Source organism: Grampus griseus (assembly GCF_964374135.1).
Source record: "Grampus griseus genome assembly, chromosome: 21".
Classification (NCBI taxonomy): Eukaryota; Metazoa; Chordata; class Mammalia; order Artiodactyla; family Delphinidae; genus Grampus; species Grampus griseus.
The window spans coordinates 12,153,051-12,225,139 of record NC_139015.1 but is presented as its reverse complement, the minus strand read 5'-3'; the positions used below and the strand labels follow the sequence as shown (position 1 = coordinate 12,225,139).

At 39.9% G+C, this 72,089-nt stretch overlaps 2 protein-coding genes across 5 annotated transcripts; one reads left to right on the top strand and one right to left on the bottom strand.

Moving 5' to 3' along the window:
• Positions 1-13,920: 13,920 nt before the first annotated feature.
• On the bottom strand, positions 13,921-56,597 carry TRAPPC11 (trafficking protein particle complex subunit 11). 3 transcript variants are annotated; one of them, XR_014298441.1, is made up of 32 exons: positions 56,436-56,597; positions 53,786-54,010; positions 51,781-51,950; positions 51,055-51,125; positions 50,141-50,255; positions 49,059-49,158; positions 48,615-48,688; positions 46,695-46,791; positions 44,883-45,016; positions 44,081-44,228; positions 42,102-42,195; positions 41,073-41,152; positions 40,896-40,974; positions 40,759-40,813; positions 40,265-40,410; positions 39,546-39,607; positions 39,322-39,454; positions 38,600-38,730; positions 35,057-35,212; positions 33,135-33,322; positions 32,883-33,031; positions 32,579-32,700; positions 31,939-32,058; positions 29,193-29,258; positions 28,927-29,083; positions 28,027-28,138; positions 24,337-24,428; positions 24,037-24,170; positions 22,222-22,389; positions 17,057-17,716; positions 16,554-16,717; positions 13,921-14,047 (listed from the first exon to the last, which is right to left on the bottom strand). XR_014298441.1 is itself a non-coding variant. In XM_082680470.1 (30 exons), the coding sequence occupies exons 2-30, from the start codon at positions 53,987-53,989 to the stop codon at positions 17,672-17,674; spliced, it is 3,402 nt and encodes a 1,133-aa protein (XP_082536596.1). In that variant the 5' UTR covers positions 53,990-54,010; positions 56,436-56,597; the 3' UTR covers positions 16,743-17,671. The 3 variants fall into 3 exon arrangements, 1 of the variants encoding a protein (XP_082536596.1); XR_014298442.1 differs by having other exon boundaries at positions 17,624-17,716; XM_082680470.1 differs by lacking the exons at positions 13,921-14,047; positions 16,554-16,717 and having other exon boundaries at positions 16,743-17,716.
• A 209-nt stretch (positions 56,598-56,806) lies between these two features.
• RWDD4 (RWD domain containing 4) lies at positions 56,807-68,372 on the top strand. Of its 2 annotated transcripts, none has more exons than XM_082680209.1 (7): positions 56,807-57,080; positions 59,624-59,704; positions 63,757-63,866; positions 63,972-64,119; positions 65,461-65,578; positions 67,483-67,532; positions 67,669-68,372. In XM_082680209.1, exons 1-7 carry the CDS (start codon positions 57,057-57,059, stop codon positions 67,726-67,728), a joined length of 591 nt encoding a protein of 196 aa, XP_082536335.1. In that variant the 5' UTR covers positions 56,807-57,056; the 3' UTR covers positions 67,729-68,372. The 2 variants fall into 2 exon arrangements, with proteins under 2 accessions (XP_082536335.1, XP_082536336.1); XM_082680210.1 differs by having other exon boundaries at positions 57,063-57,080; positions 63,761-63,866.
• Positions 68,373-72,089: the final 3,717 nt, after the last annotated feature.

Here is a 72,089-nt window from a genome sequence, read left to right as displayed (position 1 = left end):
CTCCGACAATATTTTCAATAAAATTAGGTGACACGGTTTACTCTGCTCTGGTGGTCTGGGTAGGACGAAACCACCACTATCCACGAAACCTACTCACAATCTTTATAGGTTAGGAAATGTGTGAGGATCTAAGGGAAGATGAGAGGGAGTTCTGATGGTTTAGGAACCGGTGGTGTGCTCGTAAGTTAGCTCTCAAAAACATTTAAAAACCACCAAAACAAATAAACAACAAAACTCAGAAACCAACTTCACCTGTAGTGTTTGCTGATCTTCAGGGTATAAATACTCCACCATAGTTAATGTCACTGGCTGCAGATCTGGGGAGAGCTGACACAGTCAAGTCTGGCAAGAATCTCAGCTTTAGAATGAGCCTTAGAGCCACTGCTGAGAGCCTTAGAACACAGACCTTGCAACAAAAGCTCACCCTCCCGAGAGAGGACCCTTCAAGGACCCCAGAAATACTCCATAAAAACTCTCTCTTAGGGACTTCCCTGGTGGCTCAGTGGTTAAGAATCTGCCTGCCAATGCAGGGGACACGGGTTCGAGCCCTGGTCCCGGAAGATCCCACATGTCACGGAGCAACTAAGCCCGTGCGCCACAACTACTGAGCCTGCGCTCTAGAGCCCGCGAGCCACAACTACTGAGCCCACGTGCCTAGAGCCCGTGCTCCGCAACAAGAGAAGCCACCGCAATGAGAAGCCCGTGCACCACAAAGGAGAGTAGCTGCCGCTCACCACAACTAGAGAAAGCCTGCGTGCAACAACGAAGACCCAATGCAGCCAAATATAAATGAATTAATTAATTTTAAACCCCCCCCAAAACAAAAAAACCCAAAAACTCTATCCTAGGAGGAAAAACTCTCTCCTACCTTGAGTAAAAATCTTCTAGTAGTAGAATGAATTGATCAGATCCGAGCACTGGATATAAAGAAGATACAAAGGAATAAGATCTTGTAACTGTGGAGGTGAATCCATGGAATGAAGTACTTTGAAGTGACAATAGGGAGGGAGCCTTCAAGACAGACGGCACCTTGGTCTAGCCCCTACTCTCTGCATGACAATATTGCTTTCAAATTATAAGAAAACCCATCTTATATAAGTATAAACATTAGAAAAGGAATGTAAATCAAATATGAAGGTATTTTAAGGAAAATGAGAAAAAATGAACTAAATACTGCATTGGCAGATAAAGAGGCATACCAGAAAAACATGGCCACAAAGCAGATTGAGAAATGTTTCCTAATGGAAAATGAACTAACAATTATTTTAAAAACTGTAATAAGTTACAGAAACATGACATAAATATGACATATGAAAGTTCAAAAATAAGACAGTACCACAAGAAGGATGTGTCAAATAAGAGTCGAGCGAGCTCAGGAAAAAATTAAAACATAATATTTTATGAACTAAGCCTAAGCTAGAAGTTACACAAGAAAAATTAGACGTCACAGAAAGCATAACAAGGGAGATTGAGGTTATAAAGGAGGAAATTAAACAGAAATAAAGAAAAAGATTGTTTATAAAGGTAGATGTAGAAAATAGGCAAAGAAAAATCCAACAGTGTACAACTGGAGTTCCTGAAGAAGGAAACTAAATCAATAGATCAGAGCAAATACTAACTTAAGAAATCTGTGATGAGATAAAAAGACACTTGAGTCTATATATTGAATGGGGTCAGTATGTACCTGGGAAACTCAACCAGAATCATGCACAGTGAGATACATTCTAATTAAGCCACTGGAATTGAAAGATAAATTCATTTCGGTCTCCAGACACAACCCACCACCACCAAATATCAATTTTTTGATGGAAAAGAGGACAAATTTGCAATGAAACTCTGTTCATACAAAAACCTGCACAAGAATGTTCATAAAGACTTCATTCACAGTAGTCAAAACCGGAAACAACTAAATGCCCTTCAACAGTGAGTGGTTAAACAACCAAGTACATCTGTACCATGGAAATTTACTCAAGGATAAAAAGATATGAACTATCGATACAGGCAATAGCTTGGATGAGTTTCCGGAGAATTTCCGGAGAATTATCGTGAGTGAGAAATGCCAGTCCCCAGTGGTTACAAATTCTATGGCTTCATTTATATAACATTCTTGAAATGACAAAATTATAGAAATGAAGAACAGATTAGTTGTTGCCAGAGTTAGGAACAACATGGTGGGTAGGAGGTAGACAAGGTTATAAAAAGTCAACATGAGGAATCCTTGTGGATATGTGTCTTGAGTGTGGTGGTGAAGATACGAGAAAATTGCATAGAACTGAATACACACACACATATATATGCAAAACACAGTTAAAACTGGGGAAATCTGAATGAGATTGGTAGATTGAACCAATGTCAAAATCCTGGTGTGACATTGTACTCTAGCTTTATAAGATGTTACCTTTGGGGACACTGGTAAAGGGTACACAAGATCTTCCTGTATTATTTCTTACAAATGCATGTGAATCTATAATGATCTCAAAATAAAAAGTTTAATTTAAAAAGTGCACTGCTCTGAGCTAACCAATGTTTCAAAATCAGTCAACATAGAGGAAATTTCGATGACGAGGATGATGGTAGTCATGGTGATAGTGGTGATTATGATACTAATTACCATTTACTGAGCTGTCAGTGCAGGTTCCAAGAGAACTGAGGCTTCCTCTTAGTCGCCACTGCACCCCAAAGACTAGCACAGTATTGAATAAATATTCATTGAATAGCTGGTATTGAGCAAATACTGGTGGAATAAATGAACAATTCTGCAAGATACCTATTATTATTCTCATGCTTCAGATAAGAAAGCTGGGACTTAAAAAGGTTAAGTAATACCCAAGCGTCACACAACTTATAAAGAGAAATGTTAGGATCGGCTGAACACAAAGTCTGCTATTAATAACGACGTCAGTCTCCCAAAACGCTAGGGTAAGTTCCAATAAACCAACATGAATGCTCTTCATTTTGGTGTCACCGCTTTAACTGCCTAGCATCTCTCTGCTGAATCTCATGACTATTCTTATTTATAGTGATGCATCCTCAGTCCTCCTCCCTGTCTTCTTGTTCTCTGAGCATCCTTGTGAGAGATTATTATTAGTGCCACTGCGTGTGAAGGGAAAAGGAGACTAGTTTACGTGTGTTCAGAAAATCTACCGATGACTAGAGCATTTTTTAAAGCATGTTAGATACTTTAGGAATTTCCACTAATTTCTGAGAATACACTTAGGAATCACCTTATGAATTTATCTTATTCCAATTTAAGCTGCCCACATAAAAATCTGCGAATGGATCCGCTGTCAAGCATGAGAAATAGTCTGAAAATAATAGGTCTGGCTGCTTCGGGGAAAGACTATTTAGGAAACAAACTCCCCTGATGTAAAGAATAAACACTGGAAGTAAATTCTCCAAGATGTGCAAAGTCTTTATCATTAGGTAATGAGATTACGAGTTCTTTTTGTTTTTCTGCATTTTTCAAGTCTTCTGCTCTGCATGTATATTACTCTTAAAAACAATACAGTAAAAATAAGAAAATGAGTAGTCTAGGTAAAAGTTTTACAAATTTTTTAATTTAAAAAAAAAGATATTCTGGTATAAACCTATCTTAGCCCAGGTTGTCTAGAAATCAGAATGAAGGACAATGCACTTGTGCTAACACTTCATCGGGGAGAGTGATCACGGGAAGGAGAGAGAACAAATATTATAAGAACAGTACTGAGCCGTTCAGAAGCACAGCTGATTCTCCATCTTATCGGAGGTCTTCAGAGGGGCTGAATAAACTAATAGATGTCTTGAAACAGTCCATGGGGGGAGGAAGAGAGAAGAATTTGTTCATCACTGCCATCTCTCACCTGCCAAAGTTTACCCTGCAGGATGTTAAGTCCTCATCTCCTGGGGGAGTCGGTATCTCCAAGCAACCAGTGGGAAAGCAGACCCCAAGACACTTGTGGCAGACTTCTCCCACCAACCCCATCCCCCGCCACCTGCAGCCATCAGCCTCAGGGGCCTGTTCAGGGCGACAGTGAGTGTGGGCTCCATGAGGTTCCCAGGGGTCCCCTGGCTCTGCGGCAGGAGGCCAGGGCGCAACAGGAACCCCCAGAGCACCGCCATGGCGCCCTGGCCCAGTGAGCAGGTAGACGCCCACTTGCCATTGCTGTCAGCGCGAGATGGTGGCGAAGCTAGACAAGCTGCCTCCAGAAAAGATGGAGCTTCCTCTCTGGGAAGGCAGGCTGATTAGGACCCAGAGAACAGGCCGGCTCCTCATGAAGGGCGCCCAGAATAGGCTGTCAACATGTGCTGTCTGGGCTTCCCTGGTGGCGCAGCGGTTGAGAGTCCGCCTGCCGATGCAGGGGACACGGGTTCGTGCCCCGGTCCGGGAAGATCCCACATGCCGCGGAGCGGCTGGGCCCGTGAGCCATGGCTGCTGAGCCTGCGCGTCCGGAGCCTGTGCTCCGCAACGGGAGAGGCCACAGCAGTGAGAGGCCCGCATACAGCAAAAAAAAAAAAAAAAAAAGTGCTGTCAAAAACAGTGCCTCTTTGGGCCTTCAAGGGGGAAACATCAGAAAGTGAAAAGTTCTAGGTTCTATGTATCCGTGACTCACATCCTGATGCCTTCATTTTGATGAGAAAAAATTTTAAATCACCCTACTTTTTACTGCAGAGAAAATAAGATACAGCAAAATCTTGCAGGGAACTTTCACTGGGATACGGAAATGACACGGCCCAGCTGGATGTCTCAGGGTAATGCTCTGATTCACTGGTCCCAGCATCTCTCCTTCTAGGGCATTCTAGGGACCACCAGTCACAAAGTTCAATGTGGATGGAGCTGGGCAACACGGCAGTCCGACCACGCCTCTTCCCGTTCCTTGTATCCATAGGGAGGCGACCGGGACTCCAAGTTCAGGAAATACAATTTTCTTACAAATTGGGGTCCCGAAGACACAAGAAAAAGAAAAACAGGACGCGGGAGGGAGAGTGACGTCTGCAAGGGCCTCTGTCCAGCTCCTCCTAGGACTGTCCTGCTTTACTGAGGCCTGGGGCTGGTGACTCCGTTCTTCATTTTGTGATGATGAAAATGCCATACAGAGTTTTGGAAGAAAAACCAAAAAACCAAAATATCATTACAATCTGCATCACATTTTACCTTTCTAGAAGAGTCCCCCCTGCCCCAAAGATAGCATTTTCTACTGTCTAGAGCTTTCACTGGGGCACAGGACACAGAAGCAGAGCTTGCGGAAAGACAAGAGGACTTTGCAAAGGGAAACAGAGGCCGGTGCCTCTGGTGTCTGAATTACACAAATTACATCGGTCCCTCGGCCTGCAGTGTCTGATCAATCTTCTCTTTCTCACTTTTTGACAAAGATCGCTGGCATCCTTAGTGTGGGTTACCGATGTTCCGGTCACTCTCACACTTACGGGGAGCTGGAAATGAGAATAACGGGCACAGTTGGAATCATCTCGGTTTGGGTTTCGGCTCTTCCATGCCTCAAGATTTTGTTGGGATGGGACTTGGAAGCTTCTAGTGATCAGGCGTGGCTGTGGCCTGTGGGTTTCGTCGTCATTCAGATGAGCCCATTTTTTTAGTGAATGAGTGGATCCATAGTGGGCAAATGACAAATGGGCATGGGGTGGGTGAGGAAGGTGTTCTCCTGTATAGATGTAAACGTGAGAAAAAAAAAGAAGAGGGAGAGGGAGAGAGGGCAAGAAGTAAGAAAGAACAGGAAAGAGAAATCTCAAAAACTGGGAGACTGCCAAAGAGTAAGTCTGTAGTTTATCAACATATGCCATAAATATTTACCAGTCCCTTCTAATGCGTCAGGAATGGTTCTAGGAGCTAGAGACAGATCAGGGAAGGAAACATGTCTTTGTGGCACTTACAATCTCGTGGTTCCACTGGAAGGCCCACTTAGGATTCTGTGGCAAGAAGGAAGCTATTAGGTCTTGTTTAGTTAAGACTTTGAAGCTCTTCGGGTCCCTTTGACATCATCCCCTAGTCGGAGATATAAATCGAGATCTGCTTCCTACAATCTAAAAGCTGAGACACGACAGAGAATTCCCCCAGCCATAGACGACTGGCAACTGGAAGAGAGCCAGGTCAATGAACATGGTGTCAAGCAACAGATCAGAGTCACCAACATCCTAGGGAACCTTCTGGGAAAGAGAAAAGCATCATGGTTATAACTACAGCGGCAGCTCATCTGCTTCTTCCTTGAGTGGCCGCAAAACAGAATCTTCAGAATCTCTCCAGGAATCCACACGGGGGCTTCTGGGGGGTATATTGGTATCGTATCGCCAGGTGTGCCCATCCATGGACTCTCTTCCCACTGGTGCTGTGATACTGTGGTTTTTTTTTTTTTTAATAACATTTGTCATTTTTTCTTCTTAGAAAAAACCCCATTTACTGCGGAAAACACTTTAGAACAGATAAGTAAAATGCAGAAAATTAAAATCATCTATAATCCAATAATCCAAAAATAGAATTTGGTGCATATACTTCCAGTCCTTTTTCTTTGAGTATGTATTTGTGTTTTTGTAGTGTTTGTTTTGTTTTGTCTTACAAGATTGTATCACACACACTGTTTTGTACCTTGCTTTTTCTGCAACAGTATAGAGCAACCATTTTTGTTTGTTTGTTTGTTTTGTTTTTTTGCGGTACGTGGGCCTCTCACTGCTGTGGCCTCTCCCGTTGCGGAGCACAGGCTCCGCACGCGCAGGCTCTGTGGCCATGGCTCACGGGCCCAGCCGCTCCGCGGCATGTGGGATCTTCCCGGACCGGGGCACGAACCCGTGTCCCCTGCATCGGCAGGAGGACTCCCAACCACTGCGCCACCAGGGAAGTCCTAGAGCAACCATTTTTAAACGTGATTTCACCAGGGAGGAGGGCCCTTCTTACAAAGAAAGATTTGTCTGTTGGGGTTCAGGCCCCGCTTGAGAGCTCTGCAGCTCTGCCAAACCAAACAGAAAAGAAAGAATGAAGGAGGGACCTGGGTCTGGCAGCACTGGCATCTAAAGCGCAGGCCACTCTCCCTTCCGGGCGAGGACATTCCAGAGGCACCTGAGTCCACTGCTCTCATCCCCTGGCCTCCCTTTCAGACACCAGCCACCTTCTTCTGGACACAGAGCTTCTCCACTCTTCTCATCGGCATCCGAGGTGGGTGGGGGTGAGGGGGGCTTGGGGATGCCAGGGTGTTAGGCCTCCGGGGTGGAACGACCCCCGCAGACCCCAGACATCTGCAAGTGGCCTGGAGGTTCTGAGCTAGACACATCCTCTGTCTTTCCGGACTATGATTCCTCCTGCAAAGAAAAGGTAAAACTGATACCGCTTCACCTCCTAGGTGGGCTTTGCAAAATCCTTAGAAGGCGTTTTGCATTAGCTTTAGAAACTCGCTGTGGAGGCCTCTCTGAGAGCGGCATCCTGCCCGCTTTCTGGAAGTGGCTGCACCACGTTTAAGCGAGGGGTGATCGCAGCGGGGTGAACGTCCATCTCAGAGGCACTGGGGGCCTGTGAACTCCTTCAGGCTCAGCCCGCTGCCGCTCCAGCCGGGAGCCGGGTCCCCGCATGGAGGCAGCGCGTGCCCGGGGAGATGCGGGGATGCGTGGCAGGGAGTGTGCGTGCAGAGTCCAGTGCTCGCTCGCCCAGCCAATGTTTCTGCCGGTCATTCCAGCAGGTACAAGAAAACCTTTTTGCTTGCTCGTCACAGCTGGGTTCTGATTTTAAAACATAAAGGCTCCTTGTCCTGAAGTCATCCAGCCTGTCTAACCACTTTGGAAATTTCTTTCTGCTTCGCAGAACCCGGAGCCAGTCATCCGACATGGTCCTGGCTAGTGAGCCGGAGTTATTCTTGCACGGAGCCTCGAGCCTCGAAGGACCAGCCTCGGTTTTCGTTTTCTGTGAGGGAGGGGGAAGCAACACTTGAAAGGTCCCGCTTGCCCAGCGCGCTCAGACACACTTGACTTTGAGAACAGTAAACATTCTGCTACCCGATAGAGGAGGAGGAATGATTAACCTGAGAAGTGAAGCATTGTGGTTAATGGTTGTAGGTGGGAACGGGCACAGGCTCTCTCCTTTGACCAAACTTTGATCAGGCTCCTCCGAGCACCTCTGCTCAGCCAGGCCTGACTTGGGCTTCTTTCCCAGTCCTTGGAGAATCCTGTTTGGGCAAGAATCCTGCTAAATCAGTTTCATGGAAATCCCCACCTTGGTACCTGACCACCCTGGGCTGCCTTCAGCCAGAATTCTGTGGAGTTGGTCTAGCAAGAGCCTCCTTACCCCTTAGGCTTTCCCATCCCCGTTCCCATCTCGGTAATTTCCCATCCACTGACCCCCACCTGCACCTTGCCTACAAATCCACATTTGTCCCTGTCGGAGTTGGAATGGAATCAGTCTCTCTCCCCTACAAAACCGCATTGCCATGGCCCCTCTTGAATAAGTCTGGCTAACTGTCTTTAACAGGTGTCCTGAAAAGTGTTTTTAACAGTATCTGTGTCTGTGTTGAAAGCTCTATCATACAGTGATTACCGGTTTTCAAAGAATTCGTATAAAATCCATTTATTAAACATCATTTAATCACTCCTCCGTGTCAGGCTCTTGCACTAATTCCTCAAGGGAATCACTTGGAACATCTCTAACATTGATTTGAAGTGTGTGGTTGGCAGAGGTCTGCAGGAGTGGATGTCTGACACCAGTCTGTAGAAGTTTTCTTGTTGGTCTTATCCTTACAGCTGAAGATTCCTTGTCAACTTTACTTTTCAAAGCAGAAGCTCTACGCAGGTGAGTACAGGCACAGGATCCCTCTGTTCGGAGGAAGCCAGATGGAGGGTGCTGGGTGTCCTTTAGAGAAGGTGACAGCTGCCACCAAGATGTCAGAAGGCCATCACACCAAGCTCCCTGTCCTGCAGCCTTTCATTTACATGATTCTTTCATACAAAGGGGGGAGAAAAGGAGAGGACCAACAAACCAAAACGAAAACCAAAGCTCTTGAATAACATGAGAGTTAGTGAAGTTACCACTCATTATCCTGAAAATTATAAAGAGAAAGAATCAAGTTATTAAAAATTCTCTCTCTCCTATAGGAACTATATTTTAGGGTAATTAAATAGACCTAGTTAAAAAAAAAAAATAGACCTAGTAGATGAGGGGGTAAAAAGCTTCTATATAGCATAATTCCAGCCAATAAATGCAGGACAGTATATTAAAATTACATTTTGCAACTTCTAATAAGTAACTGATTCAGACAATTGCCACTGATGGATGTTCAGCTGAACCTTATAATAAAGGGGTTAGGCTGTCATTCTCTAAACCCACTGATCCATCGTAGCATGACTAAAAGTGAGGCAATCAGACCTGTGTGGCAATAGGATGTGTAGCATGTCAACTATGAGATATTATTACAGAAAAAAAGCAGGGGCGGGGGCTTTCCTGGTGGCGCAGTGGTTGAGGGTCCGCCTGCCGATGCAGGGGACACGGGTTCGTGCCCCGGTCCGGGAGGATCCCACAGGCCGCGGAGCGGCCGGGCCCGTGAGCCATGGCCGCTGAGCCTATGCATCCGGAGCCTGTGCTCCGCAATTGGAGAGGCCACAACAGTGAGAGGCCCGTGTACCAAAAAAAAAAAAAAAAAAAAAAAAAAAAAAAAGCGGGGAGAGGCAGGCAGAAAGGGACTCAGACAAACTTTGAACTGTAACAGTCCACAGGAAATCCAGGGGACAGAGAAACAAGCCAAATGACACCCTGGGGCAGCAGTCAGCCAACACCAGGATGGGGAATATTTTACAAGACGCTGACTACATGTCTTCAACAGGTCAATGATAAGGGATAGAAAGGAGGAAGGGACTGTTCTACATTAAATGAAACTCAAAAAAGACTTGAGACATAATTAAATATAATGATGGACCTTGTTTGATGCTGATTCAAACAGACCAACTCTAAAAAGACTGCTGAGCCAATCAGGGAAAATTGAACATAGATCGTGCATCAGGTGACCTTGAAGGAATTACTGGTAATTACGAGATGTAATAAGGTATTGTGGTTATGTTTATAAAAAGTCCTTTTATTTATGGGTGAAATTACGTAAGGGGGGAATAGATGTGTGTGCAATATCATGTAGATGGTAGATGGCAAAGTATGAATGGCTACAGAGCTGAGTACAAGCATGAATGTGTGCTATTGTCTCTACTTTTGTGTATGTTTGAAAATTTTCACTATACAAATGAAATAAAATGAAGGGTAGCGATTAGACGTAGAGAAAATATTGCAAACGTACTCTGAGCAACTGGTAAGCACTCACACCTCTGATAAACGCATGAACTATCACAGAGCTCCTCCCACCCTGTGTTTAAACGATTCAATATTCAAACACATCTTGAATGTAGGGCTTCTCATTGTTTCCTGTTAAATTTGGCATTTGGGATTCAGTCCTTTGCTGAGACAGTGGTTTTTGATTATCACCCAGGGTCAAAGATTTCTCAAGCTACAATTCTTCAATACTCTAATTAGCATTAGACAACTAACAAGAAGACGCACTTCGTTCAAAAATCCTCGAATTCCAACAGAAAAAGCCCTGCCCTCCAGAAGCGGCGGTGCTGACAGTAGCAAGCACTCTTTCAGTTGTGAGTTTCAGGCCTCCCCTAATTCTCTTATCACTGAATAGGAACCTCTCGGGTAGGAAAAGCAGAGCCAGCTTTACTCAGCGCTGGACGGGTCTGTCTACACTATGAACGCTTGGTGAGCCTGGGGGCCGTCTGGTGTGGACGCCAGCCAGCACCCCTTCATCACCTGCAAAGCGCTTCCCTGATATGTTTACTTTACAAATTTTATGTGCCCTCCAAACCCAGCTCGCATAACAGGATCTGTTCAAGGATGATGGAAACACATTCCCATACAAGAAAAACACAGAGTAATTTCATGACGATCATGAAAACAACTCCAGGGTCACTTCTGGAGGAAGCCATGCCTCTCTGCTGCTTCATCACTCAAACCCCATAATCACCTCCACTGGGGTTCCTTTCTACCTTGTATCTTTTATTTATTTATTTTTATCATGGAAAGTTACAGACATATCCAAAAGTAGAACCCCCAGGCACCCTTTACCCACTTTTAACAATGATTAACATTTAAAAAATCTTGTTTCATCCACTTCTCCCCAACCTGGTTTGTTTTTTGTTTTTGTCTTCTGGAGCATTTTAAAGCAATTCCCACACATCCCATCAGTTCACCAGTCTTGTGCCCACTTCTACTGCAGCAATCTCATGGCAGTGGAATGTGTTTGCATGCCAGTGTCTCCTGCTGGACCACTGATCTTCAGGAAGAGGATTCCTTTATGTTTTAGCAAGACCAGCACAGAAACTGGCCCATGGCAGGCACTCGATAAACACTTGGAATTCAATGTGTAATTTAATTGTCAACAGCTTTATTGCCATAGACTTAAGAACAGGTCTTTTTTCCCCTCTTTTTTTTTTCTGCCGCGCCGCGCAGCTTGTGGGATCTTAGTTCCCTGACCAGGGATCGAACCCACGTCCCCTGCACTGGAAGCATGAAGTCTTAACCACTGGACCACCAGGGAAGTCCCAAGAACAGGTCTTAATTCACAGAAGGCATAACGCCTCAGTCATCAAATCCATATTTAGCCCAAACTCATTTATTTAGGAGCAAACACTGGCAGCATTAGGGTGGTGGCTGTGTAGCATAGTGGTTAAGCACGTGGGCTCTGCAGGCAGTGTGTTGATTTGAATCCCAGCTCTTCCACCAGTTGCCGTGTCATTGGGTAGGACAGATTGTATTTTCCAAAGATGGCTGCAATGATCTCTCCTGTCCCCCCTGTTCTTCTAGGATGTGGCCATTTCCCCATCAGGAGGTAGGGTTTATATTCCCTCCTCTTAAATGTGAATGCGCCTGTGACCATGGTTGAAGTGATGTTATGTGATATACAAGGCCAGGTCATAGACGGCAATGCATCTTCCACGTTGCTGGCTAGACCACCCACACTGGAGCTCTGTGCTGCCATGTAAGCATCCAACTACCCTGAGACCGCCATGCTGTGAGGAAGCCCAAAGACCACATGGGAAGGTCCTGAGACTAAATGGAGGGATGCCTGGCTAGCCCCATGCTGCGGCAGCTCCCTTGTTCTCACAATCCCCACTATCCTAACTCCAGCTACTGTCAGATGAGCAACTGCCTGAGTGACCGCAAACCAGAACTACTCGGCCAAGCCCTTCCTGAATTCCTGACCCACTGAAACCATAAAAAATAATTGTTGCGTTAAGCTATCAAGTACTGGGATGATTGGTTTTGCAGTGATAACCAGAATATTGGGCAAGTTACTTACCTCTCTGTGCCTCAGTCTCCACATCTTTAAAATGGGGATAATAACAGTACCCACACCACGGTGGGCTTTTATGAGTATTAAGTGAGGTAAGAACAAAGTTGCCCGGCACACTGTAGCTCTCAATAATATCAGTAGTTATCATTTGGGAAATATACATGGTTTAGAAATCCTGACCAACCTAATAAACATATTATTTGCCAGTTCTCATATGCCAAGCAGGCTGATACGTTCTGGGTAAGGGCATATTCTATAAATGAAAAACTACTTCAAGGTGGCTGTGAGTTTTGCATCCTCTCAACGACTGGGGAGAAAATAGAATTTAAAACATGGCTCGACCTGTCACTTGCATGGTATATGTCACCTGAAATGCAGGGGTGCCTGGCAGGGTTGACTTTGGTTACATGTTCCCCTCTGGTAAAAACACACTTCAGAAAGCAGACACAAAAGGCCCAGTGATCACTTTCTCTTTTGTTCTCAGGCACAAGAAAATTGAGTGGAAGGGAAAGTTTCTCATAAATTTGACCTTCGAAGAGAACCTGAATATACTTAAACTACAAATTTCTTTTCTCATGCATGAAAACATGGGATCTCATACTCATTCAGTGAATTGTACGCAGTTCTTTAGTAGCTGTGTCTGAGAATGGCATCGTTGGCTAAAATAAAAGGAAGATGGCGATGGGGCTCACCACAGGATGGCTTGAGGAGCCCTTGGTAGAAATGTTTCAGAACAAATCCACAAGCAGGAGAAAGTGCACATTTCTGTTCGGTATCGTGTTCATTCAGCAATCTCTAATCACTAACGCTGCACCTAACTGCTTCCTGACAATTACAGTCATTACTATTTATTCACTCAACCGTTCAATAACACAACCCATCTCAAGTAGTTTTTTACACTAGGAGTTGGGACACTTTTAGTGCCTTTTCTGGGGTTTTAGGTCAAGAGGTAAGGTGTGTGCTGGGACTACACAGACCCTCCCCATTACAAGAGTAACCTTAACTTTTCCACTTGTTTTGTCCTTGAAAGCACCCCCTCTTTCACTGCAATGCCAACGTGGAAATCACAGCTCAGAAATTTTTTTTTTTTTTTTTTTGGCTGCGTTGGGTCTTTGTTGCTACGCATGGGCTTTCTCTAGTTGTGGTGAATGGGGGCTACTCTTTGTTGTGGTGTGCGGGCTTCTCATTGCAGTGGCTTCTCTTGTTGTGGAGCATGGGCTCTAGGCACACGGGCTTCAGTAGTTGTGATAGGTGGGCTTCAGTAGTTGTGGCTCGCGGGCTCTAGAGCGCAGGGTCAGTAGTTGTGGCGCACGGGTAAGTTCCTCTGTGGCATGTGGGATCTTCCGGGACCAGGGCTCGAACCCGTGTCCCCTGCATTGGCGGGCGGATTCTTTTTTTCTTTCTTTTTTTAGTGATGGATGTTAACTAGATTTATTGTGGTGGTCATTTTGCAATATATACAAATATTGTATCATTATGTTGTACACCTGAAAACTAATATAATGTATGTCAATTATACCTCCTCGATAAAAAAAATAAAACAAAACAGTGGCAATTATACTACCTTACATACTTTTTTAATATTTAAACCTCGTAATTACAAAAAACCCAATAATTTGTAAAATCCAGTTTAAGAAGTGAAGATGACAGCCAGCATTTGTGCAGTGCAGAGAAAGCTGCCTATGAATTCATTGCTTTTCAAACTCCACACCTTGCATATTTCCCACTCGCCATGCAATCTCCAACTAAGAAAATGAAATTAATGAGAGTGGTTATTGGAATTATTTCATTTATTAACTATTGCAGTTGTTTGTTTAAATTGAATCCCGTCATCCCAGATTCCCTAAAGACTGTTCAAAGACTTTCCAAGAGCAAGTACAAGTTAGAGGCATCTTCTTCTGATGGTGGTAACACCAGCACCTCCACCACAACCAACTCACTGCGCTTCCTGAGAAAGGGTCCTCTTCTAAGAGCCTGATGTGTATCAACTCACTGCCTCCTCACGAGAACCCTATGAGGCACTGTGGTGGACACGCTCTAAAGGTGACCCCAGGATCCCCATCTTCTGTGTTCATGCCTTTGTGTCATGACCCCACCCATACCTTTGAGTGAGTGGTGGGTGGGACCTGGGACTTGCGTTTACTCACTAGAATACAGCAGAGGGGACATGATAACATGTGTGTGATTACAGTGCCTGGCTTGCTGGAGCCTCTCCCCCGCCCCCCGGCTGGCTTTGAGAAAGCAAGTGGCCTTTGGTCACCAGCCAAGAAGAAAATGAGTCCCTTGATCCTACGACCACAAGGTCACACATTTCGCTAACACCTTCGGTGAGCTTGAGAGTGGCTCCTCCCCCAGTCAAGTCTCAGATGAGACCTCAGCCCTGCCAGACCCATTGACTTCAGTCTTGCTGACGACCTGGCTGAGCTGTGCCTGGATTCCTGACCCACGGAAACTGCAGACAATAAATACGTGTTGTTTCAAGCCGCTGTGTGTGTAGTAGCATCGCTCTTCAGCAACAGATAACTAATACAGTGGTGTGGACATCTGCATCCTTGCTTTACAGGGGGAAGGTTAAATAAACAGTTCGCGTTCACGGAGCAAGCAGGAGGCAAGAGGAAAAACCAGAAAGTCTGGGGCCTGGGAGATCAGCGTTAACCACCGCGCGTTACTGCCTCTGCTGACATCTTATAGCCCACCTGTCTCACTCCCTCTTCTGAGGGTGGGGACCCCTGTCCTGAAGCCATGGGCCCCATTAGGGCACCAAATCCAATCCCTTGCAGCCCCGGTGCCAAGGCCATGGCATGGCATTTGTGCCGGCACAAAGGAGAGAGCAGGGGTAAGGGGCCATGACGTCCCTCCCACGGCCCTGGCAACTGGAAAGGAGCAAAGCTTGGTCGCACACCAAAGGCTCCGACTGCCAGGTGGATTCTTAACCACTGCGCCACCAGGGAAGCCCTACAGCTCAGATTCCTTAATACGTATTGTTAAGAACGGTATCAAGAAAGAGGCTTTTAATATTCTGGGTGGAGTTATTAATGGGCCATGAAAGAAATGACTGAATGAAAATGAACGTAAAGAATATTTTTTTTTCAAGTAATGTGAAGACATTTTAAAAAAATTCAGTGTAAGAGCCGTGCTCTGGAAAGCCTCTTAATAAAAAGAAGAAGTCAAGGATAAAGAATCTAAGACTTTCTGAGGAAAACTGAGTTGAAGTTGCACTTTTAGGATCACAGATATATAAAATTAAGCAAATTGGAAAATTAATTTTATGCCAAAATCAATACCATCCTCATCCTCTTGGTAACACGCAACATTGATTATCCACCGGCTCTTACCTTCAAGAATCAGGGGTCAAACTTTAATACACAGCTCCCCCAAATTCCAAATTTTAAATGCTTTATTTAAAAATTTATACCCCTGAGTGGTGCATAATACTGGTAAGGAGTAATACTGAGAATCAAATGGCAACACGGTACTAAGACAGAAGACAGGGTCCTCTCATGAGGGACAGATGACTGTGGCTGGCGCACAGAGGCAGGAAGGGAAAGACTCCGAGTTCCTTCTGGACACCTGTAACCTCAGTGAGTCAACAGCTCCTGCAATACTGTGACAGTTTTGTTTTTGGGACCCAGGAAGATCATGATTTCATGTACTTCTGAATTAAGACTTGCAATTTAAAAACAAGTGAACAGAACACACTCACAGGAAAATGAACGACATGGGAGAATTCCTGGCTGAGAAAGGATTAGGCTATTGAGGGAAAGCGCAGACCTGTTATATGGTGTATTTACACTCACACAAATCACACTGACATCAAGGCTAACAATTTTAAAGTGGACGCCAATGACCCATCCGTTCTAACACGCACTGAGTACTCTGTGTTTGACGATGGCCGTGTTAACACATGAGACCTTTATTACATAAGCACGGCATGAGATGGACCTTTGAATTTTTCAAACATCAGGTTACATCCCCTTAGTGAGTCATGAAATCAATTCAGCAGGTTAAACCAGGAATATTTTTGTAGGATGTAAAATATAAGAGCATATAGAAAGTATTATTTCATGAAATTTTTGTTTACAGTTCCTCTTGTGTATTTAATTTTTATCATTCTCATACCAAGTCTATGGGATAGTATTATCATCATCCACATCTTACAGGTAAGAACAGAGACAAACAAAGGGCAACATGAACAGTCACCGGGGCTGGGATTTGGCCCTAGACAATCCGACAAACTCCTGTGGCCTCCACCTGTAAAGCTGTGATAACAGGGAATTCACGTCCTCCCAGCCCGTCACCGCCCCAGTGTCCCCGCAGATGCGCCGCGCCGGCTCTAGAAGGCGGCTCTATTTCCAGTCCTACGCGCCCCACCATCCCTCTGCAACCGTGTTCTTAGTAAAAGCTGCTCCTCGAAGCTGAAATCAAACAAACGCAAAAGAAATAAAAGATACAAGCATGTCTGAAAGAGAACACATTTATTCACATTATTCTTCTCCTTTTTGAAACTCCTACACTTTTAAACAATAAAAATCTCTGGGAAATGGGGTAGTTTTAAATTAAGATATTTTAACAAAGAGGATTTTCACAATATGATTTTTATTTACATGAATTTTCAGAAGTTTTAAATAGTTCTTTTCAAATCACACAACATAACTAAAATCTCTTATTTAGACCTTGCACCTTTCTCAAAAACTTTTAGTTTAGGGAATTATGCTTAGAATCAGAATCTTGTTAACATACTTATAAATACAAACCTGCTTCATAAATGATCCGCCTTTCGGCTGCAAGCTGAACCTATTTGACACGTTTTGATGGTAAGCAAAGATATTTTTTAGACATCTTAAATTGCTCTGATTAAAACTTTCTGGAAGTTCTAATCAGTCACGTGCCTGCTTTCCGGTTCCTGTGGATGTATCCTGAGCATAGACTAGATTCACGAGGATGGATTTACCTGTGGTTTAGCCAACTCTGAAAGAGACACTCAGGGATTCAGAACTTTACTGGGGCAGACACTGGCGCGTGTTCCCCGTGTCCAGTCATTTCAGATGCTTATCTTTCCTCGGCCACTGCATGTGCAAATCCCTTACTTTGAAAAGACGTTACTACCCATAAAATGACTTTCAACAGTAACAAAGGACTGACATCCTTTCACGTCACACTGACATTTCAAATATTTATTAGTGAAAACTGTAAGAGAGGATAGATTTTCCTAATATTTTAAGCATGAGTTCCTCTGAAGAGTTGCTATAACATCCATTAACAAACAGCAAAGATTAACTTGCACCACGATCAAGCTACAGTTCACCATGGAAAACGCATACGTTTCTGTCCGGCATCTCCGTAAGAACAGCCGAGGCCTGTCCTGAACATCACGCGGCAGCAATGGAGGCATCGTCCATGAGTCTGCCCTGGGGCTGCCGAGTGGAAAACAAAACGGGTTTACAAAATGATAATGGCAACAGTAGCGCTATTAATTGAAGAGATTTTGAAGTTCTTGGAACTGTTTCACGAAAACAGAATAGACGTGTGCAAGTACCCAAACAAAATGTGTTGCTTTCCTCCTTTCCCCCCACCCTCTTTCTTCACGTGAGCCGGGGATGGTGACGGCACAGCCTCCGTGCTGCCACACTCCCTCTGTGCCCAGTGGCAGACATCACCAGCCGATCACACCCACCCGCGGAATCTACCTCGTCACTACTTTTCTCTTAACCCGGTGTTCTGGCAGCTACCACCAATCTATCAATGCACCGCGCCTGAAAGGGAACCTGGCCACCATTCCTGCTCAAGCGGTAACGCTCTATCCTCTCTCCCTTGCTCGGCCTGTGTCCCGAGCTTTAAGCCGGCCACAAACCTGAGCTGACAGCAAGCTCTTTGGGATCCAAGGTTTCCCAGTCTCCTGTTTGAGAAAAAGTGATTCACAATGAACTCTAGGGTATTAACAACAAAGATTGCAAGGATTGAAGCAGCAGATAAAAACAAAATTTCCCTTTCTCGAAGTTCAGTGATTGAAAAAATTTAAAACATCACATCAGAAGAAGAAAAACTGAGAGTGATTAAAAGGTATCATGACTGTTTTTAGGTGTAAAATTTCTGACAGGTCAGCAACACCCCAGAGAGTCATCGAGTAGCTAAAAGAATGAAATTCTTGCAAGTGACTACTTTACTGCTGTACGTTAGCAGACCTCTGTGGGAAAAGCATGAGACGGTGTCTGGGACATGAACTAGATTAGCACTGCAACCTCAGCACCACAGCCCACTGCTGTGTTTCAAGCAGCTGATTCCTGTGGGTTCCCTGGAGCAGCGAAGGGGGCACCCCCGCTCTGATCTGTTGCTGGGCAGCTTTATGTACGTATGTATGTATGTACGCATGTGTGCGTGTGTGTGTGAGTCAACAGGCATCTGAATGGGATGAACGAAAGAACAGGTCGCTGGTCTTTCATACTTCATGTAATTTGTAGGACTCATGGAGGACGTTTAGCTTTAGAAACAGAATAAATGGCTCCACCAGGTCAAATCCTTAACAAACACAGCTTTACAAACAGGGACAGAGAACAATGAATCTGTTTTCTTATCATGCAATAAGAAAACAAATCTATTTTGCGAAGGAAGAAAAATATGGATCCAAGCTTGCTCTAGGCGGCACTGTCCAACAAGACTCTCTGTGAAGAGGAAATGCTCCACATCAGTGCTGCTAGCTGCACGCCTACTGAGCGCTTGCGACACGGCTAGTGCAACTGGTAACTAAGCTTTAAATTAAGTTTTAATTAATTTGAATCTCAATAGGTACATGTGCTCGTGGCTACCATACTGGAATAGCACAGGTCTAAAGGTTAATAAAGGTATGACGGGATGTAAAATTTTAGTCAGTGATTGTTCATGAAGTGGAAAAAGGGTAATCCTCATTCACTGCCCTTAGTGTGACAGGTAAAACAATTTTAATTATTGAGTTTTCCCAGATGATAAAGGAGCTGGCTCTGAATAATGCAGTCAATGATTTTAGCAGCAGTCAAGTTACTAGAAGATGGTTCTTAAATTTAGAGAAGAGATCATGGCAGTTAGAAAAGGGTGTGCTGATTAGGTTAAAACTTATGAATGTTTACTTTTCTGGAACCTTTCCTTATGGACTTAAAACACCACCACCCAGAAGAGGTTTACTGTGAAAGAAAATCAGAAGACGGAACTAGATTTATCTGGGATTAGTTTGGGTGTTCTGAGCACTTCAGGGAAAGGAATGAAAGAGATTAATTGATGGGAACAAAATGCTGGTTCCTCAACATGACCAACTCTCACATCTCAAACAAGCTCTGTTTGTTCGGCTAGAATACGATCAGGTCTGTACATCGATACATACTTTCAGGCTGATGAAAGCCATACTTCTGAGTTTAGGAAGAGCAAACTTTGGAGGGTCAAACAGCTAAAAGGACATCAGAGACCACCCATCCCACCGCCACTCCCCAACCCAGTCATGACTTCTCCCCTGCAGGGTAACCTCAGACATGACAGTGAGGAACAGCAAGGGAAATGGCTTTAGAGTGTGATGAGGTGGAAATGTTAAAAAAAGCCACTGCTGTGTGCAGGCGGGCGGTATATGGGAAATCTCTGTACCTCCCTCTCAATTTTGCTGTGAACCTGAAACTGCTCTAAAAAAAATAAAGTCTTAAAAAAACAAAAAGGCCACTGTTTAAACACAGGAGATCCAAAATTATGAGATTTAAAAAATGATAATTTAAAAGTATGGTATAAAAGGGAACCCTTTTGCACTCTCGGTGGGAATGTAAATTGATACAGCCACTATGGAGAACAGTATGGAGGTTCCTTAAAAAACTAAAAATAGAGCTACCATACGACCCAGCAATCCCACTACTGGGCATATACCCTGAGAAAACCATCATTCAAAAAGAGTCATGTACCACAATGTTCATTGCAGCTCTGTTTACAACAGCCAGGACATGGAAGCAACCTAAGTGTCCATCGACAGATGAATGGATAAAGATGTGGCACATATATACAATGGACTATTACTCAGCCATAAACAGAAACGAAATTGAGTTATTTGTAGTGAGGTGGATGGACCTAGAGACTGTCATACAGAGTGAAGTAAGTCAGAAAGAGAAAAACAAATACCGTATGCTAACACATATATATGGAATCTAAAAAAAAAAAGGTTCTGAAGAACCTAGGGGCAGGACAGGAATAAAGACGCAGACGTAGAGAATGGACTTGAGGACACGGGGAGGGGGAAGGGTAAGCTGGGACGAAGTGAGAGAGCGGCATGGACTTATATACACTACCAAATGTAAAACAGATAGCTGGTGGGAAGCAGCCGCATAGCACAGGGAGATCAGCTCGGTGCTCTGTGTCCACCTAGAGGGGTGGGATAGGGAGGGTGGGAGGGAGACGCAAGAGGGAGGGGATATGTGGATATATGTATATGTATAGCTGATTCACTTTGTTGTAAAGCAGAAACTAACACACCATTGTAAAATAATTATACTCCAATAAAGATGTTAAAAATATAAAAATAAAAAAATAAAAGTTTGGTATAGAATAGAAGCTTAGAGGGTTAATAAAAATGATTTGTTTTGCAGATGCAAAAGAAAAACACAACAAAACTGTGTAAGTCTAGAAAGGTAACAGGTGGGATGATTATGACACATACATGAACACAGGCTAACTTACAATTTACCAAATCCCAGATTATATAAACAAGGCTTCCCCAAAGCCTGACAGATACAAAAACGGAAATTGTAACTTGTCATCCAAAAAGGGGGTATAAACTTAAAAAGAGAACATACAAGGGACTTCCCTGGTGGCACAGTGGTTAAGAACCCACCTGCCAATGCAGGGGACACGGGTTCGAGCCCTGGTCTGGGAAGATCCCACGTGCGCGGAGCAACTAAGCCCGTGTGCCACAGCTACTGAGCCTACGCTCTAGAGCCAGCGAGCCACAACTACTGAGCCCGCATGCCACGCTACTGAAGCCCACACTCCTAGAGCCCGTGCTCCACAACAAGAGAAGCCACCGCAGTGAGAAGCCCGCGCACTGCAACAAAGAGTAGCCCCCACTGGCCACAACTAGAGAAAGCCCGCACATAGCGGCGAAGACCCAGTGCAGCCAAAAATAAAAAAACAAAACAAAACAAAAAACAGTGTGATCCTCTATCAATTATTTTAAAAAAAACACAACAACAACAACAATAAAAAAAGAGAACACACAGGATTCATATATGTTCATGTATCTCTGGTTACCAAGGGAAACCAGAACTATCTGGAGAAACAGCCTTAATTTAGGCATCAAGAGTGGCTTAACCCGAGGCAAAGCGATGACAATCCTACAGGGTCCTTTACTGAAGGAACCTGGAAATCGTATCACTGTTAAAAAATCAAAATATTAAACCAGAGTATAGTTTCTGACTGGTGATCGTTTTCAGAAAAGACCCAAATCCAGTAGTACTACATAGTTAGAATCAGAAAAGTTCAGGGACTGTATTCAGAAAGTTAATCCATTTTGATTAAAAAATAGTTACAAATTAACTACAATTTTAAAACATACTTTTAAAAAGTAAACAAAAAATTAAAATAAAGAAATTTAAAAAAGAAAAACAAAAATAGAAATACACTTTACTAAACGCCAAAGAAAAACCATGTTTAAGGATGCCAGAAAGATAAACCTTTACCCAAGGGAATAAAAATCTTTGAAATTACATCTAGAAATATCTATAAAATAGAAATCTAAAAAAAATCTATAAAATAATAACTTTACAGAAATGAATAGCAATATTGCCAAATTTATACAGTAACAGTCAAAGTCCTATCCTGCTAGTCTCCAAATACTTAGTGAAGTTTACATGAAAAGACATCTTCTTTTGTTTGTTTTCAAGACAGTGAATTTAAAAAGCAGAAAATGTCTAAGCCTCACCTTTACAAAAATCCTGGTGGGTATAAAACGCCTGAGCAGTTGATTTGTGAAGTTGGGGAACCTGAGCAAGTTGATGTTGAGAGACGGTAGCTGCTGATACCCGGCCATCAGAGGGTAGAAATTATATAACATTTCCTGCTCGGTGCCAGGGAGGATACGTAATCGAATCTAAATCACAAAAGTTATAGAGAAAGATGATCAAATATAGATATCAAATATATCTATACGACGTTACCCATACATTACTAGCAAATGATAGGACACCTAAATCTTTCTGGTGAAATATTCACACGCTCTCCTATCCCTTCTTCCAGACAGATACCAAAATATACAGCGAATTAATGAGGTCAGGATCATGCAGTTAACAAACGTAACAAAAACATGTGCATGATTTCTCAGTTTCTACCAACATCTAAAAGGCAACCTGTACCTGCTTAACAATGGGACCACAGGGTGGATCAGTATTTCCTGTGCCTTAGACCAGGCAGGCTTTATAGGCACGGCACAGGGCGCTATGGGATAACGTGCGGAAAAGCATCTTTGTAAACATTATGTCAACATGAGACAAACAGATTGTTTCCTGTGTTTTGTGTTAGGGACTCTACCTTTGAGGTAAGGTAAGTAACTTCAGGGGAAGAAAAGATGTTTGTACTTTAGGAAAGAACACCAACAGGTAAGGTTTTTGGTATCTTACATTATCTAATTATTTTTAAGTCAATATGTGAAAGAGATCAAAACAATCAAGAAAAGCTTACTCATTTGCAAATGAGTACATATATGTGCGTGTTGCGTCAGAGATAATACATGTGTGTGTAATCAACATATTACAGCTAATATTATATTTGGTATACACTATAAATTTAAATTACTGTACAGATTTACAGTATACTTCATGTGCAATTCTACTTTCATTTAACTGCAAACACAGCACTAAGGACATGCCCAGCCATGGCATGGCTGGTGAGTCAGGGCGGATGCTACTAGGTGTTAAGACAAGTTTGTGCTCTAATTACATCCTTATCTTACTGACCACTGAGGTGTGTCCCTGTTGCCACTCTTTTTTGTTTTGTTTTTGTTTTTGTTTTTGTTTTGGCCACACTGCACAGCTTGCAGGACCTCAGTTCCCTGACCAGGGATTGAGCCCAGGCCCTGGCAGAAAGCCCAGAATCCTAACCACTAGGCCACCAGGGAGCTCCCCTCTGTGGCCACTTTGAAGAGGAGGACAGTATTCTCACTGCAACATGGTTTTGCCTGAGAGTGTACGTCCCACTCAAAAATCTGATGAACTTTTCTACCCCTGATTTGAATAGATGAATCAAAACATCTTAATCACTTATTTTTATGTATAGATACAAAATTGTGCCTACACGAAACAAAGGTAAGTAAATTCTATGCAAGATCAAAATCTCTTAAAAACTGTACTGATAGTTCAGAAGGGAATTAAGCTTTGATCTGTGTGGTCATGCCTCAAGGCCTCAAATTAAAAGACACACACACACACAAACTCATTAGTGATAAAAGGGATATTTTTAAATTTTCAGGAATTCTGTTGTAGTCCAAGAATTTGTGAACTCCTGTTTTATACGGAGAAAGAACCTATATGTGTGATCTCAAAGCAAAAAGGGTTGCCCATTTAACTCAGTTCTATAGCCAGCTGTAATTAACCTTCAAAAGTGACTGAAGATTCCCCACTATCAAAACAACAGGGACCACAGTCAGCCTTATCAATTCATTTGTACACAAAATGTACAGCTTTCCACTTCCTGGCCATACTTTTGTGTCTTCATAAACAACCCAAAGAGATATGACCTGTACCTGTTTAAGACCTGAGAACATGAAGGCGTCACTGGGCTCCACAGAAATCTCCACATCTTGAACTAAGTCAGTCTTATTCTGGAGGTGATACTTGACTGGTAACGACTCTCTAACACGCCCGAATGATGGCAGATCTGCAGAGAAAGATGACACATTACTCTTGGTTTAAAAAAAAAAAAAAAAAGCTCACCATTTATGGGTTCTTTTTTTTTTTTTTTTTTTTTGCGGTACGTGGGCCTCTCAATAAAATAAATATTCTTACTGGATTTTTTTGATCAAATAAAATGTGAGTGCCGTTACCTGCGTTCACATGGAGAGGGATATTTTCTACAATCACGTGTGGCAGAGTGATGACAGTGCTGATGACAGGGATGTCGGCCATGGCTGAAGTCCTACAGCAGAAAAAGGTACCTTTTAAATCCACGTTTCATGTGAGAAGTTAATAAATCAAAACCAGGGAACACGTATATTCACCAACTAATTACGAAGGAAATATAAATTATCCCTTTTCTAAAAGTTTATTAATGGAAGGAGTTTTGTGAAGAGCTTTTACAATCCCATTTTTGTTTTGAGGATTTCCGATTAACAAATGTTGTAACTCAAGGCTGCTGTTTGGTCCCAGTGATGAAGTAAGGAGTTGCGTCAGAATGTAAGTCAACTGCACCACGAGCACACCACGTAACACAGTGTTTTGGCAGCAAAGCGTTCTCAATGTCAGCAGCAGTGCGGTGCTTTACATTATGACACAAACACCTTCTCACACCAAGGACCATCTCCAGACGAGCACCAGACCACTGGACATGCCCTGCTGAACTGCACTGTGGGCACACAGGAGAAACTGAAGACTAAAAACATTTTACTATCAGTAGACACAGTGGCATTCCAATATTCCTGAGATAAAGTGAGTTACATTATGAGACTGTCAGATATTTTTCCCTGTAGTACAGTCCGGGTGGGAACTCCAGGGGCAGCTGGCATCTATCTGACTGCTGAGCATGTACGTAGAGGTGGAACCGCTGTGACACTATTACAGTAGTGCAAACCACTGACGGGCAAAAGCACCCAACCTCTCACCATTAAGAAATACATGTCTTTTTTTTTTTTTTTTTTTTGCGGTACGCAGGCCTCTCACTGTTGTGGCCTCTCCCGTTGCGGAGCACAGGCTCCGGACGCGCAGGCTCAGCGGCCATGGCTCACGGGCCCAGCCGCTCCGCGGCATGTGGGATCTTCCCGGACCAGGGCACGAACCCGTGTCCCCTGCATCGGCAGGCAGACTCTCAACCACTGCACCACCAGGGAAGCCCCAAGAAATACATGTCTTTATAGTAACACAGCAGAGTAATTAAGCAGCACCTTCAAAATGCTGTTTTAATTCCTATAAACATGTGAATTAAACTAAACATCAATATGGTAAATTCAAGGGGGGGGGGAAGAAAGACAAGTCAATTTTTTAAAAATAAAATTACCTATTTTTCCTTTCTCATTTTTATTATCTTAATTACTGTCTCAAGACTTATAAAATAATTGAGCCATGCCAAGAAAATAACACATGAAATACCATGCATCTACCTCCTGGCCTAAGAGAACATAAGAACATAGCTGAATCTCCCTGTGTACCCCTTCCCACTTGCATCCCCCCAACCTCCACTCTAGAAGTAACTACTAGCCTGAATTTGGCTTCTATCATTCCTATGTGTTTCTTTATGCTTTTCCAAATTATACGTATAGCCCTAAGAAACATGTTTTACGTGTTTTCTAATACTATATATATGCAATTTGTTCATATTCTGCAGTTGCTTTGTTTCATTTAGTATTAATAGGCTGATAGGTGTAGCTCTGGTTCCCTCATTTTCACTGCTATATAATATTCCACTGTGCGAATGTGCCACAATTTATCCAATTTCCTGTTGGTGGACATTTATTTTCTAACTTTTAACTATCATAAGTAGTGCCGCTATGAACATTCTCAGACATGTCCCCTTTGTGTATGTTTTTGAATCTTTTCTAGGACTGCAGGGTATAGCCATCAGCTTTACACTGCCAAATATATTTCCAGAGCAACTGTTCTAATTTATACTCCTCCTCTTGACAAATTTTGCACTTTTTAACCTTTTTATTTTTTCAAAGTAGTGGGAGTACAGCTGAATCTCAGATAAACTTATAAGGCTGAACTTCTCTCCCCCTACGTTTACTGGCCATCCAGCTTCTTCTGATCACTGTACTGTCTACTCAAGTATTTTTCTCAACTCTCAGTTAAGAGACTTGTGTTTTTCTTATGATCTGAAGAAGTTCTTGATCTGAATTCGAATCCTTTGTCAGTTTTAGATGTTGCAAATAGCTTCCCCCAGTTTGTATTTTCACTTTCTTCATGCTGTTTTCTAATGAACTGAAAAACAATTTTGAGAAATCAAATTTATCCATTTTAGTGGCTTGTACTTTCAGGGTCTTATTTAAAGAAATTCTTTCCTATGCCAAAGTCATAAAATGATTCTCTTATTTTTCTACTAAAAGTAATAAAGTTTTGCTTTTTACTATTAAACTTTAATAAACCTGGAATTTTTATATACAGTATACAGTGGTACAGCAGATATCCCATTTTTTTCCCAAGTCAATATCCAACTCTTTACCACCAATTATAAAGCAGTTGCTCCTTCCCCTACTGATCTATAATGCTACCTCTGTGAAATGTAATTTCCATGTGTGGAACTATGTCTAGACTCTCTCTTCTGTTCCATTGGTTTATTTACATCTCCCAGAGCCAATACCATAGTGATGACTACTTACAATAAGTCTTAGAATCTGGAAGAGCAAGTACCCTTGCCTAGTTGTACTTCTTCTGGAATATTTTGACTATGACTGCCTCTTTGCCTTTCCATACAAATTTTAGAATCAAGAGTGTCAAGTTCCACAAAAACAAAAACAAAACAAAACAAGCTGTTGAGATCCTGAAGGACACTGCACTGAATCTATAGAACAATTTACAATATTAAATCTTATCCAAACCCTATCAGAGATTATTTTGTATCTCTCCCATTTACTTAGGTCTTCCTTTAATGCTTTAAATTTTTATAATTTTCTCCATAAAGGTAATGCACATCTTCTACTAGATGTATTCCTATGTATCTTACCATTTTGTTGTTATGTAAATGACACCTATTTAAAAAATATGTTCCCTAGACGTTTATTACTGATATATAGAAATTCAGCTGATTTTTGTATGTTGATGTTATATCCAGCAACCTTGCTGAGACTCTTTATAATTCCAATAACTTGTTGATCCCCTTGGGTTTTCTATGCGAACAATCCTATTCACTGTAAATAAGGGCAGTTTCTCCTAATGTTTTTAATGGTTGGTTCTATCATCAGAATTAATTTGGCTAAAATTGCATCTGTAATAGTTCACAAATTGTAACAAACACAAACAAAAGTTTATCCTTTTAAATCTTTGTGTTTTTGACAGAAGGTCAATGACAGCATGTGACTTCTAGTTTGTTCTCCAGGCTGACAGAAGCTCTCAACTATTAAATGACAATGAGAAGGACTTCCCTGGTGGCGCAGTGGTTAAGAATCCACCTGCCAATGCAGGGGACACGGGTTCGAGCCCTGATCCGGGAAGACCCCACATGCCTCGGAGCAACTAAGCCCGTGTGCCACAACTACTGAGCCTGTGCTCTAGAGCCCGCGAGCCACAACTACTGACCGCACGTGCCGCAACTACTGAAGCCAGCGTGCCTAGAGCCCGCGCTCCACAACAAGAGAAGCCACCGCGATGAGAAACCCGTGCACCACAACGAAGAGTAGCCCCTGCTTGCCGCAACTAGAGAAAGCCCATGTGCAGCAACGAAGACCCAACGCAGCCAAAACTAAATATAAATAAATAAATTTATTAAAAATAAATAAATGAATAAATAAATAAATGACAATGACACATAATAAAGGCATTAGAATAACACAAATAATGAAGAAAAGGTAGGGCTGATACAATTTTACCTCTTCCAGGAGATAATATAATGCCCAGTTGCTACTCCACCTTCAACATTTCCAACAGATGGGCAACGAAGACAAAAGCATTCACTGGCACTCTCTGCAGTCCGTAAGACAACTACAAGAAAGAGACTCATAATCCTCATGTAGTGATTTCATCTATAAAAAGAGAGCTTTACATCCAAGTAATACAACAAAAAAGAATACTTTATCAATTATACACTATTTGTAGAGACTTGGAAACTAAGGCTTAGAGATGTTAAATGACTTTTTCAAGGAGACAGGTAAACAGAGCAAATGAAATGACTCACTTATACTTGGTCTTAAGAATGCATCATGATTTTTCCCCCTCACAATATCTACCCTTATAACCTAGTTGAGCACAAGTTTGCTTGGGTTAACATTCAAACTAATTTTTATTCTCTCTAACAGCTCGAGAAATATACAAAAGCCCAAAGTACCCTGAACCAGAAAGGTAATATCGCCTCTATAAACTGTTTTCAGTTGGATAATTTAGAAAACTTATCGTCTGCTTTTCTGTATTTTCCAAAGTTTCTTTGGTAAACATCTTTTCCCATTTCAAATTATAAACAACAGTAAACATCAATTAAAAATTATAAAAAACAATCTATAAAAAATCCAAATATGAAAAAACACTTTATCTTCAATTACATTTTTCAGTCACTTTCTTACAGTATCAAGAATTTGATTTTTTAAAAAATAAGGTATACTCAAGCAAATTGTAAATGATGCTAATTCTAACTTAATTCTAAATGTACCTGCTTTTTGTGAGTGTAAGTCTCAAATTCCCTTCCTTAGCAAAAAGCTAACTCTTACACCACCAGCCTACACACGCACACACACTACTGTCTTCGGCTAGTTAAGGGGGATGATCCACATTCTCACCGTTGTCCACCTGGGACTCCAGCTGGTCCACGGGTGTCATGGAAGGAGCAAGCTGCAGCTCACTGGAGACGATGGTGAGGGCCCAGGGCGAGGCACTCAACAGGTCCGTCATCAGCAGGAAGGGGATGTCGGCATAAACCCTTTCCAGGTGCTCAAACTGTCACGGATGGAGACAAAGGTCTGTCAGGAAGTAAGTTAATCCATTTTCTCTTTTCTGTTAATTTCTACAACCTCAATGATTTCCAGTATGCTTCACAGGAACGTACCTTTGTAGAAACAAATTTAACTGCAACGTCAAATGGAAAGACGGTTTCTATTGTTACAGTTTCATCCTGCAAGGAAATGTAAAGGGCACAATCAATGGCTTTTCTAAATCTTAACAACAAATGAAGTTTTAAAAACAGAAGGCATACAAAACACAATCGATTACTGATCAATAAATAATTCCAATTTAAAAATTAAGAAGCTAGGATCTTTCCCTTAGGTAGTATTTGTAAGAATCTATGCAGAGAGCAGACTAATAGTTCTAATTATCTGTGGTTTTGTAACAGTTCACACTGCAAAGTACTTTCTCATACATTATCTATCTCAGGATCTAGCAACAGTGGGCAGGGTAGGCACTGTCACCATTTTACAGAAGAAGAACCAGAAGTTAAGGAAGGTTAAGTGATTGGCCTTAAGCCACAAAACTAGTGGTGCAAAGCCTAGAATCTGGGTCTTCTTTTTGTCTAAGTCCTTCACCTCACCTTGACTCAAGACAACTAAAACAATGATAATAATAATAATAATAATGTAATATGACATAGCATTATAATCACTGCACACATATTAGGAAATGCTCACAGTAACTCAAGGAAACAGACACCAGTATCACTGCCATTTTAAGATGAAGTGGTCACACAGCTAGTAGGTGACAAAGGCAGAAACTGAACCAAATCTGACCCTGGAGCCTGGACTCAACCATCCTGCTCCATCTCCTCTGCACAGGGCTGTTCAAAAACCAGTGGGCTTATAAAGCAGAAACTAACACACCATTGTAAGCAACTACACTCCAATAAAGATGTTAAAAAAAAACCAACAGAGAACGAACAGTGGGCTTACTACATCTTTTTAAAAAACAACCCACACTGTTGGTGAGAAACCTTTAAAAAAGACCATGTTGGGTTAAGACTCCGGCTGTAAGGCCAAATGGATCTGGACTTTATTCCTGGCTGGATACGTACTTACTAGCCATGTAGACCTTGGACACAGTGATGTGACCTTGGGAAGGGTATATGGTCTCTTTAAGTCTCAGTCCTCCCAAGGTTGTTGTGATAATTAAATGAGATAATGCACACAAAACACTCAGTGAAATGCCAACATCATTTTTATTATTATTATATGCTTCAAATTATTTCCTCTCTCAATTATTATCAAGCTATCCCACCCCTCTAGGTGGTCACCAAGCACCGAGCTGATCTCCCTGTGCTATGCGGCTGCTTCCCACTAGCTATCTATTTTACATTTGGTAGTGTATATATGTCCATGCCACTCTCTCACTTTGTCCCAGCTCACCCTTCCCCCTCCCGGGTAAAATAATTTTGAAAAATAATCATTACAGCCTTTTGCGAAGCTTCACAATACACACTAGCAAATTTAAATGCTGTGCTAAGTCCTGAAGTAAAAATACCGGTTTAACACCCTTTAACCCAGTATTTTCCAAACATATTTGACTAATTAATTCTTTTCTTGTGTAATATCTATTTCTATTTCTCAGAATTAGCGTCCCTTACAAGCACATCTTGGTAATGTACTGGCTGATAGAAGAATAAATACATTCTTCTCTAAAAAAGTGGCATGTACCTCGATGATCTCATGTCTTGAGAACACTGCTTAAAGATGTAGCAGCACACTGGTTTCGCTCGAGTTCAGGATAGTTCCGAGGTAGCAAACGGTTATTTCAAAGTACATTCCAAGTCTACCATCAGCTTCATTATCAGAAGTAGAAACAACATCCAAGGCTTAGGACTTTAAATGTGCACAGAACTTTAACGTTCTTATTTTCTAGATGAGGAGATGGAGGTCGAAAGGAGTTACCTGGCTGACCTGGGTTCAGGATTTAGGAGGCAGTGCTGAGACTGGCACCCTTATCTCCTAGTTCACCAGCAGGGTCTTTTAATTACATCAGGCTGGTGAAATTTTTGACAGTGTATTATATGCCTTCCTCCCTGCCACTTGGGGAATCCTCCTGAACTCTCTTAGGATGGTTTTGTTTCCCAGTGACGTATAAAACAGCCTGCGACCCAGCCCTGTGCAGTGACCAAACTACAAACCCCCAAATTCCTAGGGCTTCTCCTCTGCTGGACTGAGGACCCCATTCCTAAGAAAAGGCTGCCAGGACTAAGAAGATACCAAATATCATCATTTTCCATTAATAAAAGGGGATACAAGCATCATATACAATGTGGTTAAGTCTATATAAAAACACGTCCCCCTGCAATCTCTTGAAACAAAAAAGACCGATAAGAAATTCATCAAGGAGTTAATAGCAGCTGCCCCGGAGTTGTTGGACCCGATAGCTTTCTTATTTCTTCCTCACCAATGTGCACTCACCAAAAAGTGATGTTCAAAAGAATCTTTTTTACTAACAGAAGAAATATTCCATAAAGGGAGACCTCCCTCCCACAAGATCTTCTTCATATTAGCCAACTTACAGATTTTATCTAATGTGTGATTTTATAAAGAAGCAGATAGGTTTAGAGTCTCAAGACTTTTTTGCATGAGATCTTAAAGCTTTTGGTTCTCTGTACAAAAAAACCATATAGGCCAATTTTCTAATGTTTGAGCAATGAATACCATATCATCACATCATTTACAATAAACATAAATGATAAAAAAAACAACAGATGTTTCATTAAAACTTGTAATGGACTGTAAGCACCTATGCTGTTTATTTTACAGGTTAACTAAGATAATACAAAATAGGAAACACTCCAAATATGGTATTTCTCGAAGTAGCTATGAAATAAATACCTTGTGACACTTGCAAACAATTTCTTTTTCTTCAATAGTTGTATTGATCAGGTAAGAAACATACACAAGAAACATTCTTGAGCCCACTGTTCCACAGCGAACATATAACATTTTTTCCAGCTGCAACAAAATAAAAGTATTTTAGTTTAATTACTATTACAGAGATTGCCTCCTGATATATATTCTAGGATAATGCTCCCACCTTTCAGAGTTTACTGTACCAACTGGTTAAATTCTTGAACACTTTTTATAGCTGTTCCTGTTGCAGCATGAGTGGGATCATTACTACTCCATCTTTTTTTTATTACCATTCTCAATTTCCCAAGAATTCTTTGTGTTTGGCTTGGAAATAAAAGTTGACCGAAAGGTTATTTAACTAAGCTACAAATTTTGTGTTATTTAGTTATTTTATCAGGCAATGAATTCTCCACATTAGCATCGTTTGTTCTAAAATCCCTTGTATGAAAACTGAAGACATTTTACACATTAAATATGTGAAATGTGAATAAAACGTGCATTAGTTGCATCACTTTTTTAGTCTCGGGATATGCTGTTAAAATGCTCTAAAACTAAAACTCACTACATATTTAACACTACAGCCTAACCGATTTCCTCTCCAATCACAGTTGGCCAAGTTCACCTGCTCCCCGGGATGTAGGTCTCCAACAGGAATGTCAGTGAGTAGAGCCGGGTAGGACTCATCACACGGTTCTGTTCCATGAAGAGTCACATGAGTTTTCTGAGTTAAATTGGCATCCTGTCCTAAAAGTATGAATGTTGGCGTTTTAAAAATACAGGAAATTCAATCGCTATCTTGACAATTAATACTGCATAGAGAGCACTAGATCATAACCATTTTTTAAACAAACTTCCTGAAGTTGATATCACTGATGTTTATTTTATGTTGGAGCAACACGGCTCAAATTTTAAAAAGGCAAGTTTACCGGGTTTTAAACCAGCAGTGAGCTTCACGTCTCTGATGCAGGTCTTCTCGTGGGATTGCACAGTCACAACCAAACAGTACATTTCGTTAGTCAGGGCAGGAGGGTCATGTCGCAGATGGACAGAAATGTTTGGAACTCTGGAAATGATCCTTTGGGAAAAAATGTTAGCTAAGTCACTGATTTTTTAAAAGAAACAAAGTATTCAAAAGAAGTGAGGTGACCTTCTCCCATCTGCCCACCAGGCTGACTCACATGGTGCTCGCCTGGATCACTATGCTGTCCCAGTGAAGCTCGCTGTCGGGGAGCCTGGGCCTTCTTTTGAAAGAACGGGCGGCCTGTAAGGCTTCCTGGGTGGAAGCGGCATCTCCTCCTCCCCCCTGCCAATTCAAGACCACGCATCTTCCTGCCTCGCTGCCCAGAACCAGATCCAAGGATGTGATCTAGAAGGAGGAGGTCTGTCAGAAACGCCATCTCATACCAGTTCGTCACCATCCCCTCCCAACAAATTACAGGGTGGGCTGCTGGGCTGTGGCGTTCCTCGGACCCACGACGTGACACAGGTTGGAACACCTGCTGTGGGAGTCCAATCCCAGACCCTTCTCAGCTGTGACACTGGCTAGCCGTGTGTGGAGTTTCAACCTCTTCACCTTTAAACAAGGATAATGAGCTGACTCCCCAGCTCGGACACGACGGTGAGGTGCTGCTATCCCAGTGCTCGGCGTGGTGGCTGAAGGAGCAGACACTGCAGTAGTGGCTGCTGAGTGAAATCAATGAATGTTCTGCTAACCGTTAACATACTCACAAGCTAACTCCTAGTGGCCACACGTATTCTTCCCGACGACATCAACAGTATTAGCAATGAAATTCTTTATTAACTGAATAAATGTCCTTTCCACTAAATCCCTTAACAAATATACTCAAAATAGTATTATTAATTATGATTTACACCTGGTAGGCTTCCTTAGGTACCTTGTAAAAAATTAAAACATGTCACGAGGGATTTAGCCAAAATCATGCAGAATTTTTTTTTTAATGAATAAGCAAAAACTCTGGATATTGGTAAATAATAAAATCAACAGATTCACAGAAATTGTTATGAGAACATAGGGGTACAGCCTTAAGTTTCTGTCTTGGAAATGGTCTCTAGTTCACGTTAGCCGACCATTCCCGTTCCAGCCATGGGAGAGCAGCACTTCATGAGTGCTCACCTCGTCCTAGTCACTATCCCAGGAGATTTACGTTAACTAACTGATTTAATTCTCATGAAACACTGAGAAGTAGGTAATGTTACTATCCCCACTTTACAGATGAAGAAATGGAGACGCAAAGAGGTCAAGTGGCCCAGGGCCACAAGCAGGTGAGCCAGAGAGCTGGCATTGAAACCCACGTAGCTTGGCTCAGAGTTTATGCTCAATAAAAATATGACTTCCATCACGTATTTCTGAAAGCCATTTTAATTATCTACATTAAATGAATCCTTTGAAGTATATATCTTCATTTTTTCTTTAAAAATATGCAATCAGCAATGTTTAAAGGTCAAAATGATATAGCTCTTTAGTGTGAATTATGTCATATTTTACAAAATATAATTACTACATTATAATTATTAAATATAATTACTATATATATATATATATATACAGTTTAAAATTCCTTAGCTGATTATGCAGCCATTAAAAATGAGGTTGGTCTCATGTACTAACAGGAAATGATGTCTAATATATCACTATCAAGTGAAAAAAGCCAACTACTGAATATTACGTATAACATATTCTCACTGGGCTTCCCTGGTGGTGCAGTGGTTGAGAGTCCGCCTGCCGATGCAGAGGACACAGGTTCGTGCCCCGGTCTGGGAAGATCCCACAGGCCGCGGAGCAGATGGGCCCGTGAGCCATGGCCGCTGAGCCTGCGTGTCCAGAGCCTGTGCTCCGCAACGGGAGAGGCCACAACAGTGAGAGGCCCGTGTACCGCAAGAAAAAAAAAACAAAAAAACATATTCTCACTGAGGGGAAACCTACCAAAAAACCATAATGAATGGGTTCCCTTGGGAAGTCCAAGTGGAAGATTTTCATTTTTTACTTAATAAACTTCTGTATTATTTTTATTATAATTTTTTCTGACATACACATTATTTCATCACTTAAAATATTTTTTAAACACATTTCATAACTAACCTCAATTTTCTTTCCCACATCTTCAGTTTTTGCCACAAATTTAAATAAAAACTTCCTTGTTTTACCAGGAACTAAGCACATCTTTCCCTGAGTCAAATTTTCTAAAACGTCACTCGCTTTGGATGCTTCTTCGATTACACAGAACTGGTTGTATTCCTGAAAAAGAGGTGAGCAAGGGTCATGGTTTATGAACTCAAATGTCATATGTTTTGCTAACACTAAACACCGAATTACTTGGAGCTTGTTAAGGTTAACTGCACTGATACTGAAGCATTATGAATTTTCTATTAATAAAAGAAAAAGTATTTTTATGCCAGACGGTAGCAGTTAACCACTCACTGCTGCCACAAGATAAAGACGGTTCACACAGAAGCTGACCTCTGAAAACATTTATTTAGCCATCCCTTTCCTGGAGACAGAAAGAAAGACTTTTTGTTTTGCGTCGGATGCTACTGTCTATCATCTTTTCTTAAAGAGCTTCCTTTTTACCTGGCTTCTGTGACACTATAATAGCTCCTGTTTCTCACTCTCCTGCTTTTCCCTCAAAGGTCTTTTTTCCCTCTTGTTCCCCTAATTCAGAGGTTCCAAAAGTTTCAGTCCTTAGCTTTTGGTTTTGCTTTTCTCTTTATGTTTACTTCACTGCAAAGTCTATCCATGTCTACATATTCGGCACCTCTGTGCTAATATCTCCCACATAAAAACTTCTAATTCTGACCTATTCCTTAACTAAAAGCTTATATCCACAATTGTCTCAGGGATAATTCCACTATCACTTCAAGCTACCTTCCCAGAAAAGCACACTCCTTACAGATGAATAAACAGAGACATCTTTCATATACATATCTAAGGGATCACCATTCTCATCCTTTCAATAAATACTGAGAACCTTCCAAGAGCCATCTTCTATCCCAGCAGGTGAATTATCTTCACAGAAGATTCTAATACAGTTAAGTTTTATACCTTCCTTCTAATTTTCATTTCTATTCCAGGCTTATGAAGCCTCGTACCCGCTACTTTTTTCCTTGTGATTTGCATCCTGCATTTCAAATAACATATATTAAGAATACAACTTTAAAAACAAATTGCTTTATATTTTATTTTAATATTTTTATTAGTTTAATTACAGATGTGGTCTGTGTTGCTAAAAGGGAAAAAGAAGGAAGGAAAAGAAATGCAATAGTAGGCTATGATGTGAAAGGAAAATGAGAGTGCCTTCCTTGACCCTCTAAATTCCAGATTTAGAATATTTCACAGTGAGTGAAAAAAAAAATGTCTGTCCTCTTGGAGCTTACATTCTAGTAAGAAAAACAAGCAATTTACCAAATAATCACATAACAAGAGTGAAACCACAGCTGTGACAAGTACTATGAAGGGTTATGTGAGCCTGGCTAGGTCAATCAGTCATGTAGGTCAGGCGAGGTGTCCCTGAGGAAGTGAGGCTTTTAAGGGGATAAAACATGAGGAGGAACTAAGCAAATAAAAGAGGAGGGAAGACCAATCCAAGCATAAGAAACAGCACATATAAATCTCTTGTCCTAATACTGTATGATCTTACTTATATGTGGAATCTACAACTTATAGAAACGGAACTCATAGAAACAGAGAGTAGAATGAGGATTGCCATAGGCTTGGCGTTGGCAGAAATGGGAAGATGTCGGTCAAAGGGTATAAACTTCCAGTTACCAGACAAATAAGTTTTGGGGATCTAATGTATGGCATGGGGACTATAATTACTGTATTATTTACTTGCACGTTGCTAAAAGAGTAGATCCTAAATGTTCTCACAAAGACAACAACAAAAAGGTGATTATGTCAGGTGATGCATGTGTTAACTAACCTTACTATGGTAATCATTTTGCAAAATATATGTATCAAATCATCATGTACACTTTAAACTTACACAATTTTATATGCCATATCTCAATAAAGCTGGAAAAATAAACAAACTGTTTTGGGCCTGCAAAAACCAAATAGCCCATCCTTTATCCATCCTATCCCCATTCTGTATCCTCTGTATACACTCAGCAATCCAAACTTACCTATTTTTAAATGACTCTTATTCCTTTATCTCCATTCCCATCACTAAAATCCTATTCCAAATCCTCATACTTTTGTACCTGGGTTCATACAAAGAGCCTCTGGTTTCTAAAATATCATTTCTTTCCCTCTATTTTGCTACTGGAATAAAGTTTCTTAAACATAAATTTCATGTTCTTGCTTTAAAATTCTCAAAATAATTGGAATCCTTGCGTAATGGTTTGAAGTTGAATAAAACATACTAATCTTCAAGTGACCCAGGTTCATTTTACGAATTCTATTACAGGGACATTGCTCAGTTCTTATGAGTCAAAAAAAACCTATTTAAACCGATAACATTCTTTCTTTACCACCATTCAATAAATAAACAGATAACGAATAAATGAATGAATAAATCAATCTTAAAAGGCTTCTATTGATACTTCCCAGACTGACTCTGCTTAACTCTCCAGGTTCCTCTAAGCCACGCAGCCTGACTCCCACTCACCCCACCTATGATCCCTCTGCTCTCGTGAGGCTGCTGTCTTCACTTGCCCAAAAACACAGAACATTCACTCCTGTTTCCATTCAGCGTTTCCTTATTGCCAAACACATCCTTTCCCTCTCATCTTTTTAAACCTATCTTAATTGCATCTTCAATTTTGAAACTTCCTCTTTTCTCCAGCATGCCTGCCATAACAGTATTTCTAGGCTACACACACATTTAGGCCATCTGTGAGCCAGTCCTGGCCTTGCTCCCAAAACGCTTATATTTTAGTGGGGTTGATATATGCTAAACTTTTTCAGGTTCACCATGATGCTAAGAATATTGTAACTCTCAATAAATGCTTGCTGGTTACAGCTCAGTACACTTTCTGTGTGACCAGAAAATTAGAAGTGAGCTTATAACTGAAACAGAATGTAATCAAGCACTTGACTACATCACACTATAAAAATGTTCAAATATAGGAAATATAGTACGATCCCAATTCTGGAGAAAAAAGTTGCTTATATATGCGTGCACATAAGATGTCTAGACTATTCACGAAGTTAATTGTGACGCCCCCTAAGGAATGGAATTGGAGGAACACACATTTACTTTCTACTTTATATCCATCTATTCCACTTTCATTGCTTTAACATCAAACATATAACAGTTTTATAATATAAAGCTAATACCAATGTTAGAATAAAACAAACGGTTTTGAAAATTATATTCATTCTGAATATATCTTATTTGAAATTCAAGATACATGTTACAAAACTTTTTGTCTATGTGTAGACAAAGTTCTCAGGTTTCCTAAGCAGGGAGTGAAAACAAAAATTAGAATAGAAAAGTATAAAACTTGAATTGTGGATACAGAAGTTGAGAACTATAAATACAATTATTCTTAAATAGACTCTATCAAAATACATTTGTTAATATGAAACCATTAAGACCTAAAATTCACTAAGCACATTTTACCTCATTTAATAAGCTAAAATAAGATACACACATGGTAAAAACACCTTAAAAGGTGCCATTACCTGATTATTAAAGTTGACACAGAGCTTAGAAAACCTAATGGGATGTGGGCAGTCAGCCTTCAGATAAATATCGAACTGCACGGGAACGTCGACATGAAAACTTGGGGCGTGGAACTTGGCTTTGCATTGCACTAGAAATAAAACAAAAAGGGCCGAGTCAGACACCACCAGACACGCTAGACACACACACATTATTCTCTGGTCCACATCTGCTCTTCAGAAAGAAAACAGCTACACTGGATATTCTTACTGACTTCTGCACCTGAAGCATTTCAAAAGACATAAATCAAGCCAAATTTAAATAAACTCTAGCTCCAAAACCTCTCTAATTTTAAAAACATGGTTCCCCCTAAAATGTAACTGACATAGGATTTTAAAGAAAAAAGAACCATTTTGTTATTTTTAACTTATTTCAAAATACCTGCCTAGACAATAAAGCATAAACTTTTTAAATAACTGTCTTTCCAAATGCATTTCAAATAACATCTGAACTACAAACGAACAGAGTAAACGTTAAGACCTCAACTAAGTATTTAAAATTTTGACCATCTTTAAAGTCGATGGGCAGAAAATTAAAAAAAAAAAAACAAAAAAAACCACACAGTTCACCTACAAAGTGACCGTACTTGGAAAATTCTTTGACTTCATTATTCTGTGTCTATTTATTTTGTAGAAATAAGGACGATTTCTCTAAAATAATACTGTAGACGTTGGTTACCCACCAAATGGCACAAAGTCCTGTACGCCTATTGTGAAAAGATTGCTGCCGGCCAGAGAAATTCGGTCCGCCCACAGCTTCTGAGCAGTTTTCACAGCTAATATGTCACAGTCAGGTTCAGGAGCAGGACTTTCATTCTGTGCCAACATGGAGTTAAACATCTGTTCAGCTAGTTTTATAATATACACACATCCAGATACAGATGTTATATAAAGAATTCCAGCCTACCATTAAAACGTTTATGAGGTTCTTCTCTATCCGAGATTTCTGGTCATCTTTCAGAGTTGAAGCTAATAGGAAGGAAGAAGGAAGAAAATTAGAACTATAAGACAGGCAAGTAAGCCCACTACCCCCATTTCAGGTATTAAAACCCTGCAGATAAATCTCTCTTCTTTTTTTTTTTCTTTTTTTTTGTGGTACGCGGGCCTCTCACTGCTGTGGCCTCTCCCGTTGCAGAGCACAGGCTCCGGACGCACAGGCTCAGCGGCCATGGCTCACGGGCCCAGCCGCTCCGTGGCACGTGGGATCTTCCCGGACCGGGGCACGAACCCGTGTCCCCTCCATCGGCAGGCGGACTGTCAACCACCGCGCCACCAGGGAAGCCCGATAAATCTCTCTTCTAAGATGGCTAAGCACAACTCTGGAAAACTGACAGCACAGCTTCCTAAAAGTCAGCCCCAATGCTTTATGTATGTGCGTTTGAACTCTATGTGAAAAATTATTTTATGTCATATTTTAAAAAGGCAGATTTTTCTCAACTACAATAAGACCTTCAACTCTAATAAGTTCCAATAAAGTATAAAACCTCTTCACTCCGCAAAGTGACTTGCATGTGATAACAGTACTACCAGATATTTGACACTGAATTATTCTTCCAATTTAAAGAAGCTTAAAGATGCTATGTAATTGTAAAGATTCAGAATTTTACTGAAAGAACATCGAGTTACCTCTTCCAAGGAGTTCTAGGGAATAAGTGATGTAATCTTTCAGTTGGGCCATGAGGTAGGAACACTTCAGAGCTGTGGTCAGTATAGACGTGAGCAGGGTCCACCATCCTTCACTCCGATAATCACACATCACATAATCCAGCAACCTGACAGAGGACAAAATGTCAGACGGGCCAAGACAGCTTCACGAGGAAGGGTTTGAATAGTTCATGGAGAAACTAAAATAAAAGTGCTTTACTCATTTTATATAAACTTCAGAAAATCTTACTGAAATAGTTTAACAGGTATTTTCACATTAGGTAAATGTGAGGTTTCCTTAGACTCTGATAATGACTGTACCTGCAGACAATACTCGAAAAAATATCACGGAAATGGTGTTTAATAGAAGTAGGAATAAATATGGAAATAATAAATCCTTCAATACAGATTTCCATGCTAATTCTGCTGCAAGAGAATCAGAATACTTGTAAAAATAAATAGTGAACAGAACTCACTTCAAAGCTTTGGTATAATCCTTTGCATAATAATATTCCTCTCCCATTTGAACCACTATAAAGGAAAAAAGACTGTATGAACATAATTTAAAATTACTCAAAGTTGCACAAAGTTGTGGCATGTTATGGATACCTACTCAGATGACTTTTCATTCTTGGACACTTATATTTCTTAAATTGTGCAACAGCATTGCTCAGAAGAGTTATTATTATTTCCTGTTAGAAAAGATAAAATGTGAAACATTCCAATAAAAATAATCTCATGTTTTCCTGGAATACTGTAAAAAATAGTTTATACTGGAAAAAAGACTTACAGAGTGAACAACACTTCTCTCCTTCAGCTGAATGGCAAGAATCCCCACCTTCTCTTTTTCAGGATCAGAAAGATCAAAACCTGTATAAGATAGGACACAACCCATTTTAGATAGCTCATTTAACACAAATCCTTCACACGAACACTGGACGGGTACACTCCCTGAGTCCTTCGTATACAATGTACTTAAGATTCTTAAACATTCTAGAATTCTAAAGATTCTAACAGACAGCTTTATTAGCATGGAATCTTCTCTGTGGTCTCTGTTCTGAAGGGTACGTTACTGAGCTCTGTACTCTTTTGCCCAGTGGAATCAACCACCTCAAAAGTAATACCAATATCATTTTCTAGACAAAATACATTTCCTGTAGATTAAAGTAAATAATTTCTTAACAAAAAGTTTAATGGCCACAGAAATTGCTCAAATTAAGTGTGTATAAAACAAAAAAGATAGAGAAATCATTTTTAAGGTGGTTCAGGTAATGATGTTCTAAAATGTCAAACATAAAAAAATCGTTAAACTTAACTGGAATTAAAATATTTAAATAGACCAGAGTGGCTTACTAACTGTGTCATTTAAGACAACAGATGTCCAAATATTTTAGTCACATCTACATCTTTAATTATAAGTCATTCTAAGACGTAGTGATAAAAACAACACATTTTTAAAGTAGGTCTTAAAAAGTGTTTAAAAAGCACATATTTTACCTCAACATATTTTTTTTTTTTTTTGTGGTACGCGGGCCTCTCACTGTTGTGGCCTCTCCCATTGCGGAGCACAGGCTCCGGACGTGCAGGCTCAGCGGCCATGGCTCACGGGCCCAGCCGCTCCGTGGCATGTGGGATCTTCCCGGACCGGGGCATGAACCTGTGTCCCCTGCATCGGCAGGCGGACTCTCAACCACTGCGCCAGCAGGGAAGCCCTACCTCAACATAATTTGTTATTATGTTGTGCAGCCATGGAAAAATTATGATAGCAACCTTGTGCTTTTGAGGTTGAGAGGAAGGGAAAGAGGAAAAAATTATTTACTTAGGATTCCTTGTCGCCATGGTCGCTGTCCATAGAAGTCAAGAACTCCTGTCTGTGTTTCTAGGGGATCAGGACTGGGGTGCGCTACAGAAGCCTGTAAATCAAAACACAGCCCATCAAGACCAACTCTCCCTTGATCTTTGTTAGAATAAAAAAGCTTTCATAAATATGAATAACACATTCAAATATCAAAGTTGTGAATATTTTAACATAAATTAAATTTCCATAAAATTAAACAAGAAATGTTTCATTTAATATTAGGTAGTCTTATAAAAATTAAATTGAATAAATCAACCTGATTCTGACAAATGATTTCATAGTAACTAACTGCTCTACATTTTCTTTTAATTTATAAACCAGTAAAACTACATTACAAATTAAATTTGATGGTTATTCCATATGTATAAGTGTTTTTTGTGCAAATAAAAATAATGTTATAGGAGTTTTCAAAAGAAGACACTATTTTCCTTTTTTATTGTATGTGTATTAAGTCTTGGTATTGATGGGGGGAGGATACTTTTGGCACCAGAATTTACAAATTTATACCGCTTTTCTTTTTTATAACTTTTCCCTCTAAAACCAAAATGTAATACAAGTAATTGTTAAAAAAATGCAGAAAACGTCCAAAAGGAAAATGATAAAAATTTAAATTACCTATAGAGCTACTACCACGGTTAACAATGTATATACATTATTCTTCCAGATTTTGTATGCAAACGTTTATTCGTCATCAGCTGAAATAATTTTTCAACCTGCTTTTTTCTTTTAAATACATTCTGTATATCTCACCATATCATTAAAGATTCTTCCAAAATGTTATTTTTCTTGGCTGCCTGCTGTTCCACATTGTAACAGATTCCCTATAGCTGTTCACACTGTTATTTTTATTTTACATTACAATTAATAAATCTGTCAGAACAACTCTATAAATAAATTTTAATACTTATCTCTTAGGATCGCTTATCTGTCTTAGGCTTCCTGAATATGAAATTCTGGGTCAAAAGAAAGGCATGATTTTGAGGCTTCTTAATTTATTACTTGACAGAATATTATTTTACATTCCAGCCAATATTTGCTAATGCCCATTTTCTCATAGCCATACAAGACCCAGTTTTAATCACCTTTTAAAATACTGTGCTCAAATATAATATGCCAAACTTTTAAAATATAATACATGCAATGAAATTATACATCATATACAAATAACATGGTAGAAAATAGTCTAGGTATATCATGATTTAAGGGGAAAAAACCCAAGCATTTAAAGTACTAATATGCAAACTGTTTTTTTTTTTTTGAAGTTTTTTAAGTAGCACTGTTGTTAAAATTCACCTATCTTCAGAGAAGAAATCTGAGGTTTTAAGTGAAAATAAACTGATATAACTATGTGAATGTAAATATCTCTATCTATATACACACACCATGTTCTTATTTTAAAGGTGCTTATGGGGAAACTGGTATTTAAATATAATCATCCAAGAGAAAGGCAAAATGAAATGTCAAGTTTAAGAAAATATGCAGTTAACATTCTCAAATAGATTCTTTAGAGTTTTCCATGGAGAACCCCAGGAAGAGAAAGAAGGCCAATGTTATGCTCTCCAGTGGGTCAACATAAAGCACATTTCTCAGTGTCCTTCAAACTCTAGCAGTGATCACAGAAACAAAACAATGGATTTACAGTATGGCATGGACTAAACTGTGGCTTTTATTTTAAAGTAACTTTCTCTCCTCCAAATCACTGACTTATCGCTAATCATAAATCAGTTCTTCAAAGAAAAACTTCTGCTTAATTCACAGGTGAAAATAGAGTACTCAGGCTAAAACTGAAAATAATCCTAATTCCTGAAAATATAAAAGATAAAAACTTGTTACATGCAAAGGCTTGGAAAAAATTATCAACACCAATCAGCATTATCTTCTTTCAAGAGAAGGTTAATAGATTTCCTAAATGCCAGCTAATACAGGAGTCAGTGACTTACTTCATGGTTACAGAGGGTTTTCGTAAGCTGTTTCCGCTCCTGGGCATAGTATGCTGCCTGCTGGTAATAGAAACCAGGATTCTGAGTTTGAATAGCTGTCAACCCCAACTTGATAGCTTCATCAAATAAATCTCCAAAGGCCTGGAATCTTAAAGAAAAAAAAAATCAAGAAATAAAAAAATGGAATGAAAAAGAAAAAGGAAAGAAAAAGCAGCTTACTTCTAGTAGTTATTCATCCAGGAACCATAACCTCAGCAGACTGTATCAAAATAATGCTACTGCTGAACTATTAATTGTGGGGATTTCATTGTAAATACTAACACACTAATCGTAGGTTACAGAAAAATTCTTTAAGTCAACTCCTCTGTGTTAGCAGGTCTTTATAAATATACCATCAAGCCAGATGTCAACATAGTTCCCACCACTCAAATACATCCATGTTTCTGGGAAAATTTTCATTTTAGCAATTTTTAGTCATCAGTCTCAGAGGGCAAGTTCCATGTCAGTAGGGATACTGTCTATTCACTGCTATATTCTCGGTGTCTAGACACATGGTGGAAACTTGATATATATATATATATTGAATGAAAGAGATGGTCCCAGGAACTAGCTAATTTCCATTAAGAAACTGTATGAATCAGTATCTACCATTACTGGGAACATACTTATGGTGGATCATTAAAAACCTACTTACTGACAAAAATCTTAGTTCGATTTAGAACCAAAGTCCATGCTTACTCCATTCCTCCAAACCCCAAGTATTTGTTTAAAAAACATTCTGAAAATATAATTTAAAACATACTGTTTAGACATCCATGCAGCATGCTCAAAAGACAACTCTGCACTTCCGATTTTTTTCTTACACAAGTCGATGTGCTTTCGGAACTGAGCAATTGCGTCCAGTGGGGTGTTGTGCTGAAAACACAGCCTACAGATCTGGAAGATGTAAAATCAACCCCAAGGTAAAGAAGAAAACCAAAGTCAAAAGGCGTATTCATTTAAAAATATATAAAAATTGAGACTAACTTTAAAAAGAGTATGGAATTTCCTTCTCTGAAGTTCAGTAGAACTGAAGTGCAACAGAACTGATTTTCTCTATTACAAAGGTTATGCTAAAAAACAGAGGATGTCCCTTTGATTCATGAATAAAATTATTCACTATTTGTGATGAATCTATTCTATACCTTACAAAGTTTTTAAAGTATAGAATAAAGAAATATTAAACCCAATGAAGGGCATAAAGACGGGCAAAAATGAAGTATTTGCAACAGGTAACTGAGAAAGGACAGATTAACTTTCTAGTTTTAGAACTGTCAGAAAGCAAAAGATTTTTTGTAGAACAATTAGAGCACAGTAGACTCCATATCAAACAAGGATTACAGAAATTCTTGAAAACTTATCTGGGATGTTATTTCAAAGTAATAATCTATATGTATGTAGGGTAAATGAAAAAAAAAGAAGAAACAAAGCCTAAATTTATTTCCACATGCTTATTACCACTTTTAATTTTATTTTTTTAGGTATAAGGGAATACATGAAAAGTTAAATCTCTCATCCATCCCTGTCCCTCAGCCATCCAATTCCCCTCTCTAGAGGCAACAAGCTCCCAGCATACATTTGGTGATATATTCTGTCCACAGACAAGTATGTGCATTTACAAATAAACTATTATTTTTATACAAATAGCATCACACTAAATATGCTGCTTTGTGCCTTACTTTTGTCACCTAACAATATACCTTGGATATCATTCCATTTCAATGCACGGAGCTGCTTCATTCTCGATAGTTGTATAATATTTCGTTGTTTGGAGTTATAATTTATATTGACCAGTCAGTTATTGTGGGGTTGTTTCCAACCTTTTCCTATTACAAGAGGCAATAAATATCCTTACATATGTGATTTGCAAGTCTTAGCACATATGTGGGATAAATTTCCCAAAATGGAATTGCTAGGTCAAAAGGAATATCCACTTTAAATCTGCACTGTCATTGCAAAAATAGCCTCTATAGAAGCTGTACCAATTTACACTTACACATGCAGTGAACAAAGTGTCCCTCTACCCTTACATCACTAACCCAGTGCCAGCCTCTTGAAAAGATGAGTGTGGAAAGATTAAAAGCAAAAAACAAAGCCTCATCTGCCTTCTGGGGGTGTCTATTTCTACCATATACAACTTTAAAATGCTCACATAACAGATATAAAAGTTTTCTCTAAGGGGAATAGGTACACCTTTTCTATGGCTGGCCATTAAACCAAGGAAGGCTTACCCAGTTCTAATAAGTTGCAGCTTATAAAATTCAATACTGTAGGCAGCTTTCTTCTCACTCCCTCCTGCACCCACTTAAAAACAAACAAAAGACCCTCCTCAAGGAGTTTTACCAAGATAAAACTCCTCTAAATGAGAACTCTGGGACCATAGCTCAAAACCAAGCATTACAATTAGGCTGCTAAGAACCAGGGTGCTCCTGGAGATAAAGGACATAAAATAGCATAGCATAATTCATCAAATACTTACTTTTCAGAGCAAGTGAGTCATCTGGATTTCCAAACTTTAAAAAGATACTCCAATATTTAAAGCCAAATTTTGTTTATTTGGAAGTAGAACTATTACCTTGTAGTTTATAAATCCTGCCATGGTCTTAATTTCCAGAATATTAGTTTCATGGGCTCTCAATTCATGTACAAGATTATAGGCAGTCCTGTAATTCCTAATATAGACATGGGGAAGGTAGTTAATTATGATATAAATTAATTTTAAAAAAAGATTCCTAAGAGCAAAATTATTAGAAATAACAGAAACAATATTTACTCAACATTTCTTAGCACTCAACAGCTCAATAATAACATATACATAACAATCTCTGATGTCCTGAAAAATGATATATTGATTCACTATGTGTGGGAGGAATCAATGACTTTTCTCTAAGAACAGAACCACTGTACACTGCTGTCATTAACATCTGCCTATAACTGATAGGAGTTCAGCTGCAAAATGAAAGTGGAAAAGTGTCCAGAGTTACATGACAAAATTAACATTGTTAAAAACAATTAGTATTTTTTAAAAGTACCATGTTGAGCTTCTCAAATAGAAATTGTATTAGCGAAGAAGGTGCTATCGAGACAGAGATGGGTCAACAGCTTTAAACCCAAGTATCTCCACAACTGAAACGGGTGTCACTGGTCTCGGGTACGGGCTGCAGTGCGGATACCCTCAGGGCAGCTAGCGCTGAAGGAAAGAATAGTGTGAGAAAGGCAAGTCTGATAGCAGATGGAAGGTGATGAGAAAATCTCAGTCTTCTCCAAAGAAAAGTGTTTGCTCCTAACTTCTCCACGTAACATTTTTCTTTCCAGAACTGTGTTTGAACAGAATTGGAATTGAGGGTGTTTCACTAATACCACAGATAAAAAATGAACTACATTAAAACCAACTAAAACTATATGAAGTTTGAGATTTATAGAACACAATTTGGTGCTTAGCACCTCATTAGCAACAAAAGAGAGGAGGTTTCTGCAATATTCCTCTGAATGACAGACTTATTTATTTCTCTGTTCCACCCTCCCATGTATATTTAGCCTCTCCCCAGTTTTAGGATATATAGCTGGTTTTTATCCTTTTGCTACACTGGCACTGTTAATCTTAAAAAACTGAGTTAAAGCTAGAAAGAGATGTTTTATTAAATTGTGTTTAGTAAATTAAAAGCAAAGGGATAAAATGCCTAACCACTGCCAACACATCTGCAACTACTCTTCAAAGCTCTAAGCAGAGCCTTAGAATGAAAAATGGGACTTCCCCGGTGGCGCAGTGGTTAAGAATCTGCCTGCCAATGCAGGGGACACAGGTTCGAGCCCTGGTCAGGGAAGATCCAACATGCTGTGGAGCAACTAAGCCTGTGTGCCACAACTACTGAGCCTGTGTGCCGCAACTACTGAAGCCTGCATGCCTAGAGCCCATGCTCCGCAACAAGAGGAGCCCACTGCAATGAGAAGCCCGCGCACCGTAACAAAGAATAGCCCCCGCTCGCCGCAACTAGAGAAAAGTCTGTGTGCAGCAACGAAGACCCAATGCAGCCAAAAATAAATAAATTTTAAAAAGAATGAAAAATGATGCTACTGGCGGGTATTATAAACTGAAAAAAAATTAAGAAATTCAGTCTGATTCAGATAATGTTTAATACACATGAAACTTTGAAAATCAGTCTTAACACAAGGATTTTACTGAGTATACAAAGAAGAAGTAGGTAACAGAATGGGAAAAATTTTAATATGTTTCTTTAGATCATGAAATTTAATTAAATTATACCAGAAAGCTTTCGGACACTATAAAATTTACTTCTGATAATAAAATGGATATATTTTTTAAAAGCTCAAATATATTCCATTTAACTAGAAAAATTAAAGTGAATATTACAAACCTGACTCTAACCAACATAAACGTTTTAAACTTGAAGTTTGGTTGAGATTCAGAAATTGCCACTACTATGTTATTGTTAACATAAAGAAAAAATTAGTTTGACAACTGTTAGAAACTTACTTCAGAGCATTTTGTGTATCTTGTTTCAACTCACTGAAGAAAGCTATTTTGAACTGATGTCTAACAAATAAAAGCTGAAAAGAAGAATGGAAAAAAATATCATTATTACATATATTCTCTTAAAAATGTAAAAATTACAATAATGTTTAAGAGGAGACCTAAAAGTATGAAGGCAAATATCCAAAATTAAAGTTCAAGAATTATTCCAGTAAACAAGTGTAGTTAAGAAGGCTACCAAAATCTGTCTTCAAGAGCTTTAAAGGCAAAGAGGACAAAAGACAAAATAGTTTTTAAACGCTTTAAAAAAAAACTTCAAAAGCACAGAAGCCATTTAAAGACATCAAAGTATTAAAGACATTAAATCATCTCCTCAAAAATAATCAACGATGAATAATCTACTCTAGAATGCCGCTATTATTTCCTTCTTTAGGAAAAGACACGTACCTGGTGTGTTGTTTTATTCAAAAATTCTTTATGAGATTTCACTCTTCTAATCTCAGTGTAGTAATAAGTCTGTGCATGTTCATAAAAGGCGTTTTCTAATCTGTTAAAAGAGACCAACATTCAGTGGGCTTCCCTGGTGGTGCAGTGGCTGAGAGTCCGCCTGCCGATGCAGGGGACACGGGTTCGTGCCCCGGTCCGGGAAGATCCCACGTGCCGCGGTGGGGCTGGGCCCGTAAGCCATGGCCGCTGAGCCTGTGCGTCCAGAGCCTGTGCTCCGCAACGGGAGAGGCCACAGCAGTGAGAGGCCCGCATACCGCAAAAAAAAAAAAGACCAACATTCAAACACTGAAGTTATTTTAAACCAAAGTGTTTCAAGAATCATATTTATAAGACCTGAAAGTAAAATCCTGACAGAGATAATGTCTGCTTTACTTCATGATTAAGATAAAAAGTAAAGCAAAATATAAGCTAAATTTTTAGATTAAAAAATCTAAAAAGAAGACCCACCAAAAGCCATTTAAAATTTTACAATCTAAGAAATAACTGATAAAAATAACTTTCTTGTAATTTGTAAAACTTAGGTAATCACTAATAATCTCCTATTATTTTATAATTTTATAAGTATGAAAGAAACAAATATCTAATACTCAACTAGATTCAATTACCTTTTGTGACTCTGACATTTAGGGTTTAAAGATTAAGGAAAATAATGGGAAAAGGACCAAAAATGAGAACTGGCAAATGAGGTGAAAATAACATTTGTATAAATTAAATCCTGCTTCATTCTATAACTATGAGACTACAGAGGAACCAAGAAAATTTGCCCAGAGATGGATAAACAACTCAAAGTTCTGTTTGTGAAAATAAGTACATATCAGAAGTATCTTCCTAGGCCATGAAAGAAAGCTGAATTCAAAGTCAGATAAGGATTGAACTTCAAGGTTCTTCCTCCTCAGAATAAAACAGAGTTCTGAAGCTGCATTCAAAGGGTTTAAATACATCTAAGAAAAATATGTAAAAAAATGAAATAAAATGGAATAGTCAAAACTTAAAAGATTCAGTATATATTCTAGGTTATTTACCTTATAATATAGCCCACAAGGTGGTCCGTATGGGGCAGTACAAACAAAGACTTCCCCGAGAGTTCACACGCATTGCACAAGGCTGCAGCCCTTTCTGAAGCAATGACATCTTCTCCTGTTGACAACAAGTGCCATAAAGAGAGAAAATAATTAATGCATTTTTTCTAAATGGACATTTCCCCAAATCAGGACAATGTAATTAAGAAAAAAAACCCAAACCACTTTTCACCACGTCTATAAGACCCCTGGAATCCTTGAGAGCTCTGTGGGGTGCTTAGAAGTTACACAGTACATATATGTTAGGAGAAAACTGGAATTTTCTACTAGGCCAAGACAGGCCGAGTAATGCCAACAGATATACCGCATAACTGTAACTAAAAATGGAAGCAACAGTTCATGAAAGTTGTTTCCAAAACTATTTAAGATGCTTCAAGTTTCAAGATAGAAACAAAAATAGTATTTTGGCTTCTCAAGTCTGAGATGGTAGAAGAAATACGCATTTGAAACCAGGCCATTTTCTTATAGGAAACTAGAAATCCTGCAGCATTTTTCTTTGCTCTATTGCAAATTAAGAAAAAAATATTACGTAAGGAATATAATTTCAAATAGATCTCAGATAAGCAAAAAACCTTCTTTTTTAAAAATCAAGTGAATAACTCTTTTGTCAATTGACATGTGCCTCCCTGGAGGGAAGGGGAACCAGGCAGCAGGACTTGAGAAGATCTACACTCTTTAATGTTTTTAATTTTTAAAATAAGCATTTACTCATGCATTACTGGTACTTTTTAAAGTTAACACACCATATTTCCCATAACTGAATGCATGAAAGATTTCAACATTAAAAACTATGCCTCCTGGTAATAAGAATTGGGGGGATACACAAATCAATTAGTTATTAATTAACCTTTTGCTACCTGGGGGCAAAGGGGTTTTCTTCTGAATCAGAACCACTGCAACTTTTGTGTTTCTCCCTTGTAAACTCTGCCTGCAGTGGAAAAATAACAATAAAATTAATTAAGTAATTAAACTGTTTTAACTTAAAAAATGTATTCAAGACTACATAAAATACAAGCTTGACAATTCAAAGAAAAACAAACTGCAACTTAAAAACCCCAAGATTGGGGGAACTCTTTTCCTACATACAAAGAAACACACATGCCACAATGATTTAAAATTTAAAAGTATAATCTCAGATCAAGCTTCTGTTCCTTACAAAAACCTGCTTTAAAGGCAAAAGTTTAACATATACTTCAATGTAAAAGTTACACTGCAACTTATTTCTTTATAGTGATATACTAGTCATCCAAAAGAATTACTTTGAAATAAATGGTGATAAAGCAAAAAGTGTTTTATGAGACTAAACAGCAAATCACTGTATCTCCCCCCCAAAAAAAATTATAAATGCAAGAAAAAGCATTTGGAACTTCAGGTCAATTTGTCTTAGAAATTTCTTCACATTGCTTACCATTCCTTAAGTTAATATTAATGCTACCTGTTGGAAGTGAACAGGTTTCATTGGAGGCCAGTGATCCCCAAATGACCACTGCAGACTTAACGGCACTCAGCTGCCTTCGATAAATGTCAGTAAACTCCAGATGTGAGTTTGACCCAACACAGTCAACCTGACAAACGGGACATACCTAACTATTTCCACTCTGGTCGCGCACTCAGACTGCTTTTCTTTCCACTGGGGCTCATCCCAGTCTAGTTCGTAGAACACAACCACCAGGGCTGGCACCAGATTCAGATGTTTATTCATCCAGCCTGTCTTTAGGATCCCTTTGGGAATGTACCATTCATACGAAGTTCTCTGCAAACATTAGCCAAAGTTGAAAAGAGGTATTCTGACAACAAGAGCAGCAGAAATCACCTGTTATGGAGTGCAGGCACTTTCTCTGTATTTATCTCATTCAGTATACACACGCCGCATTTCTAAGATGAGGACGTTCAGGCTTACAGAGATCAGGTAAGAGCCAGCAAGTACTGGAGGTAGAATCTCAACCCTAGAGCCAGTACCGTTTCCATTTAAAGACTGACCAAAGCCAAAGCATTTCTAATGATGTCAAGGCTTTCAAATACCCTGGAAGTAAACAGCCTTCTTCCCAATAAATTCTACTTATATTCCTCCCCATCCCAGATTCCGTTCTTGTAAAAGCTGCTCAAATATTCTCTAAAACCCAATATGGCTTCATCTGCTTCAGAGTCGTGTCACCAGGATGGCATTACACCTCACTTGTGGGTGAAAGAAAAAAATGAAGGACAATTCTTAAATACAGAAGCGTAAGGGCAGTCACTGGGGGTCAGCGCTAAGTGCCACGTCGTGGGGAGGGGATGCCCTGAAGAAGCCGGGTGAAATCTCAAACTACCCCCAAAGCACCCACACTGGCCAGACTACTCCAGTTCACGCTGGTCCAACGGTTATTCCACGTGAGGAAAGAGAGGGCAGGAAGGAAGTCTGACACAAAACACCTTGGGAACTCAGGAGAGAACCAGGAGGAAAATGAGGATTCTGAAGAATGAATCCAGGAGGAAAGAGGTGCGTCCTGCTGGGTCACTGGGCTTCTTTGACACAAACACCGCATTAAAAGTAGTGTGTAAGAGCCAGGGGTGCTATTGCTCCCACAGTTTCAGAGAAAGCTCATAGTTCCTGGCGCTGGATATATGAAACTGTGTCTGTGGTGTGTGAGTCTCAAACACATGCAAAAGAATCAGCAGGTGACCAAATCTACAGGTCCTATGCTCCCCCGAGTTTAACTGAGGACAGCCAGTATTGACATGCTTAATAAACACCCCAGGTGATGATATACTTGGTCCAAAGACCAGTCTGTCAGAAACATTGCTCTAGGGGGAAAAAAAAGTAGGCAGTTTATTTTAATCAATGTGTCTTATTAACTGACTTTCAGATCAACCTGAAAAGATTACAATAAATGACAAATCAGTCAATGTACACAACTTTCTTAAAAAGCAAATTGACATAATAAGCAATACACGTGTATGAGCTGCTATTATTAATTCATACTATCATCATTCTAAGTATTTTTTTCTAAGTAAATCAGAGTCTCTACCATGATGTTCATTCTAAAAGTCAGTTTTGAACTTAATACCCCTCCTATTCCACACTGAATACACTGTTTTAGTTTATGTAGAACTCATCAAGGACAGAGAGTATGTATTATTTACATTTCTATCACCAGCCTGTTGCATAGTTCCAGGTACTCTAAACCAAAGCAAGTGGTCAAAGTATGTCTGTGAAATCAAACCAAGCTGCAGAGACTATGGATTTGATAATGACACTGGCAATGGTGAGACCTTCCTTTTAGAGAGGCCTTTGTTAAAATTATGGAGCCTTGGGGTCTCTTTTTAACAACAAATAAAAAATGGAAAACCTAGGCTCATAGGATAGAAAGCTTAATAATTATAAAGTAATTATTCTTCTGGAGTAAAAAAAAAAAGGGATTATTAGATACATCTGTAGCATATTACATACAGGAAAACGTCTGGAGTTTTCTTCATGCACCACTATAACCATACCCTTGATAAACTCAGGGGTTTTCCTGCACAGATATAGGAACAGAAAAGATACACACATGCAAAGAAAGAGACAGACGGAGAAGGAGAGTCCCCTTGCAATCATAATGTCATTACCTTGGGTCTACATTTGGGATACTCATGGTCACCTGGGAGCACCTTGAAAGAAATCGGTACCCGATCAGCCCTCCGATTGGCACAGAAAGCATCCCAGACAGCTCGATGGACAGCATTATAAACCACATCCAGGCCTGTGAGAGTAACAAAAGCCATAGGCCGACAACATAATTCCACAGGGAAGTCCCATTGTGTGGGGCTCATGTTCAAGGTGTCAGGAAAATTCTGAAATACAAATGTTAATACGTTAATAATTAATTTCTTAAAAGCCCACATCCACATCTAACATATGAACCTCCACCATTTGTAAAACATTACAAAAAGACGAAAGTCTTTGAGTGTCTACAAACTGTCAAGCAAATCCAAAAGAAGAGAGCAAAAGGGCAAACTTTAATTCTTGAATTGGACCTATTAAAATTTAATAACTATTGGTATAATATTTTTAAAAATCTTTCATATACAAGGGTTCCAGTCAACTTTAAGACAAATCACTATTTCCAGTAACATCTCAAAACCACACAAAACTTTGGGATAAACAGACCAGGAAAGCAGGAGGGTGATCAAACTTCTGATTTCAGTTATAAAGAAAAACAACGATTGATTTACATATATAATAAAGTGCAACTATCTCTAATTTCTCTGTAATTGCTAACATCTAATTTCTGATTTCCTGAGATATCATTAAAATAATATGCTAATTATCTAAGTAGCTATGTTTTCTCATTTCTCCACAATTAATACAAATGTACTACTTAAAGGAAAATCTACAAGGGAAAAGCTAATAATGAATGGAAACCTCTAGGAGGACATGTTTCTACTGTGCCCTTTAGCTGAGAAGCGGTCTATATCAATCCAAGATGCACTACGTTTTGAAAAGCAATTATATAAAAGTGTTTATTGCGAACAAAATTATTATATTTTAAGAATAATTTCTCATTTTCAAAAACATGTATCACATGGTTGGTTTAAAAGGTGATCTCCACCAGTATATCATACAGGACTCAAATACAACTTCTGTGAGAAGTTAGGAGCACTTAGGCCACCACTTGATTGGCAAAACAGTATTTTTAACTGAAAAGTTAATTTAGTAAAGACTATTAGGCTTCTCACACTTAAGTACTGACGGAACAATGGGTACTAGATAATTGGTTTGCAAAGTCTATCAGAAACGACAAATGTCCACAATAGACAGAAGTTTTAGAAATGCTTAAACAGATATTCTGAGGACAGGATTAAGGTACGAGAGCAAAGGACTGCATGTTCAGAAACAGATTCTAGTTCTAGTGAATTTGGGGTGAAAATAAAAAAGAGATGGGTCAGAACACAATTTAGGTACCACTGCTTGATCCCAAAGAGTCTAGATTAGAGCCCTAAATACCCACTTCCTTTAATAACCCCAGAGGCGCAAGAGAATTCGCCGTGTCCTTTGAATATGGAGTGGAAATAAGGGGAGACAGAAATTACGTTTTAATCACTTAAAATCACAATCCTGTCCAAGAGAAATATAATATAAACTACATAAATAATTAAAAATTTTCCAGTAGTCACATTAAAAAAGTAAAGAAAGGGATGAAATTCATTTTAATAATATTCTACTTAACCAATATGTCCAAAATATTATCATCAATTCAACATTACTATAAAAGTTATTAGTAAGATGTTTTACGTTTTTTAATACTATGTCTCCAAAGTCTGGTGTGTATTGTACACTCAGAGCACATCTAGCCTATTTCAAATGCTCAATAGCTACCTATGGCGACTGGCTACTATACCAGACAGTGCAGCTCTAAATTACGGTAACTCTGTCCCAAAATAACTGTACGAAAACTGTATCAGAAATTCTTGCCACATTGTACCTTAAAAGCTTTGGCATTTGAAATGGTTGTGCCTATTCGGTGGCAAAAAATGGGAAGAATATCAGCAAAGGACAAGTGCAGAGGTTGTATGGATCTCGATGACAGCCTATAGGAGAAATTTCCAGATCTCCTGGAAAAAAACCAATGAAGCAACTAACCAAACCATGACCTGGAAGGAGGTGCAAAAGTAGGAAGCGAACACTCTGGATGGGAGATCGTGTAGTGCAATGGAAGTCGTCTGGAAGCTGGCGTCGTCATAAAATTATAAGGAAGACTCTTAGAAATAATGACGGACTGCAAAGAAAGGTGACCTAATGAAAGTGACAGGTTAAAAAAAATAATACAGTCACTATTTTTTAATTAACGGAGGTTCGGGATGCAGGACACAAGGCCAGTAAGGATGGGATTCAAAGATGTCCAACTACAAAACAATCAAAAGAGGAAAGACAGTTTGGGGCCGGGATGGCGAAACAAAAGCTGATGCTGAGGATGCGAAGCAACTGCCCAACTTAGGAAAGGATACCGCCCCAGGGTCGCAGAATCCTGCTCCGGTAGCTCCAATGAAGAAACGCTGCAGCTCTAAAGGCAGACGCTATCTTCCTCCACTCCTCCCCTACCCCCCCTTAAACCTGGAGTCCCTAGAAATAGGTGTGTCTTTTCTTTAGAAGCTAAAAGAGAAATGCACTCGCTGATGCTGTACGAAATCACAGGCCCCCCAAACCAGCATCGTTACGCGCTAGCAATCTCTCTCGGCGGTCTCGCCCGGCCCCACTGGTCTCCCGACCCGGACTCACCCAGGCCGCACGTCCCGAGCCCGCTGCAGCTGTGGCCGGTCGCCGCCAGCCGGGGGAGAACCAGGGGAAGCAGGCGGGGGGGTGTGGGTGTCACAAAACGCCGGGGGCCGTCCCTACCACCACCACCACCGCCCCTGATCCGGTGCCCACAAGCGAGACTTCCCAGGGCCCATCCGCGCAGGCACAGGAAGCACTTTCTGGGCTTGACCGACAGCGCCCTAGGCCAATCGCCGTCCCGGAACTCTACGCTGCTCCACGAAACGTAAGGAAGACGCTCCGCTTCCTAGAGGAGCAGGAGCTGGGGGCGGGGAGAGAAGGAGCCAATAGGAGAAGCGAGAGGGAGGGGGCGGGGTCTCTGCTGTTAACGCCTTTCTCCCTCTCCTGCGACTCGCTGGCTCGCCTGTTGCGGAGGCCGCTGGCTCCTCGCTTGCAATCCTCCGCCGACGGCTTCGCGCTGCCCGGGGATCGGGAACCTGCGAGACTCTCGTCTGCGGTGCTAAGGGTGTGCCTCAGCAGCCCAAGGCGCAGAAGAGGGACGCCCCGGCCTTGGGGCCACTGCCCTCGCATTATTTTCGTTGTCGCGAACGCCGTCCGCCCGGGAGGCGCCCCGTGACCGGCGCGATGAGTGCCAACGAGGACCAGGAGGTGAGTCCGGGTGGACGCTCCTTTCCCGCGCAGGCGGGGTGCCCCTCTCAGGCCCCGCACGTGCCCTCGCCTCTACGGCGGCAGCCTCGCTGAGGTGCCCTATGTTTGCGGGTGTCCTGCGCGGAGAGGCCCAGCGCGCCTACCTGGGTAGGGGACCACCTCTGCCCTTCCTCCCCCGCACTGCAGTTTTGAGTTTTGCAAACCCTGGGGTTCCCCCCAGGTCTCCTGATAACGAGGGCGAGTGTCCTTGGCCCGCGACCCGGTGCACTTGGCTCGCCTTAAATCCCGTGTGTTGTTCAGCGCCTGTGTTCTGAGTTAGGCTCTTTGGGAATCTAATCACCTTTATATTTTAAAATCTGTTGGCTGGTAGAGAAAGTTAATTGAGTTAGTTAAATTTCTGGTGCAGGGAAATAATGACACTAGTGTCTTCTGGCTATATTGCGTGGTGGAAGGAATCATTTAATATATCCATCTGATAGTTGTCCAGTGGATACAAAGTCTGTTTTGACCATCCATGTACTACCGGAATTGTATGGTTTACACTCAGATATTTTCTCGTGAAATGCCACTTTGACATTGAATCATATGATATTAGAGTTGTAAGTAGGTGTTCACTTTTCATTTAGAGTATACTGCTTGAAAGTTAGTACTTTTACATGACACATGTCATGGAATCGCGGTATTGGAAGTTACCTTTAAAGAAGACCCAAAGTTCAATAAGCTGTGATGTCTGAATCCTTCTAAAATATTCTTGCCAGTTGAGTTTCTAAGCTAAGGCGTGAACAGTTATTACTGTGTAGCATGAAGCGTATAGTGTAAGGTTTCTCAAAGTTTTCTCAAAGTTTGGCCCATGGACCACCGCCTAGAACCGTTTGGGTGGTTGTTAGAAAAACAATTACCTGCACTCTAGCTCAGATTTACTGAATTGAAATTCCTGAGGTGAGAACCAGCCATCTCCATTTAACAGTAAAATAGCATCTTCTTCCACAGGACAGTTTTTCAGATGTTTGAAGACCATTTTCCTGCCCAGTTTTTCAGACCTCCTCCTCTCATGCCAACTGGTTCCTTTTAGCTCTTCTCCATTTGTTCATTCTTTTTAGTTCCTTCACTCTTCTGGAATTGTGTATCTGTGGACACATTATAAGTTTATTTATGTTCTTTTTTTAAAATTGGGGCATTGCAGTTTTCTACAGTTAGATTTACTGTCAACAAAAACCCTTAAAGTGCTTTATGCAGAGCAGTTTGTCTTTCATCTTCTGCTCTGTATGTTTAGGTACCTAAGGACAAGTTCTTCTTATCCTGTAAAGTTTCATCTTGTTAGATTGTTTTAAAGGGCTTTTAAAATTCTTCTGCTGCTCCAGCATGATTCACTATCCCATCAAATTGTCATCCACAAATTTGATAAGCCTGCCTCCAACTTTTGTTCCTGTCCAAGCCATTTAATTGAAATATAGGGAAGGATTAAGGACAGAAGGAGTAGCACTACATTTTAAGTAATGTTGTTTTTCTAATCCCATCTCAGTTATTCCTCGATCCAGTTTGAATTCTTATATTTTTTTTTCCTGTGAAGGTAGCAAGAGAAACCCATGGGGCCTTGCTGAAATCCAGGGAGACTGTTTTGTCTCTTTCCCTAATGTACCAATCCAGTCACTCTCCCTAAGAAGGGTTGTGAACATATACCTTGTTTTTCATATTCTTGCCAAGTCGTAGGGGCTACTCCTTAACTCTGCTGGGTCCTCACAAACTCTTTCTTTAGTGATCTGTCTTAAAATGTTGTCCACGTAGGTCAAACTCACCATCCTGTAGTTTGTAGAATTCTCAACATGCATCTTTTTGAAAACTAAAATATCTGCGAAAGTGCAGTCTTTCTTTTCTTTACCTCTTCTGAGGTCTTTGTCAGTAAACACGACAGTGATTGGGTCTTCTCATTTGTAAGCCCACAGCATTCTGAGAAGTATTTCCAGCCAAGGATTGCTAGTTACATTTTCTCTTGCAGTCCTTTTTCCCATCTTGGATAGATACTTGTCAACCTCTTTCTAACTACCATTTTTTAAAAGTTCTTTTTATTGTCCGTAAGTGTTTTTTCAAGTTTTGTGTCCTTCTGTGGTAGGGATTACAAATATAAATAGTATGTGTAAATCATGGGGAATGACTGTGTTTCATCTCGTCCGCAAGTTTAATGTTCTTTCTACCCCAGGCTAGCCTTTAGCAGAGTGAGAAAGCACAGGCTCTGGAGTTGCTTTAAACTGAATCTTATTTTCCTCCCTAGTAGGAAGGAGAAAACAGTAAGATCTTCATAGGATTGATGTGAGAATTAAGTGAGATAATCCACTGCAAAATGCTTAGCGGTGCCTGGCGCATAGTGTTAAAGAAAGGATTAGGGTTGTGATGTGTTAGTATAGCACCTGGGTCATAAACGTCGAACGCCATGTAAGTCAGCCAAGTTTTACGCTGTTGAGTGGACTTGAACCAGAAACAAAAGATCCTCTATTTCTAATCCGTTTATATGACTAAACAATGCTCCTGTGATTCATTTCTTTCAGATGGAACTGGAGGCATTGCGTTCTATTTATGAAGGAGATGAAAGTTTCCGGGAATTAAGTCCGGTTTCATTTCAATATAGGGTAAGACCTGGCATGAATAGAAGCACTTACTACTTCGTGGGAAAAGACGAAAGTTGCTTTTTAAAATGCTGGGGGGTTTTTTTTGTTTTTTTTTAATTTAGTGGTTTATATTTATTATGTCTTTGGATTTGCTGAAGCATTTAAATGAAAACTCATCACTATGACATGAGTTATTTTCAACTTTTGAAAACTTAATTCAGAAACTTTTAAAAACTAAGATAAACGTTTTTATTGTAAGAGAATTTTAGAATGTTAGAAACAGAAGAAACATTAGAAATTATGTGGTTTTACCTTCTAATCTTAAAGATAACTTCTCAGTCCTTACTTCCCAAGCTCCCACAGCTGATATTGATAAATGTTAGGGTTAAAATCCAGGTCTCTAGTCCAAGTCTAGCATTCTTTTTACTAGCCTATAATTTAGTCAAGAAAAGTTGATATTTTCTTAATTCTGTATTACCAATGTGCATGAATATTTTATGAGTATGTGAAATGTCAATTTTTCTTTAAAATAAAGGTTGCTTATAACTCTTTTTCAACGTGGAACAGTACCAGTATTTTATTTTATAAATAAATAACATAAACCGTTTATCTGAATGATTTTAAGTAGTAGTGGGTGGTATGGAGAACTTTTTTTATAAAAGACTTATGCAAGATTTATGGTTGTTAACATTGTCACCATTTAAAATAAATTGTTTGATGGGCTTCCCTGGTGGCGCAGTGGTTGAGAGTCCGCCTGCCGATGCAGGGGACGCGGGTTCATGCCCCGGTCCGGGAGGATCCCACATGCCGCGGAGCGGCTGGGCCCGTGAGCCATGGCCGCTGAGCCTGCGCGTCCGGAGCCTGTGCTCCGCAACGGGAGAGGCCGCAACAGTGAGAGGCCCGCGAACCCCAAAAAAAAAAGGTTTCTCCATTCCTATAGAATGAGGACTAAACTCCTCAGCTTGACACCCAGTGCCTTCTGTTTGCTTTGGACTGTGTCTCCAGACTTTCCTGGCACTGGCATCTGTTAGACGTGATACCTTGTTAAATGTTTCCCTGCACTGTCGTTACTACTCTGTCTTGGGACACGTTGTTTGCTCCTGCCCTCGCCTCTCCTCCATCATGCATCCTACCCTTCCGTTAATGCTTACCCCAAGCCTCCTCTGTGGCGTACGTGGGCCATGTCTCCTCTCTGTCCCCTGACTTCAAAGTAGGATCGACTAGTCCCCATTTCCTCATGCTATGTTCTGTCGCTTTGGAACTTTTCCTAGTGCTGCAGTTTAGTCAGTTGTCTGAAGGTCTGTCTCCCTTGAAGACAGTAGTGCTCTTGTCTCTTGGGTGATGCACAGTGTGAGGCGTGTGACAGTTTGTTTCTACTTATACTTTGAGTAAGGGTTTAGTGACTGCATAAAGCAAGTAACTTTTATTACTTTTTTTTTCCTACTGTACAGCAAAGTAGAGTTCCCTGTGCTATACAGCAGCTTCTTATTAGTTATCTATTTTATACATGTTAGTGCGTATATGTCAATCCCAATCTCCCAATTCATCCCACCCACCACTTTTCTTACTTTTTAATTATCTCTACTTAAAACACAAGCATAAACCGATGACGTCCATTATGCAGGTAATCAACTTGTGTAAGTATAGCAACAGATCCCGAAGTTCATTTGACATAATTTCTAAGCCTCACCTTATATTGATGTGGGGTATGATTGAGGGTTAGGAGATGTGAATAAAAACATTAGTGGTCAGAAAATAAAAGTGAGTCAAGTAACAATTTAGGGTGAAAATTTTTTAAGTCTTTTGACTGAAGTTTAATATTAAGTATTTAAAAACCCACAAAGCAGCACATATACTAAAAATACTACAGAAGAGATTAGCATTGCCCTGTGCAAGAATGAGATGCCGATTCATGAATCATTCCATAGTTTTATTCGAAAATCATCGTTCTGCAGCAACCAGTGTGATGATTGTTTCAGGCAAGGATCCTTAATGGATACTGAAACCTTTGGGTGAAAAGTTGTTGAGAAACAAGCTATGCACATGGTTTTGTAGTACCACCCACAGATTTCTTCGTAATTACAAGATGAAAAAGATACCTTTCCATTGAAGAGGTCTGGAGAATATCGCCCTAACCAAGTGATCAAACTTGGTATCACCACTAATGATTCTGGAAGGTCTTACGTGCCTCATTATTTGGTGCTGGGGGAGTGCACCACATCGCCTCCCCAGTATCTTTATCAAAGCCATTTACCAAAGCCGTTTAGTCTGAATCTGAACAGAGGAAACAGTCAGTCCTGATCTGGGGACTTATACAAGAAAACTGGCCTAGGTTCTTTTTGTCATGAAAGACATTTAGGAGGTGGGGTGGATACTGGGGACTGTTCTAAATTAAAACAGAATAAAGAGATCTGACAACCAGATGTAATCCACGATCCTCAACGGATTATGGATTTGGGGGTTGAGGGAGTGCTTTGTTAAAGGACACTTTAGATATAATTGGTGACTTTTAATATAAGTTATGAATTAGATAATATTTTTGTATCAGTGTTGAATTTCTTGGGTGTGTTAATGGTTTTGTGGTTATAAAGGAGAAGGTCCTTATTCTTAGGATACTTTAGTTTAAGGACATTTCATGATGTCTGCAGTTTACTTTCAAATGGTTCAACAATTGCCAAAGGAAAACAATCACATACATTGGGGAAAGGGAGTTGGTCCTATAGTGGAAGAAAGAGAAGGCAGGTGGAATAATAGGTATGTGGTGAATAAGATACGTGTCAGTGAATGTTCATTGTTCTTTCAAAATAAAAAGCTGGGGAGAGCAAAAGAAATAGAAAAGACATCTTAAATTCAGGTCAAATAGGTGATCAAAACATACAAACTTCCAACTATAAAGTAAATAAGTTGTGGGGATGTAATGTACAACATGGCGACTGCAGTTGATAGTACCCTATTGTGTACTTTGAAAGTTGCTAAGAGAGTAGATCTTAAAAGTTCTCATCACAAGGAAAAGAAAATTGTAACCATGTGTGGTGATGGATGTTAACTAGATTCATTGTGGTGATCATTTTGCAATATATACAAATATTGAATCATGTTGTATACCTGAATACTATAATGTATGTCAATTATACCTCAATTAAAAAAAATTTTTTAAGTAAATTTACTTATTTATTTTTGGCTGCATTGGGTCTTTGTTGCTGCACGCTGACTTTCTCTAGTTGCGGCGAGCGGGGGCTACTCTTCGTTGCAGTGCGTGGGCTTCTCACTGCGGTGGCTTCTCGTTGCGGAGCATGGGCTCTAGGTGTGTGGGCTCCAGTAGTTGTGGCTCACGGGCTCTAGAGCGCAGGCTCAGTAGTTGTGGCACATGGTCTTAGTTGCTCCGCGGAATGTGGGATCTTCCTGGACCAGGGCTGGAACCCGTGTCCCCTGCATTGGCAGGTGGATTCTTAACCACTGCACCACCGGGGAAGTCCCTAAAATTTTTTAAAACTTTTTCAGGAGTTTCTGTCCAGCCTAAGGCACTCCTTTTCCTTATCTCTCTACCCTTTCCTTTTTTCTATAAATGTTACATTTCATTTTCTACTTTCTTGGGATCGTGCTAATGCATATCGGTTTACCTGTTCTTAAAGCGTCTTATGATTTAGCAATTGGAAAACTTAAGACAAAAATGAGGTGTTTCAAGTTTGTGGATTTTCATTTTTGTCCATTCTCTTCTTGTTCCCATAGTTGATGTCTTATCTTTGTCCTCAGAAAGCTTTGATGAAACAAAAAAATACATGTGTCAGACATAATCTTGGGGTTCGAAAAGATTGGAGGGCTGATGAGAGAGACAGGCCATGGACATCAGCTAAAGCTGTTTAAAACAGCCTAGGAGTGAGTTAAAAGACAGATTAATCAAAGGCTGAGCCCTCACCCTCTGCTGGGTCTTAGCCCATACCCCGAACTTTTCAAGATATGACATGACTGATCTGATCACGAGCATTGGAAAGAAGTCAGCATTTTAAAGATCATCATTTAATATTCTGCCTTTGTAGCACTTTTTACAAGCCTAAGATTTCCCTTTTCTTCAGATAGGTGAAAACGGTGATCCCAAAGCCTTCCTAATAGAGATTTCCTGGACAGAAACCTATCCCCAGACACCTCCAATCATATCTATGAACGCCTTTTTTAACAACACCATGTGAGTAGTGTTCCGTTTTCATGAGGTGTTTTCTGTTGGGGGGCGGGGGCAGGGTAACTGTCTCTCTTACTTTTCTCTTAGCGATGTATATCTTGTGCATTGCAGATCATCAGCTGTAAAGCAGAGCATATTAGCCAAGTTACAGGAAGCAGTGGAAGTCAATCTCGGGACGGCCATGACCTACACATTGTTTGAATATGCCAAGGACAGCAAAGAGCAGCTCATGGAGAATCACCATCCTGTCCATTCGGCTGTGAGCAGGGCATTCAGTTTCACCATACTTTGTTTGTTTTGGTTTCACTCTGCTAGTAATTCATTTTTGCTAGTTATTATTGTTTAAAAATTGGAGGGAGACTTTGTGTTAGATTTAAAATGATAGTCACATCTGAGTTAAATAAGAACAGTGAATTTTAGATTTCTCAGTGTCTGCTTATCTTTAAAAATGAAATGATATTCTCTAGATTTTGCCCTTCACATAAGCCTAGAACACTTCGTGGGTGTGCCAGAACTGAGCTGTGTACAACCAAATACTTTTTCAAGTGTATTTAACATCTTCATAAAGCTCAGATAGAAGATTTCTTACCTAGTGCTGAAATACATATGAAATTACGTACTTTCTCCACGAGGCTTATTTAGTTGGAAGTAGTCCTGCCACAGTTCAATTGGAAAGTGTTGCAGCTTAAGGAGACTTCATTAAATAGGAAAAAATTATTTTATTTGTAGAATTATTTTAGGAAATAATCATCTTTTATGACCTTAAGCAGGTATGTGTTAGACCCCTCTGCACCAAGTCACGCACTCCAAGACTTTCAGTGGTCAGTATCAGTTGAGTTTTGTCTTGTAAACCAAAGGCCACGAGCAGTTCTGGCTTCCATGTTCCCCATGACCACAAGTGGACGCTGACAGGCAGCTGGAGACGCAGTGGAGGGCGAGAGCTCCTGGACTGCAAGAGCTCCTGGACCGGGGGCCAGACCGCATGGCCCTGAGCATGCACTCCTTTGCTGTGTGATTTCGGGCAGTTTCTTAGTCTCTCTGTGCTCTGTTTTTTCATTTGTAAAATGGGGATTATAATAGTATCTACCTCGTGAGATTGTTCTAAGGATCAAATGAGTGATGCTGTACAGCATTTACGGCAGTGCTTGGCACGTAGTGAGCATTTTAGGTTTTGTCTATCTGACTACATGACCCCAGATATTTTAAAAATTTCCTTCATTTCCTCTGGGAACCAGGAGGTTCTAAGTAGGCATATGTGATTTTTCTAAAGACATATTTAACCTTCACATACTAGCGCATTAACTGAACTGTAACATTACCTTGGCACTTCAGAGCTTCAGCGTAATCCTGGGATCAGCTCTTGTTTCTCAGGGACCTGGTTATAACAGTATAACTAATATTATGGCCTTCAATGCGAACTTTTAGGAGAGAGAAACCAATAATGTGCTAAGGTTCCTGATCTAATAAACGAATACAATAATAAAGGATTCTTTTACTTCACAAACCTAAAAATTGTCAACTCATTTCAGGATATAGCCATATTTAGTGTAATTCAGTAAGTTTTAAGGCTTGAGTCTAAGAATTTGTTCTTTTTTTCTAGGCGTCCATAAGCAATATCATCTCAGTTGAAACTCCGAACACAGCCCCATCAAGTAAGAAAAAAGACAAAAAAGAACAACTCTCAAAAGCCCAGAAACGGAAGCTGGCAGATAAAACAGGTTTGTGTTATTTTTTTTCTTTGATAACACACGTAACTGGGTTGCTTTTTGGTATGATATGAATGCTTAATAAGTATATTTAGATTTAGAAGATTAGTTCTCTATACTCTTCATTCTTGGAACATTGGGATCAGAGACTGTTTTAGGTCACAGACGTACATTGAAAATATTTACTACTACTTTACCACAAGAGATAAACATTTGGAAGAAGGTCAAGTGGCAAAGTAACTATAAATGAGTCTGAAGATTGTAGACCATTAGAATAGTGTACAGATGTGTGTCCTACTGGTACCCTCTCTGACATGTTTGGAATTTTCCTGTTTGTTTACCTTTATGACAGATAAGTGTATTTTTGAAATTTTTTTGAAATATAGCTTTTATCTGAAATGAAGTCTGGTATACCATCAAATCTTAACACAATAAATAATTTAATGTTTTCGTCTGTAGTTGACTTACTTATACAACAAGATTTAAGAATATATATTTGGTCCTTTTTCTTTATTTAACCTAAAACTTTGCAAATTGACATCAATTTGTAAACTTTTTTCCCAGTTAAGGAAAATGAGGACATTATCATGTGTGCGTATAGATATTTCTATCCACGTACACAAGTGTGTACCTATACTTACGTCTGTATGTGTGTGTTATTGCTGTATGGTTACAAGCTGCCCTTTATTAAAAGAAGTGACCCCTTTACTTTGATGAAGAGGTTTAAAATAACACCCTTTCTTTTATAAAGTTATGGTAGTTTTTGGTTGTTTATGTTTTGTTTAATGTCATTTGTGGCAAAATAAAAAGAAAGCAACTGTGTTGGCCCTCAAAATACATTTTTTGAGATCGTATTGGTTTATGAAATAGAAAATCTGGGACTCCATTATACCTACTGTCAAAGCAGCATTAAAGTATAAACAACTGAAGCAGTAAATTGTTAGCCATTATAATCTGTTTTTTAGAATTTTGGTTCATCTCTTTCCAGAATGTTTTAGCATATATGTCAGTTAGTTTGTTACTGTTGCTTTCATACATAATGACCTACACTTGTTCCCTTCCATTACTATCTCCCTACCTCCCTCTCCTTGGTGATGCCCACCTAAAGTCCGTATCTTCCTATCAGTGTGGTGCAGGAGCTTGTGACTTGAAACTTGCATTCTAAATAAAAATTTAATGGGACAGTCATGGCACTGTGGGTGAGTTTTGGTTACCAGAATTGGTGATCTGTCCCCGTTCCCCCTTATAACCAGTGAGGTAAGATTCTTATTGGCATGAAGGAGAAAAGAGCCATTAGCATCTAAAATTGAGCTCCAGTGATACAGCTTTTCTCCTGTAAGAATCACAGGGTTAGTTTCTGTTTCTCTTACTATACAATTAGTGTCCTTTATTTGAATGCAGATTTTGAAGGTTTCATAAAATGAGACATATATAGATACATGAAGCAAAGAGGAAATCAGGACAGTTTAGATTGAAAATTTTTAGACTACATTTATTAAACTATTTTTCAAATTTGAATAAAAGAGTGAAATTACTTCATAAACTATAAATTCTTATAAAAGGGTTGAGCTTGCTTTTAAGCGCTCCCAACAGATTAAAGCCCTGATTAAAGAATGTCAGGTTAAATAATGGATATTTTATCAGAGCACAGCAGTTAATAAATAAGTTGGCCCGGCCTCCTCTTAGGTTTGCAGGCAGACGTGTTCAGAAGGCCTCTTGTCTTGAGCCTGCTTCCTGGTATGAACACTAACTCACAAAAGAGCAAACTGACCCAACTTCTCACTTCAGTAAGCAAGGACCTTTTATTATTTAAATTTTTAATAACATTTGTTGTGTAGAGTAGTATATAAACTCTTATTTAAATTTAAATATTACTGATTGGTCTTACATATAAAGTTACTGTTTTCATCCTTTAGATCACAAAGGAGAGCTTCCTCGAGGTTGGAACTGGGTTGATGTGGTGAAGGTATGTAATATTTATATTTCAGTCTTCAAAAAATTGTTACAGTTATTGCCATCAAGTAATGAAATTTATATCTTCCATTTTCTCCCCTTCAACCTTTGGATTTTACTGGGATGTCTGTTTCCTTTTTCACGTTCAGCATGTAAGTATCTTTGAAATATCTTTCACATTTTTCTCTTCCCTACACCCTCAGTTTTAGGTTTTCTTTTTTTAATAATGGAAAATCTGTAGAAATGAGTTATAACTACAGTAAAGTGTGCCTGTTTATGTAAGTACATCTTAAGAATAGATGTGCTAAAATATGACTCTAAATTATAGATAATATGGAATTTGAAACAAGTCATGAAAAGGAGTGCTTTGATTTCTTAGTAGAAGTTAAGTATTTTTTTTACGGCAGACCCTAAATGAAATTTCCCACCATCGTCAAGAAAGATTTTCTGGTTTTGTTGTTGAAAATTGTTTACTTTCCACTTGGAACTTTTTTTTTTTTTTTGTGGTCACGGGCCTCTCACTGTTGTGGCCTCTCCCGCTGTGAAGCACAGGCTCCGGACGCGCAGGCTCAGCGGCCATGGCTTACGGGCCCAGTCGCTCCACGGCATGTGGGATCTTCCCAGACCAGGGCACGAACCCACGTCCCCTGCATCAGCAGGCGGACTCTCAACCACTGCACCACCAGGGAAGCCCCAAAGCAGTGTATTCTTAAAGTTTATTTTGAAGCCAGCTGTTTGGGCCATAGGATGCCTTTTCTGTAGAACCTATTTGAAGTAATTTTTGTGCTTCTAAAATCTAGTACAAAAATATTACCTGAGAGTAGGGAGCCATGAGCCACAACTGGAATAAAGAAACACAGTACACGCAGACCTTGTTTTATTTCAGTTCACTTTATCTTGCTTCGTAGATACTGTTTTGTACAAATTGAAGGTTTGTGGCAATCCTGCATTGTCAGACGATGGTTTGCATTTTTTAGCAATACAGTATTTTTTGATTAAGGTATGTGCATCTTTTTTTAGACATCATGCTATTGCACAGTTAATAAGCCACAGTATAGTGTAAACATTTATATGCACTGGGAAACCAAAAAATTCGTGTGTCTTGCGATGTTTGCTTTATTGCGGTCGTCTGGAACCCAACCCGCAAAATTTTGAGGTCGGCCTTTACTACTTCTTGCCTTCCTGGGAAGAGGCTGACCCTATACAAGCGATCGGTGTGGGTGAAGCTTCTCTGGCGTTCTCTCATTGACTTGGGCCCCCGCCACTGATCCTTCATAGATACTTACCATTGTCCCAGGTGCACCTGTATTTATCTCACCAGCTAAGTCTGCTCTCCCCTTAAAATGCCGCCTGCTCCAGAAGGAGCTGTCTCCCAAATCAGAGTAAGGATCCATCTTTCTGGTGAGGCCCATCGCAGCCAAGCATGAAAAGGAGAAGAATATGCATCATCTTAAGTGATCATGCGCCTCTTTCCCGAGAGCCAGAAGTGTCGTTTTCAGTTTTTTTTTTTTTTTTTGATGTGGACTATTTTTTAAAATCTTACTGAATTTGTTACAACATTGCTTTTGTTTTTTGGTTTTTTGGCCGTGAGGCCTGTGGGATTTTAGTTCCCCAACCAGGGATCGAGCCCACATCCCCTGCATTGTAAGGCAAAGTCTTAACCACTGCACTGCCAGGGAAGCCCCCAGTTTGTTTTTAAGAGAGACTTTCTTAATATAAATTAGAATTTTAAGCCAAAAAATAAAGTAAAATTCAAATAATCCAGTAATCTTGGGAGATGGGAGAGATTTTTAAGGAGCTTACCACCTAGACACGGTTTGGACTCAGAATCCATTACTCTGAGCTAGTGGTTTCCACATGTGGTCTTTGGAGGCCCTCCTGGAGGGACTGTCAGGTTCAGACTATTGGCATCAAAATAGTAAGGTGTTTTTGCCTTTTTTACACTTCCTCTCGCACATGTACAGTGGCATTTACGAGAGGCTGCATGAAGTGTGATGATGCCATCACTACGATCTCTATTAGAGCACTAATGGAATGTGTGCTTTTACATTCTTGCGTTTTCCAGAATTTTCTAAGATAGTAAGTGGGTTTAGGATCTAAGTACGTTCATTTCTGTGTTCACTCCGTTTGTTCCTAGTACTTGGACTGTGTTTTTGTTGGCCATTTTCCATTATATCTGCCTTACTATAGAAGCAGATTTGTGAGCACCCAGCTATCTTCTGTTGAGCTCGATAATAAAGAGATTTGCAAAAATGTAAAACAACACTACTCGTCACTTTAAGTTTTGGTTTTTTGTTTTAGAAAATGCAGTTTTTCATTTTTTTTTTTTTTTTTTTTTTTTTTTTTTTTTTGCGGTACGCGAGCCTCTCACCGCTGTGGCCTCTCCCGTCGCAGAGCACAGGCTCCGGACGCGCAGGCCCAGCGACCACGACTCACGGGCCCAGCCGCTCCGCGGCATGTGGGATCCTCCCGGACCGGGGCACGAACCCGTGCCCTCTGCATCGGCAGGCGGACTCCCAACCACTACACCACCGGGGAAGCCCAGTTTTTCATTTTTAAAATGTGACTGGGTTATCATTATTGTTATTTTTATTTATTTATTTTTAAATTTATTTTATTTATTTACTTTTTTTTTTTGGCTGCGTTGGGTCTTCGTTGCTGCACATGGGCTTTCTCTAGTTGTGGCGAGTGGGGGCTACTCTTTGTTGTGGTGCGTGGGCTTCTCATTGCGGTGGCTTCTCTTGTTGAAGGGCATGGGCTCTAGGCATGCTTGTTTCAGTAGTTGTGGCACATGGGCTCAGTAGTTGTGGTGCATGGGCTTAGTTGCTCTGCGGCATGTGGGATCTTCCAGGACCAGGGCTTGAACCCATGTCCCCTGCATTGGCAGGCGGGTTCTTAACCACTGCACCACCAGGGAAGCCCCTGTTATTTTTATATGAATTAAATTTCTCATTTTTCAAATGCAGGTAGGTATAATGTACGTTTTAAAAAACAAAAATCTCTTTAGGATCCTCAATTTTTAAGAGTGGGAAGAGGTCCCGGAGCCAAAATGTTTGAGGCGCACAGTTTGAGACTTATGTCACATTTTCAAAACTGTAAGAATTATGTAGTTAAGATGATAAGTCTTAAGTGTTTTATATATTGTTAAAATTTTAGAATTTATTGTTTGTAAAAAAACAAAAATAGAAGAATATCATTCATTTTATAAATGGTACCTTTTGTGTACTCTTGGTTCCAATTATTCTTGGAAAGCTTCAAGGGATTTTTTTACCCCTCTTGTTTTGTCGAGGTTATGTTTTCAAAGAATCCTGTTTAAAGTAGCTGAGGCTAAAGTTGAAAAGTATTTCCATATGGTGGAAGCTGTAGATGGTGCAAGTTACTTGAACCTTGTTGCCTGTTGTTCTATTAACTGTAAATGTTGACTTGATATGATGTGGAAATAGTGAACTCAAATAATATGAAAGCTTAAGTTTGTTGAATATTTCTTTCATCTTTTTTTATAGTTAAGCAAAACTGGCTCTAAAGATGATGAATAGCACTTGGAATTTGAGACGAGGGAGGAACAGCATCCTTTAAAAAGTAAACTGGGTTCAAAATCTTTCATTACTCTTTTCTGGTATTGAGGTGGCTTTCTATAAAACAATTTTTTTTGTATGTTTCTTATGTAAAAAAATGTTTTAAGCTGAAAGTTCATGAAGAGATCTGGTTGTATTAAATTACTTTCACAAACTTGCCTTAATAAAAGGTGAAAATGCTACTGTTTAGTATACTTTATGAAGCCAATTGGCCTTTATAAATGGACAAGTATGGAGAATTATAAATCATCAGTGTTAATTTATGTGATCTTATTCTGGTGGATGTGATTTTTTTTAAGGAGTATGAAGCGCTTTTCAAATTCTCATCCCAATGGAGCAGAAGACTGAGTGAACAGTGAGTTCACAGCGTGATCCATATTAATAGGCTTCTCGTCTTTACGTCTTCATCCCTTCTTTCTCTTAATTACTGAAGCATAAATTGCTTCAGAGAAATTTAAATACTAGTATTTGAACTTTATACATAATATTCTTTGTAGTTCCTTTTTATTTTTCAAGGGTGAACTGCTTTTTAATAAATGAATATCTGTTTATGCTTTCCTCCTGGTTTGGGTTATGTTTGATCATGAGAGCTTTCAATGGTATGTGGAATAGGAGAAAGAAAAAAAAAACCAAATCTGCCAAATACATTAGAAAGCATTTGACTAGAAGTGCTGGTTCCTATTTAAAACCGTTCCCTTTGCTGCATATACCAAAATGGGAGTAAAAGATGCCTTAATATTTAATTTTTATATTGTTAGAGACAGTGGTTTTCATAAATTCCTATTTATCTGTTGTTGTGTATTTTTAGTTGTTTGATAACTGAGTTCTTCTAAGTGGTTTCAGATAAAACCACATTTCAAGCATTGTTTCTTTTCAAGTATCCAAATGTACGTCTGAGCCCACTCATCTTTGTAAAAATAGACATAGAAGTCTTTCAAATGCTGTTTTAGCAGGAAGTTACTGATGTGTATGTGCGATTTACAGTGACTCTGTAT

What these genes read in the sequence shown, in the direction of transcription:
- TRAPPC11 (XM_082680470.1), bottom strand. Translation starts at nt 53,989, where the DNA reads ATGAGCCCCACACAATGGGACTTCCCTGTGGAATTATGTTGTCGGCCT. An exon ending in GATTATACCAAAGCTTTGAA is followed by an intron (nt 40,411 to 40,758) that starts GTGAGTTCTGTT and finishes GTCCTCTGTCAG; the next exon opens with GTTGCTGGATTATGTGATGT. An exon ending in ACCTACATCCCGGGGAGCAG is followed by an intron (nt 32,059 to 32,578) that starts GTGAACTTGGCC and finishes ATTTTGTTGCAG; the next exon opens with CTGGAAAAAATGTTATATGT.
- RWDD4 (XM_082680209.1), top strand. Translation starts at nt 57,057, where the DNA reads ATGAGTGCCAACGAGGACCAGGAG. An exon ending in GCCTTTTTTAACAACACCAT is followed by an intron (nt 63,867 to 63,971) that starts GTGAGTAGTGTT and finishes TGTGCATTGCAG; the next exon opens with ATCATCAGCTGTAAAGCAGA. An exon ending in ACTGGGTTGATGTGGTGAAG is followed by an intron (nt 67,533 to 67,668) that starts GTATGTAATATT and finishes TTTCACGTTCAG; the next exon opens with CATGTAAGTATCTTTGAAAT.